Genomic DNA, 72,089 nt, shown 5'->3' on the forward strand with positions numbered 1-72,089 from the left:
CATCTCTATGCAACCTAAATTCCATGCTTAGCATAGTATCTTGGGTGGTGAATTTCGGCTAGGAAGACTATGCACATGTGAGTTTGTCATTTGTGCTAACGCTATTAAACTCTATCTCTACAGAGCTTATAATAGAAAAAAAGAAAATAAAAAAAATCAAAGAGAGATCTAAGTTAATAAATAGCAACTTGCAGAACATTATCTAATTGCACCTTCACATAGTTCTTAATGGTATTCACATTTCATATTTTTTAGAAAACGATCATTATCTCTCTTAGGATCCTATGCCACTCACCGTACACAAATCTTATTCTTCTCTTTTTATTTACATAAACAATGCTTAACAATTTCACTAAAAGCAAAAACAATTGTAGTCTAAAATTTACACTTGGGTAAAACCATGTGTTCATCACAATAACATTTGTTCTCTTACCTTTAATGCTTCTAGAGCATTTGCATTGCACCCACTTATCCGAAGAAAATGTCATTCTTAGGGCATCTTCAATAGTTAGAGTTCTACAAAAACTTTTTTTATGATTCCAATATGCCATATCATGCCACATCAACATTCTAAAAACCTATTGAAACAACTCCAATAGTTAGAGTTCTAAAGAGTTCTAAATAATTTTTAAGTGGTCTAATTAATAATATGTAATTGCATGGTTACATGCATATTACATTAATTTCAAAGAAAAAAGCAGGTTTGAAATTTCACTACTGCTCTTAAAATACAAAGCTCAAACCTTGCATTCACAATAGTTAAAACTTTTTTGTTCTGCTTTTTTATTTTTCAAACTTCTTTAAAAACCTTGCATTGGAGATGTCCACTTTTCCCTCACAGCCATAATAATGAAAGCAAACAAGTTGCAAATCTTGTGATTCCAGCTTACACAAAATCCTTTTGAGTGAAGTGGTGCATCATGCTTAAGTCTAACAGTGAATTGAATATGAAAACAGAAAGCTCTTGCCTTTTCAACCGTCCTTAATTTTTTTTCTTACCAATTTTCTTAAATATCAAACTAATCGTGTGGACCACACAAAGGGACTAGAATGTGTGGGCATTCCTCTTTCATCAACCTCCCAACTGCTAAACTTGTAACATCTTTTGTCGCTATTTGTAGCATATTCTCTTTCCCAACCTCCTTAATACATTCATCAACATATTCTCTGAGAGTTCTCAAATGCATTAATGGACTTCAAAAAACTTATGCCTGAATGTGTGTGCAAGTTCATAATGCTTCTGTTATTATGTATGAATCGGTCATAGTTGTGAAACTAGTTCTCTTCTAAGAATTCCTATGAACTTGTTAATCTTTTTTGATCTTTACCACTTCTTATCTCTTAAGTAAAAGGTTCACTAAACTCATAGTTGGACCTTAATAGTTTAAACCATGTTAACCAATTGCATCTACCATAGTGTGGAAAGGCTTCAAGGAGGTTGCATGAAATGGAAAACATGCCTCAGAATCATCTAGCAACATATCGGTCAACTCTATCCCTTTCTTCCTTTGCAGATTTATCTTTAATACTACTTTCCCTCAAAAGCCTTTTATTGCCCACTTCTTGAATTTCCTCATCCCATTCCCATAAATATTAACCTCTTCTGTTTCTTTTCCGAGTAACTCTTCCTTGTCATTCTTCTTTTTTGTTGACTCAGTGTATTCAAGGATCATTTGAAAGGACCCGGTTTGATTTTGCCTACCTATATTGCTCCTTTGTATACGATGTAGAAGATATTGTGAAAGGGGTTGTAATTAGATTAAATTCAAAGCTTCAGTTGTGGAGTAAAACCTTTAGAATTGGATGCAGTTTCATAGAAGAGACCAATGGAATAGTTATTATGGATGGAAATGGAATTTCTGTAATAATTTTTGGTATTTTGGATCCATCATCCAATAAGAAAGAGGCATCAAGGAATAGGTGATCAAAATGGATAGAAGCTTTTGGAGTCTTATGTGATCATTGTATTCCCCTTACGTAAGATTTTGTTTCTATAATCTATAATTTATGCATTGAGGTGGCGTTTAGTTTATGGGTTTGGGAATGAGGGAATGGATTCATTCTCAAACCTTGTGTTTGGTTGATGGGAATGGAATCAAGATTTTGGAATGAAACCCAAAAACTTAGGTATGTATGAAACCCACCCCCTCCCTTGGGGTTTGATGGAATAGGAATGTGAATTAAGTTTTAGATAAAAATACCCTTAGTCTATTTGTTCAATTTTTTTTAATTTCACACTCTCTCTCCTTGTTCTCTCTCATCATATTTTCTCTCTCCTTATTTTATCATCACACTTTCTCGCTCAACATACTTTCTCTCTCCTCATTCTCTCTCATCACACATTCTCTACAATTTTCTCTTATCATACACTCTTTCTCCTCACACTCTCTCTCTCCTCATTCTCTCTCTTCATTCTCTTTCATCACATTTTCTCTCTCATTACACATTCTCTTTATTTTTTCATCATACTTTCTCTCTTATCGTACTTTTTCTCTCATCGTACTTTCTCTCCTTAATCTCTCGTAGTATACTCTCTCCCCTCATTTTCTCTCATCACATTTTCTCTCTCTTCATTCTCTCTCTCATCACACTCTCACTCTTTATTTTCTCTCAGCACACTTTCTCTCTCATTATACTTTCTCTCTCCCTAGTCTCTCATTTTCTCTCATCAAACTTTCTCTCTCTTCTTTTTTCCTATAACTCTTTCTCTCTAATCATACTTTCTCTCTCCTCAATTTTTTCATTTTCTCTCATAATACTTTCTCTCTCAACATACTTTCTCTCTCCTCAGTCTCTCATTTTCTCTCATCACACTTTCTCTCTCAATCCATTTTCTCTCTCATCATACTTTCTCTCTTATTGTACTTTCTCTCTCCTCTCTCTTTCATTTTCTCTCATAATACTTTCTCTCTCTTCATTTTTCCCACCACTCTTTCTCTCTCAACATACGTTTTCTCTCATCATACTTTTTCTCTTCCCATTCTCTCCTATCATGTACTCTCTCCTCATTTTCTCTCTCTTCATTTTTTTCAACACACTTTCTCTCTCATCACACTTTCTCTTTCATCATTTTCTCTCGTCATATGTTTCTCTCACATTCAACTTTCTCTCCCATCTAATTTTGTCTCTTATTTTCCTATAAGGGTAAAAAAGGAAATTTAGGTTCATTCCGATTGAAAATATTTAATTAACCAAACATCATTTTTAAGAATGATACCCAAGCTCATACCCATTCCCATTCCGATTCCTTGAAGAGAACCAAACGCCCCCTGAGTCGTGGGCTTTTAGGAAGCAAAATAGAAAGGATATCATGTAGTCGTGTGATCATTGAAAAATTCTAGGTCAATCTGCCATTCTTTATTAATTGAAATTTTTGGCTTTTAGGAAATATTTTCTAAAAGTTAATATTGCAGAAACGATAATACTAAGATGAATGTATGAATTTACTAAAAAGTATAAAATTACAAATACCAATATTCAAAGCAATTAGATATAACTTCAATCAATGGTCCAATGAGATAAAATAGGTTGAGATGGTATATATATGTAAGATGACCGAAGAGTTGAACGAATAAAGTGAGGCCAAAGAGAACATTAACTATTAGTTAATGTAATGAATTAAGTATATTACATTTGGATCATAATCTGATTCACCCAAGTCCTTAAGAATATCCTTTAAGAAGTTTCGAATCTCTTTCAAGGAGAAAAAGAGACAAAACTGCATTTATAATACAAAATTGCATTGATGTGTCGATAGACATGAAAGACAAACAAAAAAGGGTGACTAACTTTGAGGGTTTGACCTTCTTACCTTACCTTGGGATCTTCTTCTCCAGGTGGCGGGTATACGGAAGAGCTTTAGGTTTTCTGCTAAGAGGCAAAGTTTCATTAGAAGTTCCACGTGTATAGCTAAGAATAGATAACATGGGCAAAATTTCATTTTGCCATATATTTTTTTTTTGAACTCCTGGACTTTCACAATGACAAATTGTCCTCCAAAATTCATGGCAAAGAATTTAAAAAAACTCATAATTATGTGTCGTTGTTGTAGTACCGATAATTAAATTTGTATTTTGATATCTGCTAAAAAAAATAAAATAAAATTAGAAATTATGTATTTGAGCTGAGTGGTAAGTATGTATGATACTTATTATTAGGGATGGTAATGAATTGGGTTTAAACTCGACCTTGTATTAAAATATTCTTAATATTATATATTAATTTAAATTGATATCAAATTGATTTTCAATTTATGGATTGTTTACTACTTATTTGCATGCAATGATAATCAAGATTCTTAACCTAACATGTAGTTCCTTTGGGTGTAAGAGAAATTGGAATGCATTTTAGAGGATAGGTGAGAATGATGAGTTGAGAATTAATATTGTATTACTTTACTTCATAATCATTCCATAGCTATCCCGCAATGAAGAACAAGGTTAGATGCCAGTATTAAAAGGAATCAAGAAGGAAAGATATAGAGCACAACAATCATGGAATGCTGTTTTAGACATGGAAAATTTGAACATGGATTTCATATATTTGATGGGATGATAGATAAAGATTATATAACAGATGTGTTTGCGTATTGTGCATCAATAAGTGCATTGGTCAAAAGGGGTAATCTTGAAGATGCTAGTTTATGTGTAGAGAAGATAGAAAAAATTGGAATCAACCCGGACACAGCATATTATAATATTATAGTGCATTGCTCTTTGCTATATACAATTAATTTCTAAAATTATTGTGATATGACAGTATTTCTAGGACTAGAATTTTAGTCTTTTAAGAATGATAGTTGAAAATATTCCCTTAGAATTCTATAGAGGTCAGCGTTTATATATGCAAAAAAAATTTTCTGCCACCTATAGAAACTCATTTTAATTATGCTCAAATTGCAAGAAACATACCATGCTAAGCCGGATTATTCTTAGATTTGGGCGACAGATCTCGGCGATTCCGGCCACCAACTGCGTAGTGATCCTAGCCGGTGTCCTTCCAGCGATCCCAGTCAGTGTTCATCCTGCGATCTCGACCGATGTCGCAATTCCCATCCGCTATTATTATGATAGAATTTCTGATGTTATGAAAAAGGCTCGTCACACTAGGACTTTTAACCCATCTGATCCGACTGTAGGGTTAAAAACTCTTATGCTTGAAGTTCCAAAGACTGATACAATTATAAATACAAGTACATGGTCGTCGCCGGATCACGGATTGCTATTACATTCAAGTGAGCAGTAGTCCTGACACTTCATCAAGAATCATTTCGGCTTCATTGTATCTAGCTATAATCTTCAATTTTCTCAAATTCATATAGAAAGTTATTAGATATATATTCAATAAATATTTTATTTAATTCAATGCAGCTTGTAATGGATGATGAATATGACTATAAATTCAACACTACAAATAAAAAACAAGTAATTTATTAATATATCAATTATTTTTTATTAAAAATTTTTAATCTATTTTTTATTTATTTAAATAGAGATATTATAGATTACCTCGATTTACCAAGACACGAACATAAACATGTATTTGTGGAAGAAATGATAAGAGGTGCGATAAAGAATTATGCATGTCACTGTCATATAAAGAGATGGATACCGACTCCGAAGAAGACTTATGAAGATCCTTCAGAGATAGCTTCAAGGATTCAAAAAATGAAGCTATCGACATCTAATGATGAAGCAAGCAAGGATATATCTCCAGAGAAAGCTGAACTGATACTTCAAGATGCAGTTGCAAAGTTTCGAGAAATGGCAAAAGGTCTAAAAGAGATTTTGAATATATCTGTAGCTTTTGAAAAAGTTGGAGGATATAGTATAACTTAGCTCTTGAAAAACGTTGCCTGTAATGTCGTAAAACATATTTGATGGAAAGTAAAGTTTTATTCGTCACCCCATCTTTCATCCAATTGTGACAGAACAAGCATTATTTTGACTCCAGTTGATTCACAGAATCGCATTCGATTTCTTCAATAAGTTTAACGATATTAATATTTATAATGATAGTTGAATAAGCTGACAAATGGAACTGTCACGACCATTCAAATCCGATAAAGACATTATCAAATAATGCAAATTTGTCAACAACTAATTTAAAAATGTAGTATAGTAGAGAATTTGTACAAAATTCTACAAACAAACAGATAATGCGTTAAAGAGTCAACCAAAAATGTTCCAATAGTTCCAGGAGACAAATAAAATGTAAAGTTGTCAGAGATTAGATTATTGTACATAGGAATGAAAGCAACAAACATCAACTACTTGTGTAAGACAAATATTTTGGTCTGCTATATGAATTTCATCAGGCCATCAATGATCATACCTAAGTATTCAGTAATGAACATTAACTCTTATAGTCGAATAGATATTTGAGTCAGCTAGATGAATCTCATGAGGCCATGAGCCATATGTAGTGTCATATACAACTCAAATTAGTTCAATTTCGGTAGCATTTACCCTTGTTTTACATCAGCATCGACAACCAAATCTTTATCTCATTAAGTATGATCGGCTATATGAATCCTCCAAAGCGATTGGGCTCGATCTCTATTATATCTTCATTTATATTTAAATGAATTGTATTTTTTTCCCTTCTTTGGTAACTCTCTTCCTCGATTAATCTCATATATCCTAATGGAGCAATTTGTTGTTTGTCAATTGTCATTGATATAAATTCACTAAAACAGATTTTTTTTTTTTGAAATAAAAATAATCAAGTATAGAGAAATACAACGTATGGAAAATACTGAGACAAAGTGAATTTTTCATTCTATTTCAATCAAATTGCGCATTGTGAAAGGGAAAAATACTAATACAACCAGAGAAAAAGAAACTCTTTTATATGAAAGACAAATGTGCCGCCAAAAGATTATTTTCAAGCAAAAAAAATTAGTATCTTGAGAAAAGTTGAAAAAGTAGCAGGAACTTCTACATGGAAACAAGAGCAAAACCTTACCTGATTTCCGATCCGTTGGCAATCGGAAACCCCTTGCCATGACCACACTCAGCTCGATGACGTCCATGCGCCAGCCCAAGCCCGCACAAAGGTCGACGGTAGCATGGGCGGAGCCAGGATATTGAAGGGTGCCTCCTTCAACCTTTTTCAGTTCAACTCACTTGGTCGATCTGAACAAGGAATATCTATTCCGGCATTATCATAGCTCGGCCATGCACCGAGCTTCCAACGCTCAGAAAATCGAAGAATCGACAAAGCGCACGTCGAGCGGCTATCCCACTTGGACTTATATCAGGTCGCGAAACCAGCAAGGCGGTTGCACGACCGAGCAGACGACATTCAAACACGACTTCTCGCTCGGAATTACAGCGGAGCTCGGACAGTGGAAGGTCGGCTGAGCGACCTTCCCGCTCGGCCCAAGGACAGAGTTGCACCTGTATGGATAAAGGCTGGCCGAGCGCCCTCACGCTCGACTAAGTAGCAAACAAAAGGAGAATCTGTCAATATCCTTTTGGGAACCCGTGCCGTTGGCAGAAATAATGGCCGGCAGCATGGTCAGGCAGAGGATCGTACGACGAAAGCTTCCATTGTCCTGTCAGAGATATGCTCGGGTCGGTAAGGTTTAGTGTCAAGGACATTTTACTCACATGTCTTTTCAGGATAAGCTTTGTGAAGCGTGCACGCGCGCGCTCCCGGAGCCCTATATAAAGGGCCTCGAGCTTCAACGGAGGTATGCATATTCTTCTGTAGCCACTGGTACTCTATTGTTTTCGCTCCGCATCTTTGCTTCCATACCGCCGGTGATTGACTTGTGCGTCGGAGGGTCAACGCTGGGGAATCCCTCCTTGGCTCGGCACTGACGTTCTATGGCTGTAGGTTGACGTCATTCGGAGTCTCCACACGGTCAACGGGAGCACCACGTCCCTAGCATCCACCGTCTCGACTTTCGGACAAGATAACTACATGTTTTGGATTCGCATAAAGAGATGTAGATTGAAGAAAACCGTGCTCCTACATGTTAAATGTATGTTTTAACAATTGTTGTTGATGCTAGCCCCATTAAAATGGGTAAATATCGAAGTCACTCCTTTGCACAAAACAGAACTTGTCTCCATTGTTTAGTGAGTCGTGTCCTTTAGATTTCCTCGATTTGACAATTTTTTCCATTGTTTAGTGAGTCGTGTTATTAGAGGGTTTCTAGTTTGAAAATATAGCCTCTCAAATGTCCTTGTCTCACCTCTTCTGTGTCCCGCTACCCATGAGCGTCACAACGGATGTAAAATACCGGAAATAGGCGAATATTAATAAGGGAATTTTCCAGAATTTTTGGAAATTTTTCGGGAATTTTTCGGAGCTCGTACAGACGAGTTAACGGGGACAAAAACGGAGGCCGGAAAAGCCTGTTTAGGTTACCCCGTTTAAGTGAGGAAATGTTTATATATCCTTTTCCTTTTATTTTCTTTATTTCTTTTCATTTTCTCGTTGTCGCCGTTTCTTCCTTGCCGAGCCACCCCCAGCGCGCGTCCCTCTTCTTTTCTTCTCCCCGACGCTGCACGATTCTCCTCCATGCCCTAACCGCCGGTCACGACGGTTCCCCCCTCTTCATCTCCTCCTCTTCTCGGTGAAGTCGAGCCCTAGTTTTTCGACCCATCCTCTGCCCTAGTCGAGCACACCGCCGACTGCCCCTATGCCTAGTTTCACTGCCCGGTGTTTACTCCGATCGCCGGTGCCCTAGCCTCTGCCTCCCGATCCCTCTTCCCTGCAGCGACGCCAACTACTCACCCGTGCTCTAGCACTGAAGCTGAACTCTAGTGCCCAACGCCATCTTGCCGGCCAAGGTTTATCTGTGCCCTAGCCGATTCCTTGCTTTCCGACACCTTCACTGTTCGGGGCCGATCGACTCTTATTCCATTTTCTCGAGCCGTGCCAGAATTCTGTCGAGGCCTCTTTTTCCGGCTACAGGTACGACCCAGCGCTACTGCCACTTCTGTTTGAGTTGGTTTCGGACAGGAGCCAAGAGCCGAGCCCAAGTTTCACCTTGCGTGCCCTAGCTCTGAGCATTGCTTCCTCCTCAGAGCATTGGTGATACGGTATTGTGACAGAAAGGTGAGGGTTTAGATCGGGATCTAGTGTTCTGTTCTTGTTCTATAGCTACTGTGGATCATATCATTATATCTGTATCTTTTGGTTTTTCAGATCCTTGATACAACAGATCGGCGATATTAGAGGTAAGTATTATATCTAGCTGCGAATTTGGGCTTGATTTCTGTTTGGGTGTTGTTGCTTGATCGCACTTCGACCCGGAATCACAGCGGATTGGCTCACTCTGTTCTAACAGCTGCTTACCTTGAATTACAGCAGCAAACAACCCTTCATTGGCAACAAGAATGATTGTGAATTGAGGTAAGGTATTGGGTTTTGATCATTTTGTCGATGGTTCATAGATAGGTTAATAACTAATGTTAACCTAGGTATATGTGTTGAATTAAGGAATGGATAAGATTATTAAATAGGTTTGGAGATTTTTATTTAGCTATATAGCTAAATAAATTATCTATTTGATATTACCGGACTTTGACGCGAGACGCGTATCTCGACGTCGTGTTTGGATCAGATTGATCTTATTTCGATTGGAGGCGGGTACTTTTGACTTATTGTCTTTGATATGCTTAGTAATTAAATTAACAAGATGCATTAATTGTGTTTCTTACTTGTTTCGGTTAATCACTGCCCAATACATGCTACCTGTTGATTGATTGTTTGTTTACATCTTGTATGGATATGTACCTGATTCCACATGCTCATGGGTAGTGATATAACCATATTTTACCATGTCAGGACCTAGGTTTGATACCTTATATGATCAGATACCTTGATATGATTCATTCGCTTTGGTGCACATTATGATATGTCCAGAGATTGGTTTAGTATATTACCATGTTTAGTGACATGCACCATTCGCATGATTGCATGCTGAGTGATTGATTGCTCCTTTATTGTCGAGCACTTTGCCAGTTTCATCACTGTTTGGTGCTCCGTTGTGACGCTCATGGGTAGCGGGACACAGCGTGGTAGCACGTTGGCTCTTAGGTGCTCCGTTGGTCCGCTCATGGGTAGTGTGTGACGTGTAGCACGTTAGAGATCCCTCCCGTACAGGAGATGAGAGCATGATGCTCCCCATTTATGATTTGGGGTAGGAGTATGTATGTACTCGACAACATCCCGTCCACTCGATCACTCATCGGAGTAGTGTTGCGAGTGCACGGTTGTCATAGCCCTACCCACTCATTCTCACCGTTGTGACTGGCGTCCGGGGTGACCATGACATTGGCATCGTATGCATGATGCATTTATTGTTGTGTTTGTGTTTGTTGCACTTATATGCTGCGCATTGCTTGGATACCTTGATTGATGCATCTGGTCTTCTATACCTTCGATTGTTTGTCCTTTAACCGGTCTGGTTAGTAGCAGTTTCTCTCGCTTACTTGAGTTTGGTATTTACCTTTATTCATCAGGTATTCGCATGATTAGTGCTAGGTGTTATTTCCTTACTTTGCATATCAATTGTACTGAGTGTTGGACTCACCCGCCTCCATTGTTGTTATTTTCGGGTTGATCTGTCCGGAGGGAGTTCTAGTCCTGCAGACCTCCAGATATTTGCTATCGTTTGTATTGTTTTGATTCTCACTTGACTATATTTGGATTTGGATGTTGAATACTTAGATATTATATAATTTGTCTCGTTGATGGATTTATTTTCGATTTTATACTACTACATGCATGCCTGGACGGCAGAAGAAAAAAATGATTTGGGCTTCTGAGTGTAGTTGAGTAGGGTTGATTTCAGTCGAGTATTACTATGTTGTTTATTTTATTAATTGCGTGGTTGTGACAGCAGAATACATATATAAGCTGCGTGGTGATTGATTTTATTCTTGTTATTATTCCAGTACATTGTGGCTGAGGTATATGGGTTATGTAGAAGTTTCAGATTGGGGAGATCTTGTCGAAATTTCTTCTGACGAGGACTCCTCTGGGCGTGACAATTTAGTGGCCCAGTTTCTCGATCTTTTGTTTCGTATTTTTGATGTTTGGGATAACTGATACCAATTTATTTACTTGGTATCGGAGCGCCAAGTTTGGCAATACTTGTTATTTTGTATTTTGGATTTTGGATTTATCGATACTAATTTATTGGTATCGGAGCGAGTTATGGATACCGCTTTTGGTGTTTTGGAGATTTATCGGATACATTGTTAGTATTCGGATATTTGGGTTAGCGGGTTTGCAGTCAAACCTGGGCATTTTCGATTCGATATGGTTATGTTTGGTTCCGTTTGGTTTATTTGGATTTTCGATGTTTCTCGTTCGGAGTTTGAGGTCGAAGTTGGGGACAGAGAACATCTCAGACCAAAAATAGGTATGATGTTTATTTTATGATAGTTATGACATGTATTAACACTTTATCTTTAGTACCTGTCTGGTTGTTGTAGCCATATTACATGTGATGGGTTAGCCACTGATCTGGGTCGACCCTCATAGAGATCAAGAATTATAGTCTCTGGTGATTTTTCATATCATACCATCAGTAGTTTTAACTTCTATTACTACTACTAGGAGATGGAGGCACATATCAGCCTCTGATATTGTTAGCTGGGTAATGGATGATACCTATATATTCCTGTGGACTTAGCCAGTAGAGTTTTTTATACTCGTATCTTTTGGATAATAGGGTACCCGATACGATGAAAATTAGGCATTGGAGAGTTATCATGTTTGATCATTGTTGAGAATGATTTGAGGTTGAGGGATTTTGGAAGATCTGATATTGTGATGTGTTGATTTCTAATGATTTATGAGAGTAAATGTTATGTGGTTGTTTGATGATCCATTATTAGATATTTGTTTTGATGATCTATTAGTGGATAACTATTTTGATGATTTATATTTGGGTTGTCATTGATGGTGACATAGTTAGTGTCATTTATAATATTCACAGGTTTGATGATTATGGTTGGTGATCAGATTATAAATTGGGTGCTAGAGAGTTTATGATTGAGTGTGCCTATGAGATTTTAATAATCTGGTTAGTTGTGGTTAGTTAAAAGGATGATAAAATGGATAATTGCTTCCTCTGATATTGGACTTCGTGGATAAATAATGATTTGATGTTTTGAATGCTAACTTGCCCTCATGGGGAGTAGAGACTGATTCATCTGATATTATGTGGGCTGATATTTTTGAAGATGAAAATGAGAGTGTCTTGATGTTCCTAAATATTGACTTTTTCTTTTGGGTTGTACACATTTATACATATGATATTATGTGGTTGGATATACCTTAGTTGCTTGTGGAGGATTAAGGTATTCTTGATTAGTTAGTAGATGAATGATTTAGTTTTGTTGGGTGATCAGTAGAGGATTGCCATACTCTATTTTTAGAGGTTCGAACCTTTAGATTATTTGTGCTTAGTTATGTATCTAGAGCACCTTTGAGTACATGTTTTGTACTGACGTGGGAAGGACTGATTTAGTCATAAATCATTTTCAGCTTGGATAGTTTATAAATGATCGATGTATCCTATTCCATGAAGACTTTGACCGTGGATTGTATATACCTGGTGGGATAACTTAGAGGGTGCATTGGGATATGTGACCCCGCTTGTGTAAGGAAGTGTAGAGCTAATTGCTTAACACTTATGGGATACAATCGTTACTAGTGTATACTGGGAGAGTACATTTGGATTTATGATGATAAAATTTTTCCCATTGGATATAGTCTTGGTAGTGTATGACATTGACTGGCAATGTTATACCACGGTGTGTATATCGTTCTTGTCCGATACTAGTTCCTTTGAACCTAGAGCAGGGTTGTTACTGGATGATTAGGCTACTTTATTTTGGGTTGCTTTTGATTGATGTATTCATGTTTGATACATATGCATGAATTTTGTTTAGATATACTAGTAACCCATGAGTGTTGGTAGCATAAGGTTGGTCTCTTTGATTGAGCTGGTGTACTGATTTTGCATGTCTATGTTACATGTATATTATGATTGTTATGTGTTGTAGGAGTCATGTGGTAGACTGCCCATTTGCAAGTAGTATATGTATCCATGTTCTGATATGGTTTGAAGTTTCCTTGTGGATCATAGCTATGTAGTTCGGTGTATGTATCTGGATGTATTATTGAAGATATCTTGTTGATTAAATCCGAGATGTAGTATAAGTACATCGGTGGTGTTTTGATGGAGGCATTTTGTCGATTTAATCTGAGTTGTGATATGTACATATGTGTTTGGTGTGGTATCTGAAGTATCTTTTTGATTAGGTTTGATTTGTGAGTGCACCTGGGTTTAGTATGCTTTATTGGAAGCATATGTCGGTTATACGATATGTTATGTGAGTGCTGTTTGAGGTGTATTGTTGATTTTACTTATGTTGATTTTGCACACATGTTCGGTATGTATTGTTGGATGTATCATACTGGATATACCTGAGTTGTGAGTATGTTTGGTGTATAATAATTGGAGGATTATGTCGATTATACATATGTTGTGTGTGCATGTGTACCAGATGTATGGTGGGTAGCATCATGATGATTCTACCTATGTTGAATGTAGAATGCTGAGTGTCTACATTATGTTATTGGTTGTATAACCCTGTCAACTAATTCTCCTATTAGTGGGTGACCAACCCACTAGGATGATAATAGAGTTGACTATGGATTTGATTTGTTTACTAGGTTGTTTATACCTTTGGCTGCCCACAGTGATATGTGGTCGAGTGATCTCGTGCAGCCTTTAGTTGGACAGTTAGGTGCCTTGGACACTTATGGATCGTTTGTGGTGGAGCGGAGCTCCCACATATACATACTTCGAATTGCTTGTAGCGGAGCATTGCTCCCATATCTATTGCAGATACATGTTATGGATTATTTGTAGTGGAGTGTTACTCCTACATATTGAGGATTTCTTGTGGTAGAGCGTTGCTCCCCCATATGTGGTATTTTCTGTGATGGAGCGTTGCTCTCACACTGGAGGATCTATGCTTAGGTGATTTATGTTATTGATGATCAGATTTTCGACTTATTATCGGAGATCTTATGGTTAGAAATGGTTGTGATACGGACATTATGTGTCTTGGTTTTTGCCATATAGGCTTACAGTGCCTTAGAGGTTTTTTTGAGACTTAGTGATTTTGGTATTTCCAGGATGTTTGGATAGGTTTCCATTGTCTTTGTGGACGATGTTGTGATCTATTTCGGATCCGCGGTGAGTCGCGCACATCATTTTTGCATAGTCTAGAGATATTTCGATGGGAACATCTATATGCGAAGTTCAGTAGTGCGTTTTGGGTTTGTCTTATGTGAGATGTTTGAGCCACACGTCACCAATAGAGGTATACCGTGGTTCCACATAAGATCCAGATTATTACCGTCGGGAGTAGACGGAGTCAATAGAAGAGGCTTGCAACCTCCTTTGTTTGGCCGATATTTCCTGAGATACGTTGAGGGTTTCTCACGGATTGCTATGCTACCTACACGCCTGACCATGAAATGCATGAAGTTTACTTGGATTGAGGATTGCAAGATCAGCTTCTAGAAGCTAAAGCGGAGACTAGTGTCGGCTTCGATTTTTGATTTTTACCTTCTGGAGAGGACGGATTTGTCCTCTACACCGACACGTTTCTACAGGGTATGGGTGCTGTTCTGGTGCAGCACGGTAGAGTATTCTTATATGCTTCTCGATAGTTGAGGGAGTCTGAGAAGAAAATACTCAGTTCATGATCTGGAGTTGGCCGCTATTATTTTTGCCCTGAAGATTTGGCGGCAGTACCTGTATGATGTTACATTGAGATTCTCACAGACCATCGGAGTCTCAAATATCTGTTCACTCAGAAGGAACTTAATCTTCGACCGAGGAGATAGATGGAGTTCCTGAAGGATTATGATTGTACCATTAGCTATCACCTGGGAAAAGCTAATGTGGTTACCGATGCACTTAGCTAGAGGTCCAGAGGGACTTTAGCTTGCCACCGAGTTGTGGTCATAGATTTGATTCAGGATTTCTCTGAGTTAGACATTGAGGAGCAGGGACATACAGAGCAGGGTATTCTTGTTACCATAGTTGCTCAGTCGTCGATCAGGACGAGAATCCGAGAGACCCAGTTGTTGGGACCTCATAGGGCTCAACGTGAGGCAGAGTTGGTCCGTATTATCAGACGGAGGATGTCAAAAGCATAAGACTGCCAGAAGAGTTATGCTGACTCGAGTCGGAGACACCTTGAGTTCTCCATTTGCGGCTATATATTTCTGTGAGTTTCGCCCACGAAAGGGGTGAAGAGATTTGACCTCAGAGGTAAGCCAGCTCTGCGGTACATTGGACCTTTCCAGATCTCGGAAAGGATTGGAGCAGTAGCTTACTGGTTGGCAATATCGCCGTCCTTGGTAAGCGTGCACGATGTATTCCACGTATCTATGCTGAGAAGATACGTACTCGACCCGACACATGTGCTGACAGATATCTCAGTTCAGTCTAGCGTCACTTATGAGGAGGTTCTGGTACGGATTTTGGACCGGAAGGAGCGTTAGTTGTGGAACAAGACTATCCGACTGGTTAAAGTCGTATGACAGCATCATTCGGATAAGGAGGTTACCTGGGAGCTCGAGGATACTATCCGAGCTCGATATCCCCATCTTTTCACTTGAGGATGTGATTTAATTTACCGTTCAGCATTTATACTTTCTATATCTGTTGTTAGTACTTGCTGATGGTAGATGACGAAATTTGGGGACCAAATTTTTATTAGTGGGGGAGAATTTAAAATACCGGAAATAGGCGAATATTAATAAGGGAATTTTCCAGAATTTTTGGAAATTTTTCGGAGCTCGTACAGACGAGTTAACGGGGACAAAAACGGAGGCCGGAAAAGCCTGTTTAGGTTACCCCGTTTAAGTGAGGAAATGTTTATATATCCTTTTCCTTTTATTTTCTTTATTTCTTTTCATTTTCTCGTTGTCGCCGTTTCTTCCTTGCCGAGCCACCCCCAGCGTGCGTCCCTCTTCTTTTCTTCTCCCCGACGTCGCCCGATTCTCCTCCATGCCCTAACCGCCGGTCACGACGGTTCCCCCCTCTTCATCTCCTCCTCTTCTCGGTGAAGCCGAGCCCTAGTTTTTCGACCCATCCTCTACCCTAGTCGAGCACACCGCCGACTGCCCCTATGCCTAGTTTCACTGCCCGGTGTTTACTCCGATCGCCGGTGCCCTAGCCTCTGCCTCTCGATCCCTCTTCCCTGCAGCGACGCCAACTACTCACCCGTGCTCTAGCACTGAAGCCGAACTCTAGTGCCCAACGCCATCTTGCCGACCGAGGTTTATCTGTGCCCTAGCCGATTCCTTGCTTTCCGACACCTTCACTGTTCGGGGCCGATCGACTCTTATTCCATTTTCTCGAGCCGTGCCAGAATTCTGTCGAGGCCTCTTTTTCCGGTTGCAGGTATGACCCAGCGCTACTGCCACTTCTGTTTGAGTTGGTTTCGGACAGGAGCCAAGAGCCGAGCCCAAGTTTCACCTTGCGTGCCCTAGATCTGAGCATTGCTTCCTCCTCAGAGCATTGGTGATACGGTATTGTGACAGAAAGGTGAGGGTTTAGATCGGGATCTAGTGTTCTGTTCTTGTTCTATAGCTACTGTGGATCATATCATTATATCTGTATCTTTTGGTTTTTCAGATCCTTGATACAACAGATCGGCGATATTAGAGGTAAGTATTATATCTAGCTGCGAATTTGGGCTTGATTTCTGTTTGGGTGTTGTTGCTTGATCGCACTTCGACCCGGAATCACAGCGGATTGGCTCACTCTGTTCTAACAGCTGCTTACCTTGAATTACAGCAGCAAACAACCCTTCATTGGCAACAAGAATGATTGTGAATTGAGGTAAGGTATTGGGTTTTGATCATTTTGTCGATGGTTCATAGATAGGTTAATAACTAATGTTAACCTAGGTATATGTGTTGAATTAAGGAATGGATAAGATTATTAAATAGGTTTGGAGATTTTTATTTAGCTATATAGCTAAATAAATTATCTATTTGATATTACCGGACTTTGACGCGAGACGCGTATCTCGACGTCGTGTTTGGATCAGATTGATCTTATTTCGATTGGAGGCGGGTACTTTTGACTTATTGTCTTTGATATGCTTAGTAATTAAATTAACAAGATGCATTAATTGTGTTTCTTACTTGTTTCGGTTAATCACTGCCCAATACATGCTACCTGTTGATTGATTGTTTGTTTACATCTTGTATGGATATGTACCTGATTCCACATGCTCATGGGTAGTGATATAACCATATTTTACCATGTCAGGACCTAGGTTTGATACCTTATATGATCAGATACCTTGATATGATTCATTCGCTTTGGTGCACATTATGATATGTCCAGAGATTGGTTTAGTATATTACCATGTTTAGTGACATGCACCATTCGCATGATTGCATGCTGAGTGATTGATTGCTCCTTTATTGTCGAGCACTTTGCCAGTTTCATCACGTTTGGTGCTCCGTTGTGGCCTTCATGGGTAGCGGGACAGCGTGATATACGTCGGTTTGGCTCTTAGGTGCTCCGTTGGTCCGCTCATGGGTAGTGTGACGTGTAGCACGTTAGAGATCCCTCCCAGTCACTGGGAGATGAGAGCATGGCGCTCCCCATTTATGATTTGGGGTAGGAGTATGTATGTACTCCGAGCATCCGTCCACTCGATCACTCAGCAGGAGTAGTGTTGCTGAGTGCACGGTTGTCACAGCCCTACCCACTCGGTCCCACTGTTGTTGTGAGTCGGCTGACTGGCGTCAGGGGTGACCATGACATTGGCATCATATGCATGATGCATTTATTGTTTGTGTTTGTGTTTGTTGCACTTATATGCTGCACATTGCTTGGATACCTTGATTGACATGCATACAGGTCTTCTATACCTTTCGGACTGTTTGTCCTTTTACCGGGTCCTGGTTAGTACAGTTTCTCTCCTGCTTACGTCAGTTTGTATTTACCATTGTACGCATGATTAGTGCTAGGTGTTATTTCCTTACTTTGCATATCAATTGTACCTGCTGAGTGTTGGACTCACCCCGCCTCCATTGTTGTTATTTTCAGGTTGATGCTGTCAGGAGGGAGTTCCAGTTGCTAGTCCCCTGCAGACCTCCAGCTATTTGCTATCGTTTGTATTGTTTTTGATTCTCACTTGACTATATTTGGATTTGGATGTTGAATACTTAGATATTATATAATTTGTCTCGTTGATGGATTTATTTTCGATTTTATACTACTACATGTCTGCCTGGACGGCAGAAGAGGTAAGAAAAAAATCGGATTTGGGCTTTACGAGTGTAGTTGAGTAGGGTTGATTTCGAGTCAGAGTTTTGATTATGTTTTATTTGTGAGTACACCTGGGTTTAGTATGTTATATTGGAAGCATATGTTGGTTATCGATATATTATTCAGTGCTGTTTGAGGTATATGGGTTATGTAGAAGTTTCAGATTGTCCGCCGTACAGGGGAGATGCTGCCGAAATTTCTTCAGACAGGGACTCCTCTGGGGCGTGACAATTTAGTGGTATCAGAGCAAATAGGTATGATGGGTTATTTGGATTTCCGGACCTCCACCAAATGTAAAATATCGGAAATAGGCGAATATTAATAAGGGAATTTTCCAGAATTTTTGGAAATTTTTTGAGAATTTTTCGGAGCTCGTACAGACGAGTTAACGGGGACAAAAACGGAGGCCGGAAAAGCCTGTTTAGGTTACCCCGTTTAAGTGAGGAAATGTTTATATATCCTTTTCCTTTTATTTTCTTTATTTCTTTTCATTTTCTCGTTGTCGCCGTTTCTTCCTTGCCGAGCCACCCCCAGCGCGCGTCCCTCTTCTTTTCTTCTCCCCGACGCCGCCCGATTCTCCTCCATGCCCTAACCGCCGGTCACGACGGTTCCCCCCTCTTCATCTCCTCCTCTTCTCGGTGAAGCCGAGCCCTAGTTTTTCGACCCATCCTCTGCCCTAGTTGAGCACACCGCCGACTGCCCCTATGCCTAGTTTCACTGCCCGGTGTTTACTCCGATCGTCGGTGCCCTAGCCTCTGCCTCCTGATCCCTCTTCCCTGCAGCGACGCCAACTACTCACCCGTGCTCTAGCACTGAAGCCGAACTCTAGTGCCCAACGCCATCTTGCCGGCCGAGGTTTATCTGTGCCCTAGCCGATTCCTTGCTTTCCGACACCTTCACTGTTCGGGGCCGATCGACTCTTATTCCATTTTCTCGAGCCGTGCCAGAATTCTGTCGAGGCCTCTTTTTCCGGCTGCAGGTACGACCCAGCGCTACTGCCACTTCTGTTTGAGTTGGTTTCGGACAGGAGCCAAGAGCCGAGCCCAAGTTTCACCTTGCGTGCCCTAGCTCTGAGCATTGCTTCCTCCTCAGAGCATTGGTGATACGGTATTGTGACAGAAAGGTGAGGGTTTAGATCGGGATCTAGTGTTCTGTTCTTGTTCTCGAAAGGGCCAATTAATGCATCTTGTTAATTTAATTACTAAGAATATCAAAGACAATAAGTCAAAAGTACCCGCCTCCAAAATAAAGGTCCAATCCTATCAGGTCCAAATCTGACGTCGAGATACTCGTCTCGCGTCAAGTCCTGTATCACCAACATAAATATATTTTATTTAGCTACAATTCTCACAAATAGCTAAACAAAACCTCTAACTCTAAATGAGTATAAAACCTTACTCATACTATTAGATTAAAATAAAATCCTAATTCCTTTGACACAAACACTATCTGAAATAATTGAATCAAAACCATGATTCATAACATATATCAAATGTCCTACACCCTACCTTATTTCTCAGCCTTATTGATTTCTGGAACAAGGGGTGCTGCTGGTCGGAATTTTCTGCTAGAACCAAGTAAGCCCACAGAACACAAACTCCCTGCTGAAATCCTTCCCACTGATCAGATCAAGTTGAGATCAATAATAAGGAATCACAAATCAAACAACAACCCATCTTACAACCTAATCTTACCTCAGATGTGCCAATCTGTTGACAGGGGTGTGATGGCCGGAATCAAGTAGGGACAGCAACAACTATTAATGTTGTGATACCCGGAACCAACTAGGTGCCTTCCAACAATCGAATCCAAAAATCACACTAAAAATGCATCAACTACCCAATCAAATACAAGTGCACAACTAAAATTGCAACATGATCCTTACCTTCATCCAGTAACTCACTGGAATAGAGAACGGAGGATTTAGGGCTCCGGTGTTGTTTCCAGCAAGGGGCTACTGAGGCAGTAAACTAGAGCAGAGGGCAACGAAGGCATACGGATCCCAAATGGTGGCCACGGCAGAACCCTTACCGACGTCGGAAGCAGAGGTTAGGGCAGAGGCTGCAAATCGACAGTGACTTTGAGCGTTGGCAGCCGGTTATCCACTAAGAGGGGCTAGGGCACGGTGGGAACTCCCGGCCGCGTCTACTGTGGGGCGTCGTCGCTGTCCCGTGTGGTGGTGGCGGCGGCAACGGAGCGACGCTAGGGAAGACGACAATGGGTCGACAGTGGCTCACGCGACGCCGATGCTTGGACAGGAAGGAAGAGGAGAAGGCGATCGGCGGCGCCGGGTGGCTAGGGCATCGAGGGGTGCGTCGGCGATTAGGGCACAGCCGTCGGGCTGTGGAGTCGTCGGGTGAGGCTCGGCAGGCACGCACGGGGAGAGAAGAAGGGAAGAGGCAATGGCTTCGGGTTTCGGGGAGGAAGAGACCGCCGGCCGGCGGTTAGGGCCGGCGTCGGGCGTGAGAGAAGAAGAGGAGAAGGCTCGGGTCAGGCTCGCGAGGGAGAAGAGTTTTCGGTGAGGAGAATAAAGAAAAGGAATTTAAAAAGAAAAAGTAAAAAAAATCAACTTTTTCTCACTTAAATGGGGTAGCCCGAATAGGCTTTTCCGGGCCCCGTTTTTATCCCCGTCAACTCGTCCGTACAAGCTCCGAAAAATGTCCAAAAATTCCGAAAAATTCCCTTATTAATATTCGTCATTTTTCCGGTATTTTACATCTTCGCCCTTCGTGATAAGTTCATTGCTGAGAGTTTGAGAGTGGCCATCCCTATGTTAGTCGTTTTGATAGTTTAATTTGAACAATATGTTTAAAGGAATTTAGTTAAGGATAATCAAATAACATAATCATGATTTATTAAGTTGAGAGTAAAGTACAAACAAAATAAGATTGATTTACATCTAAAACGGGGAGATCTGACGTAATGGTAAAGTTACTGTCGTGACTTGAAGGTCACGAGTTCGAGTCTCGAAAACAACCTCTTGTAAAACAGGATAAGGCTGCGTACAACAGATCCTTTCCTAAGACACCGCATTGGCGGGAGCACCAGGCTGCTTTTTATCCTTTGCATCTAGGAATTAAGAATTATAAAGGGATATAACACTAAAAATGTAGAGAGTTAGTGATTGTAGATGCTAGAAAAAGAAAATTTAAAGACTTGGTAATGTTATTTGTATAAAAAAATGAAAATTCAAAGTATCTTGTTAATGAAAATGCAATTAAGGAATTTTTTTGTAAAAAAATATTTCATGACAATTTCTATAAAACATCTGGCTTTAGAGATTGAAAATTGTGATAGATTTATATGAATTTTAGATTTGTTTGTAATTTTAGATACGTTTAATAGAGTAAAGACAAAATATATGACGACGAGTTACCAATAGCTGAGAGCTTTAAGCATCTAGAATCGTTTTGCAAAATGATGGTTGAAATAGAGGAGGGTGCCTAATGTTTTTTGTGATAATAAGGTACTTGTAAAACTTAAAGGGAAAATTTATAAAATGATGATACACTTATGTTATATAAAGTTGAATATTGGGTTATGAATCAAACAAAAAATAAAAAGTCGCAGAGATGAAGATATTAAGGTGGATGCGCAGACATAAGAGGATGGATAGGATAAGAAATGAGAACATTAGAAAGGAAGTCAATGTCGCACCTATCGAGAGAAAGTGATGACAAAGAACTTTTTTTAAAGAATTGAAGGTAATAAAGAGTAGGTCCGAATGATGATCTCATTGAGGTTTGAAAGAATTTAAGAGTTTTAAAGTAGAATTTAGTAACTAAGTTATTTATCCATTTTTGGTGAATTAATAAGATATCTAAGGAATGGAGAAATAGCTTTTTTGTCCATATTTATGAGAATAAAGGTGATATACAATGCTCTAATTATAGAGGGTCAACTTGATGAGTCTATGAAACTTTGGGAAAGCGTTATTTCGAAGTGAACAAAAAATGGAAAATAAATATTTCTAAGAATCAATTTGATATCATGCTCGAAACCATAGATATTATTGATTTAGTAAGAAAGTACATAGAAGATAAGAAAATTTGCAGATGAATTTATTTAGAAATGCTATATTTTGTAAAAGAAAAGAATATCTGGAAATTACATGAATGTGAAAAATGATGTGTATAATAATATTGGTATTGGTGTTTGAGATTGAGAGTGTGGTAGATGATTTTTCTATAGATTACATTAAGGGTCATCTCACTGTGTCTCTATCTGTTTCCGTCAATACTAGATGAATTAATCAAATCAATCATACCCAAGAGAAACCTCCTTGATGTATGTTTTTTGGAAATGAGAGTGTTACTTGATGGGAATGTAATTAAATTAAATTCAAAGATTAAGTTGTGGAGAAAAACTTCATGGTAAAAATGTTTTATGATAAGTAGAACAAAAATTGCAATGTAGTAAATATAATTTTAGTAATTAGAAAAGAATGAATATAATAGTTGAGATGTATTTGAAATTATTAGGATCTAATTCAGCAAGAAATGAGGATTAGTAAAGGCATCATTAGCTGGATGAAATGAGTGGTTGAATTTAAGAGAAGCCTTCTTGAGTCTTGCGTGATTGCTGAGTGCCACTTGGACTACAAGAAATTTTTTATAAGATTGTGGTATCATACTTTATGGATTGAATGTTAGGCTATTAGGAAGCAACACATAAACAAGTAGGCAGTAGCAAAGATGAAAAACACTAAGATGGATGTGTCGAGTTACTAGAAAGTATATAATAAGAAATATCAATATTGAGAATAGTTAGGCATAATTCAATAAATGAGAAAATGAAAAATAGATTGAAATGGTATGGATGTGTTCAAAGGTGAATAGATTGTATAGTTAGAAGAGTTAAATCTATTAGAGAGAAAGCTGTAATATATAATGGATAGAGGAAGGCTAAAGAACATATTAATCTAATAAAAATATTATTTCATTGATTTGAATCTTAATAATTAATGGAGCTTCATGAAGGAATAAGATACATGTAGCAGACAACATATAATTGGTACAAATATGAAGAGTTGATCTTGATGATGTGCTCTTGATAGAGACTCATTATTTCACAACTTATTGTACCTTCCACATGGTCCATGATGAAGTTTATTGTTGAGGACTTTGAGAAAGCTATTTTCCGACTATGCATTTTTTTGTTCATTGGTGCTGCAAGTTATGCAATGTTCTGCATTTTCAAGGAAATTCTATTGATCATTTGTCCTGCTAATTTAGTGAGTAATTTCCTTATCTCACTGCAAATCTATATGTTTAAATTTGTCAAATGAAAGATTATTTCTGATAACTGGAATTGTTTAACTTAGGGCCAAGTAATTGGAGAAGAAGCTTTTGTTCGAATAGCTCCAACTATTGCAGGTGTGGCAGACATATCAACAGCACACCATCTCTTTAAGGCACTGGTTGGAGATGAAGAAGGCATCTCTTATAGTTTATGGACAACATATCTTTCTGAACTTTTGAAGTATGTCTGAACTTTTAATTTGTGTGCAAATACATTTATTAACAGTCTATCTGCATGACTGCATCTAGTTCATAATACATCATTCTGTCAGCCATATTGCTCTGGATATATAGCTTGCTGATGTTTATTTCGATGGGGAAGACTTGTATTCTTTCCCTATTATGTTCATTTCATCCAAGTTTGTTTTCTCTGTACTTTGTAATTCTCTTTTAACTAAAGAATCTATGTTTTTTAGTTCTCTTTTCACTAAACACTTGCTTGTACTTTGTAAAAAGGGTACATCAGGCAAGACAATCATATGAAAACAGAGACAATGTGTTGCCCAATGAGCAACTTTTGTGCATTGGCTCAAGCAGGAGGCGGCCTGTTTTAAAATGGGAGGATAACATTGCATGGCCTGGAAATCTGACTCTAACTGATAGGGCATTATATTTTGAGGTAAACAACCTTTCTTTTTGGATGAATCAACTGTCTTTTTCCAAGGACCAGCATGGTTGACATTTCTCATTGTTGCTGAGGACCAATACCCTGGCTCGGAATGAGACTTTAGACCTGGTTATTGTCTGCTAAGTAAATTACATTTGTGACATTAGGTTGCGCATATATGTTACTTTCTTAAGGTTGTAGTATGCTGTCATGCTTATTTGCCTGCTGAACTCTTCTCAATGTGAACACTTGCATATGTGAATGTCTTTTTTCTATAATTATAATGTAATTTGATTTGGATGAAAATAGACAACTCCAGTATATTTGACATTGTCATTTTTTAGCCAACTTATTGAGATATTAGCCCAACTGTCTTTTCAATTCCATTGATATTGGCAGGCCTTTGGACTGACAGGTACTAAAAAATCAGTGAGATTGGAACTCATGCATCATGGTTCACGGGTTGATAAAACAAAAGTTGGACCACTTGGGTCAAAATTTTTTGATTCTGCTGTATCTGTTACTAGTGGCCTCAAGTGAGTAAATTTTATATGCTTACACATCTATTTCCATTCTCCCTTGAAGCATAATGATATAAAGTGCATCAACTTGTTTTAGATTCTAATCCATGTTCGGCCATAATGTAGCTTACAGTGCATTGTCATGAACATAAAAACATCAATAAGTATTTTGAACGTGATTAGTATTAACTCAAAATATAAATTTTGGACATTTAGATTTCTCTTTTAGCTTCACATTGAATTGTGATAGCCTTACAGGTTATTAAAGTTTTGCTTTCTATACACCTGACTTTATCATAGTTCTGACATCATATTATATCAGTTCAGAAACTTGGATCCTTGAATTTATTGATTTTGGTGGTGAACTGAGACGAGACGTTTGGCATGCTTCCATTAGTGAAATTATCTCAATGTATGAGTTTGTACGTGATTATGGACCAAGTGATGATGACCCATTAATCCATTAAGGATATGGTTCTCATAAAGGAAGGAGACGAGTTATTTGAAGTACAGCAAATAGTATAGCAAGGTTAAAATGTCTTCAGTTTATAAGAAGACTGTGAGAGGATCCAGCTAAACTGGTGCAGTTCTCATATTTACAGACTGTTCCTTATGGTGAAGTGGTTTTGCAGACTTTAGCTTTAAGTTTTTGGGGTGGGCCACTGATAACAAAGTTTGAGCGAACAAATTATCAACGAGTTGAGTGGAGTAGATCTGTTGAAGACCTTTCTGATGTTAGTATTCATGTGTTTGACATAGATGGAAGTGTGTACTTGCGCAAGTGGATGAAATCACCAAGTTGGTCAGATAACATGTCGGTCACCTTCTGGAGGAATTCTTTAGTTAAACGTGGGATTGTGTTGGCAAAAAACCTTGTTGTAGGTGATCTAAGTCTTGTTGAGAGGGCAGCATTGACATGCAAAGTGAAAAATCGAATAGTGGAGAAGACCCGAGCAACAATTGATGCAGCTATGATCAAAGGAATACCAAGCAATATTGATCTTTTCAAGGTATTAATTTCTCCATCTATGAACTCTTTAATGGTTTTACTGATAGAAAATCTGTGTTTTACACTGACTAAGCTTCTACCTTATGAAGTGCTATAGCATGTGTCACATGAATAAACATAATGAGCATGTGGAGCTAAATAAGACAATTAATCTTCGTGCCTTAGATAAAGCATGAAATGTAATACATATACAATGGATCAGATCCTTAGCATGTTGAAATTACCATCATGCCAGCTCAATTAATGTGCAAGTAAAATAATGTGTAAGTAGAAATTGAATATTTGAATACCACATTTACTTGGCTAATTATGTATATTCTTGTGGTTATGTTTTTTCCATAATTAACCTTATCTCGTGCTTTATTCACCATTAGAATAGGAAGACTGAATTTTCCTATGTGCTTTACCTTATCCACTTACACTGGGTTTAGGCAGGGACTCATTATTGCAGTTTGGTAATAAAAAAAAAATCACTTGGCTCAAATTTATGGAACTTTGCTGGTATCCTTGTACATTCTCATCAAATCCGGTACATAGAGTCATGAAATTTGAGGCATACTGGCTAGGAGAATAACAACTCTAGTTATGTCATTTTTGATTCAAATATACCCAGGCACTCACCGGATTTGGTTCAAGAAAACCTGGGTTGTGGTCATTCCCATTCTTGTTTAGCACTGGCACTCCTAATGTGCACTGATTAATATTCCTGTTATTTAAAACCCATTTCTAAGGCATGAGGCATTATCATCTAAACAAAGACAAATATCAGCACCCCACGCGCGCGCGCGCACACACATATATATATATATATTTGTGTAATGGGAAATTTCAAAGTTTTACTTTTCTGTTTGTATGTATAATTGTATATGTCTTTTAGACCAAATCATAAAGGATTTTTAGATGACCTTGATGAAGTTCTTCATGATATAATGCTTCTCTTAGAAGAAATTTGAATGGGCGTATGTCTTTGGGGAATACAGAGGTGTATTTGAAGGTTTTTGGTGAAAGAATATATCTTATGATATTATAATTACTTTTTTGTGAAAAAGACAAGTGTTTTTATTACTTCTAAGAGTGGGAATAATCATTGTTAAATAGATTTTTTTAGGTAGATTTAATTATATGATAATTGAGAAGTCATACTTGGCAGATGCTTAACCAACCAATATTGACTGGTGTTACATATAGGTCATAGAAAATATCATATCATTATAATCGAGTCGTGTCTTTCTCAAATAAGTTGTTTTTGTACTCAATATTTGTGGTCTTTTATAAGTATTGTATTCCTTTATTGGGATCCATATATCATTGATATTTAAATCAATTTTTTTTATCGCATCGACCCTGTTTCTTTTTGCCCCTCTTCGCTTGTTAGACATTTCATTCTAATCAAATTCAAATCTTCTAACTATAAAGTTTACTGGTCACCTTTGGGCATGATTTTTACCACTTCAACTTTTTCTCTCTATTTTTATCATATATTAGAGTTAAACTAAATTGTTCTTTAGAGTTTTTAGTTTTTAATTTTTTATGTTATCCTTCATAATAGTTTTATATATTCATCTTAGCATTCCTATCTCCTATACATTAATATTCTATATATGTTGCTTTCTATTAGCCCAATACTTCGTTTAACTTAAAAGGCACACAACAATCACAATCACACTTGTGTAGAAAAGATCCTCTCCTTTTTGACCAATACATTCTTCGTCTTATCAGTGATGCCTTACTTCTCCTTGTTTAGTTATAGGTTGAAGATATCTAAAATCTTACATGAATTTCATATTCATCCATCTTGTTATCTTTTCTTATTAATGAAAGTACATTTCATGTATTCTTATCTATTTGTCTTATTATAAATTTTCACAGACATGATATCTTCAACTCAGGTTATTTCATAGACTAGATGTGGAAAAAGAAAAATAGTCAAAATCTAGTTAAACACGGTAGTCTTCACAAATCTTCACAAAATCAAGTTGACTTGTCATATGACTTAAAATGTGAAAAATGAGTGCTCACAGTTTGACATAATTGACTTAGGAGTTGAAAAATAATTCATTTTTTATATTTTTAACCTATCCAAATAATAAATACATCCAAAAAAATCCTAGAATTCTCTAATTGATAAGTAATTGCAAGTTGGTTATTCTGGTTATATATCAACAATTGTTTTAATCGTAATAAATTAATTTTTAATAGTAGTTCATCTATAATTATGATTTTTAAGTATATTTTAGGTAGTGTTTTAAAATCTTAAATTGATGTGATTAATAAGCAATTGGAAATATTAATCTGGGGTTGTCTGAACAATTATCTTCTCCTGGTTGATGTAGCCAATCAAGATGATTGAACCTCTTGTTGAGCAATCTTTTGATTCATTAACAGTTATTTTATCCATAGTTATATTCTTCCTTTAGTTGATTAACTTGTTCAATCTGTATGGACCTTAGGAGCTTTTGATTCCCTTGGTAGTGGTTGCCAAAAAATTTGACGTGCTTAGGCAGTGGAAGAAGTCATGTTTAACTCTATCTTTTTTATTCATTGTTTATTCCATTATTTTCAGGTATGTAGATAATATATTTGTTTTTAGATACTTGAAATTTTTTGTGCACTTTGCAAGTTTTACTGCTAAATTTTTTTAATTCAGAGACTCAAAGAAAACATAGTATTTGAATGTCCTAAAGAAGTGATGCATATAATTCCAGAATGTATATAGTTGTAGTGATAGATATTAACAAGGTTCAAAAATTCGAGCTGTGTCGAAGTTTTGGTTTTTTACTACAACGATGTTTCAATATTGTGCCGATATTTCAATGCATGGTGCCGATAATGGATTGGAGTTCAAAAAGGAAGGAGATGAAGCATAAGAAGGAGACATTGTTGTGCTGAACATGATTTTAAATCATGTACCATGCTTGTAGAAACCTATCATTTTGGTAAATTACCGAAACTCGATATCACTTAACATAGCAATGTATCCTTTGCTTCCTCTCTTTCCTCCTTCAACCTCTAATCTATCTTCAGAGCGTCGGCACGATACTAGAACTGTATCTTGTCTCTCAAAGATATTGTGCATGTTTTACGGAGGGATATTTTAGTTGCAGACTTGAGAAAATACAAGGGAGGGAACCAAGCCATTGCTAGTTGAGTTGCATAAGCCATGTTAGTGTTATGTAATTAGTCCCCTGAGTTTGTTTATGGCTTTTGCCTTAATCATGATATTGAAAATAGGTAACTGTTCCCCCATAATCTAAAGAGACCTAGAAGGTAGATATTGTTCATCCCAGCTATGATCCATAAAGAAAGGTTGATGCAATCCATACTCCAAAATATGAATGACCATGATATTTTAGTCTTCTATAGAAATTTCAATTAAACTCATTCTTGTTTAAGCCAACAATAATTTGTATACCTGAAAGAAACAAATGATGGACTGGGAATTGGCTGACCAAAGATCATTATATAAATCATTGTTTGAAATCTTGTCTTGTATCATGTGCTATGGTCAAAACATATTGTTCGGGTAAATTATCAAAATTCAATACTAATCGGCACAAGTATTCTCTTCTATATTATTGTGTCGACTATATGGATGAATATAATCATTGTGTCAATTATATGGATGAATATAGTCTCATGATAACGCTTAATTTCTCTTGACATGCTATGATGCATGTTGAAATAATTTAAAATTTTAGATGTCATCTCTCTTCTTTTTTTTTTTTTTTTTTTTTTTGTAATTCATTTCTTTCAGATTCTGTACCCAAAAGAAACAAATGAGTTAAGAACTGAGAATTTGGTGAAGGCTAATATACAAGTCATTTATTGAAATCTTGTATTTTGTTGTCCATATGGTCAAAATATATTCTTCTAGTAAATTATCAAAACTCGATATTAATCACATAACTAATCTTTCCAATGCCATATTATCAATTATGTGGATGCATATTGTGTCATGCGAACACTTGGCATGTTATAGTACATGTCAAAATAATTTATTTTTTTTAAGCTTCTGTCTGCCCAACACACTATCCGAATTGTATCATTTTAGATGTAACACCAAGTGCAAAACAAAATATGTAGATGTCATCTCTTGTTCTTTTTTCTTCATTTCCTTCTTGCTTCCACTTCTGATTCTTCACTAGCACTATAAGTCAGAATATCAGCATGATCCAAACTGGGCACAGTTCCAGTCAAAGATAAATCCTGGCACGCCTCGTGATTTTGAACCTTGATAGAAATGACTCATTCAAGTGGGAAAGACCACATACAACTACAGAACCAACCTATTAAATTAGATTTTGTCTTTCCAAAATAAAATGATAAATCCAGTTAGCCTCATTAACTAGTCCTGGGGTGACTCGCCTAGCCCCACGGAATTTTTTCACCGGCCACTTGGGTAAATCAGAAAGCACTTGCGGCGGGAAGTCCAAAAGTCTCATTTGGAGGAAAAATTTCTACAAATATGCTATGGCCATGGATCAAACCGCGGGTGTCTGGGTAACAACTTGGATGCCCTACAGTTGCACCATAGCCCCGGGGGACTAGATTGTCTTTCCATTTATATAGCAGGAGGTTCAGATGGATTATGTTTTCTTTCCAGTTTGCATCATCTGCTTGTTGTAAATTCTTTCATCAACATCATTAATCTTTTGTGTAATAACGAATGCATCCCTGATTTTTATTGTTCTTGGATTTGTTTGTTTTAATGTTTATCTTGCGAATTAAATCGCCTCGGCGTTAGGTAGGCATTTACTTGCTTTGAAAAACATCTCCATTTGTTTCTTCAATAATATGGCATTGTTTTTTTTCTTTTGCCAATAAAAGATTACATTTGGTTTCCTAACCATATCTGTTGCCTTTTACTTTCAGAACATTGTGACTATGGCTACCACTATGCTTTTATTGAAGGGTCTCAAAGAACAAGGGCGTCTAGGAAGATCTTTTGGTAGAGTAGTAATACAAGATCAGCCACCCTCAAATACAATCCAGAAAATAATTGCTGTAAAGGATGCCATGACATACATCGAGAACTATCTTCAGAATGTTAACATTGTTCTCCTTAAAATTAGGACGATTTTGTTATCTGGTCAACCTGAGTTATGCTATCGCCATTTCCACTCCTGTGTGATTGCTGCTGGTCTCAAAAATTTTGCTTGCATCGAACATGTTTAATTAGTAATTATAAATATCATTTGTTCTGTAGGGGTACCATAATTTAAAAGGTTAAGAATCAACTATGCGAGCACCTGCCAGTGAAATTCCCTCTAAATACCTCTCTTAAGCATATCCATGTAGGTGTATTGAAAGAACGCAAAAATAATTTGATATTAACTACTTTGATACAATCCTTATAAAATTGCATAAGCCCTCTTTTTTTCTTGTCATTTGCATGCTTCTTTTAGATCGACAAATATGTGATAATTTCTTATGCTACTTCATACACATATGATCCTTCTATTAGAATTTGTTTATAGACCTGCTTCTCTTTTGAAATAGATTTTCTCATTAAACTTTGCTGTTCAAGCAATCAAGTTACCCTACTGGAGTGTCAAGAATCTTAAGTGGAAGATGTAATCATATGGAAGACTTTTTGGATTAAAAAAATCAATACGATTTCATCCTTCCTTTGCTCAAAGATTGCTTGAAGTAGAAGACACTAATTCTATTTGCACTTCTTGCAGGTGACATCTGAAATTGCTATGGTGCTTCTCGGTTTGGCTATTATTCTCCTTGTGATTCCTTTTAAGTATATTCTTGCTTTTGTTATCTTCGATCTTTTTACGCGCGAGTTAGACTTCCGAAGGAAAATGGTTATCAAAGTCATGAAGTTTCTAAGAGAACGGTGGGCTGCTGTTCATGCGGCACCTGTGGTGGTACTCCCATATGAGAGTACTGATATGGTTGGAGTCGACAACATTGATGCAGACAAAACAGATCGAAAGGATATTGGAAAACGGTAATGCTGCAGCCATAGTGTAGAAATGTATGAAATATCAATAAATCCATTGATATATACTAATAAACAGGCAAGAGGTTCAATATATTTCACAAATTATAGTTCTAGGATAATTTCATATATATATATATAGCGCATATGCTTCCGACTCCTGCTGCCGACTATGACCGATTTTCACCGGGCAATTTTTACTGTAGTAATACTCTGTGAGATTTTTTTTTTATTTTCTTCTACTGTAGTACTCCGTCAGAATTAGCAGATCCAGTGTTGTAGTAATTACAAAATCATAGTTACTACAACGGTTTTATTTATGGTCCTACTAAATTGTAAAAGCTATGATTCTATAGCTATTATAACGTTCTGGTTTAATCACGTTGTAACAACTACGAAATCGTAGTTGTTATAATATTTTCGATTAATTATATTGTAGCAACTATAAAATCGTAACCGCTATAATGTATCTAAATCAGAACATTGTAGTAGATATAATTCTGTAACTGTTACAATATTCTAATTTTTTGTTTAACCACGTTGTAGAACTAATATATTGTAGCAGCTATGAAATCACAGCTGTTACAATATGATTAGATCAGAATGTTATAGTAATTACAAATGTTGTAGTGGCTACGATTTTATAGTTGATATACTATTCTAATTCAGTCATGTTGTTAGTCGTTATGATTTTATTCTAATTCAATCATGTTGTAGTAGTTATGATTTTAGAGTTATAATGTACTGGTCTAGTACGTTCTAGCAGTTATAAAATTATAGTGGCAATATGATGATTTTGTAGTAGAAAAATAATTTAGGATTTTTAAAATTTTGACATAGCGATGTTAATTATAATAGAAAATTAAAAATTCATTTTGACGGTGCGATGTTATAATAGAAAAATTAAAAAAAAAAAAAAAAAACTTATGACGGGATTCTGCTATACAGTGAGAGTCAAAGAGTAGATATATATAAGATTTTGATATACACATCTTTACCTTACACTCCTGAGCGTCCTCTCTCTCATACACATATTTTGTATTTATTTTTCCAAGCAAAGAATGTTAGGAACAAGTCTCTAGTATTCCATTCACCGGTTCCTTCTAAAAATAAAATAAAATGAATGAAAAGATTTTACTGTTCTTTTGAGGGAAAGTTGTTTTGATTCAAATGTGAAAAAATAACAAATTATTATTAAAATATTTTCAATTCCATTCAATATCTGACTGTTAGGAGCTTTTTTCTTAAAAAAAAATTAAACTATAAAGTGGAATTGTAGATGATCTGATCCATGGATACTGGGGTGGTTGATTCTACATTAGGTATGTTTCTTTCATAAAACTATTTTTAAGATTTTTTTTTTAAAATCATGATAAATGATTTTTTTTTGTCAATCAAAATCTTTCTTCTCATAATAGACAATTTTTTGAGAAAAATAACTTCTTTTGAAAAAAGGGCATAATGTTGGATCGTAAAGGTGGTAGAGGAGGGTGAATAATGATTGTCATTTTTTTAAAAGTTGAGAATAAGTAGCAGATAAAAAGTTAAGGAGAACGAATCGAGAAAAAAAAAAGACAAACATGTGCTAACACAAGTAATTTTTTACTTGATTGAGATCCTTCGACGACTCCTTCACTAAGGCCCGCACTCGTTGAGTGCTTTCATTGGACAATCCACTAATAATTTGAATAATACAGTTAAACTAAAAAAGGTTACTAACAATAAAGAAAGGAGAACTTGATCGTCGATTGTTGGAGGAGCGTTATAGCTTCGTAGGAGCCTTTTTGGAGCAGCGCGTAGGAATGAAAGTCGTAGCACTTGATATTCTGAAACTGCTGGTCGAAGGCTACTTTTATAGTCCCATCCGAACGTCTGGATCCCCTCCTAGGTGCATGAATTATGCTGATTTAGCGAGCTCTCGTTGAAACTTTATCCTTGAAGTTTATCCACCTCTGTGCGCCTGGACCCCCTCCAAGCGCCTAAACCATTGACGTGTGTTTGGCTCGTTGACGCCCTCCAACTCAGCTTTTGGATGAGTTTTCTGGTCTGAGCGCCTGGACTAACTCTAGGCGCCCGGACCACCCAGGTGCCTGGCCAAACACCCGTTCGGGTGAAACTGGTCTGGGCGCCTGGATCAACTCCGAGCGCCCAAACCACTCTTTTTCACCCTCTTCTTTTCTGCAAAAAAGAATTAGTCCATACAACCAAAATATGTTTATCCTACAAAACAAAGTTAGCACAATATGGTAGTATTATTAATTAGATCCTATCTCCCCGAGATCTGGATCTAGTCAAGGTTTCAGCTTAGATTTTCCAAATGAACTTAAGCTGGACTGACATCTACTGTTCCCTTAACCAGGAACGCGTCCTCACCGGACCTCTCCTCCAGTTGCTTACCTTTTGCTTACCAACTGCATTCGTTTGACTTGCCTGTACCCCACTAAGTATTCCTGCTAGTTGTCAAGTCCGGACTTCGGCCGGTTGTGAGGCTACAGACCCAACCGGACTTTTCACCAGATATCGGGTCACTCCTTAACCTATCTAGACTTCGCACCAGATATCGAATCCCGTGGACCTAATTAGATTTCAGCCTAGTGTCAGGTCTTCTAGACCTGTCAACTCATACACACTTAGTAAAGCAATTAGACCATAAACACTCTAACTTTAATCCACTTGTCATTTGTCAAAATCTGAGTTAGATCATTAGTGCAAATTGCACCAATAATCTTCCCCTTTTTGATGCAATAACAATCTGAGTTAAAGTTAGAAAAAAATAATATTGAAAGACAATATATAAAATGCAAATAAATGATCTAAGTTAGTTTTGAATTTGATTTACTTGATCAAGTTTGTTTGTTCTTTTTCTTTATTAACCGTTATCCTCCTCTTTGATATTCATAAAAAAAAAAAATCTAAGGTAAAAGAAAGACAGACATAATATGGGATAAGTAATGTTAAACATTAATACAGAAATATAACTGAAAGTAAACATTTTATATGTATCGGACTTAGGGAGAGGTTTGAACAAAAGTTAAGTTTAGCAAAAAAAAAAAAAATTGCAAATAATTTTTAAGAGCATTTTCTAAGTAAAGCTTTGTCAAAATTATGTTCCAAGTAAGATTTTGTCAAAGGATTTTCCAAGTGAATTTCTTCAAAATTTTCTAAGTAATCTTTTTCAAAAATTTCTATGTAAAATTTTTTAAGGATAAGGATATTCAAAAGTAATTGTAAGAGAAAAAAATTCTAAGTAAATATTTACAAAGGAATGAGATTCTTAGTAAATATTTTCTAACAATTTTCTAAGTAAAGATTTTCATAGTAAGTTTAAAGACAAATTTTCTAAGAAAGATTTTCAAAATAATTTTAAAGAAAAGTTAAAAAATGCTTTCAAAATTTTTTTGATAAATGTTTCAAAAAAAAAATTAGTAAATGTTTTCAAAAATTTTCAAGTAAGAAATATTTTCAAAATAATTTTAAGAGTAAGGATTCAAAATAATTTCCCAAGCTTTAAAAATGGTCTGATTTTTTAAAAACTTTCAAAATTATGTATTTTTCAAAGCAAATAATTTTTCAAAATATTTTCTAGGAAAAGTTTTTTCAAGAAAAATTTCTCAAGTAAACATTTTAAAATTTTTGACTAATGATTTGAAATTAGATCCTTCCCTGAATCTAATATCTTTATTTAAAAATAATCATTCAACTACCAATATCCTTAGTACATGTCTAACCGTTAGTTACTAACTATCTACTAGAAGATAACAGTATTCACTTAATTAGTCAAATTAAGTAATAATATGTCCAATTAGATATTTACTGAAAAATGATTACTTAACTTGATCAATGTATTTTTATATTTTTCGTCCAGACTTATGTTGATGCACTGATATAACCATCTAAAGTCCAGAAAAAAGGCTACGCATCTCACGTCATTTTAAGTTTCTGAATACACAATCAAGGTAGACTTAATATGTTTGTGAGATGCTCATTCCCTAGATCTATAAGATCATGCTTTCTATGAGTTTAATCTAAACAAATGCCAAAATAATTTTACAACACTAGAAAAATAAAAATTTTTTAAAAAACATAAGTAAATAATTTTCCTAGAATTTGCAAATCACTTAAAAATTTATTTGATAACAAGAGTTCTAGTCTATTGTGCACCTTCTCAGTTTTTTTTCTTAAGTTACTAAATTTTATTAATTTAATGTTAAGTTCAAAGTAAGTTTATTTAACAGGTTTATGTTTGGATTGATAATATTTAATTGAGATTTGAGTTAATTGATTGGTAATTTAAATGATTTAAATTAGGTTAGTTTAAAGTTTTAATTTGGTTGAATTAAGGTATTTAATTTGAGTTTTCACTTAAGGTTATAAAATACCAATTACCTTTTATACGTCCTTTGTGAAGTTGTTTTTTCTTCTAGTGAACATTTTCTAATCATGTTCACTAGTTGTTCTTCTTCGTCGGCTTCTGAGTTAGATTCATCTTCTGACTCGGGCTTGACTCGAGCTCTAGTTATTATTTCTTTTGATGGATCTGTAAGAAAAGCCACACTTTTCTCGACCTGCTTTGAGTTAGCATATTTGTGGAGTTTATGTTCACAATAGCTTATCTAATTTTAATTTATTTAAGTTCCTCAAAAATTTATAGATATCTACTATAGATGCCCACAGTGCATTTCGAGGAAAAGAGTTCAAGGCATACCTGATTACATTCATGTTTTCTAGTTGGTAACCGATTAGGTGGAACTCGTTCAGAATATCATTGATTCTTGCATGTAGCTGAGTAACTATTTCTCCATTCTATATTTTAATATTAAATAAATTATTCAAAAGTAATTATCTCTTGGTTACCTTTGAATTGGGCATACCCTCATGTAATTCGACTAACTTATCTCATAGTTCCTTCGCATTCTTGTGTGGGTCGACACGGTTCAATTATTCCTTTGTAAGTTTATACTGGATTGTGTTCATTGCCTTTGAGTTGATCTGGACCTTTTTCTTATCTTTCGGATTCCATTTTTTTAGGTCGAGGGGTACTTTAGTTGCTTCATCTATCGTCACCCTGTATCCTCGTTGGATGGTGAACCATTGATCGATGTTTTTTTATGTATACTTTCATCCGTTTCTTCTAATACGGGAAGTCGTCCCCGTTGAAGAGGGGGGGGGCGAACGGTATTATATCCCTCATTTTGGGCTATTAATTTCCGAAATAAAATTTTAAAAATATTGCTAAGACTTGGTATTGGGATAAGTAGTGTGGGAAAAAAGAAAGACTTGATTGGTTTTGCACTAATTCAAGATATTGCAGAAAGAGACGAGAAGACTTGTCTAAAAAAGGTAATTGCACCAATTTAGGTTATATCTAAAATCTCAAAACTGAAAAGAAAGATTAATAGAATGTTTGAAAGTCACCCCTGCTTGATTGGTGGTTGCACCAATTCAGAGCCAACTTGGCTCTGATACCATTTGTTGCATCGTAAAGATGCTAGGGGGTGAATAGTGATCATCACTTTTTCGAATGCCAAGAATATGCAGTGGATAAAAAGTTAAGGAGAAGGAAGCAAGAAAGAAAAAGACAGGCACACGCTAACACAAGTAATTTTTTACTTAGTTCGGAGCCTTCGACGACTCTTACTATAAGGTCTGCACTCGTTAAGTGCTTTTGTTGGATAATCCACTAATAGTTCGAATAATACAGTAATGAAGTACAAGTGAACTAAAAAAAGGTTACTGACAACAAAGAAAGTAAGGAGAACTTGATCGCTTATTGTCAAAAGAGTGTTACAGCTTCATAGGAGCTTTTCCGGAGCAACGCGCAGGAATAAAAGTTGTAGCACTTGATGTTCTGAAGTTGTTGGTCGAAGGTTGCTTTTATAGCCCCATCCGGGCGCTTGGATCCCTTCCCAGGCACCTTGAATGTGCTTATGTGGCAAGCTTTCATCGAAACTTCATCCTTGAAGTTTATCCACCTCCGGGCTCCCGGACCCCCTCTGGGCGCCTAGACCGTTGATGTAGGTTCGGCCAGTCGACGCGCTTCAACTCAGCTTTTAGATAAATTTATGGTTCGGGTGCCTGGACTAACTTTGGGCGCTCAGACCACCCAGATGCCTGGCTAGGCACCCATCCAAGCAAAACTGGTTCGGGGTGCCCGAACCACTCTTTTTCACCCTCTTCTTTCCTACAAAAAAGAGTTAATCCAGATATCCAAAATATGTTTATCCTACAAAATAAAGTTAGCGCAATATAGTAGCAGTATTAATTAGATCATGTTTCCGCGAGACCAGGATCTACTTAAGGTCTCAGCTTAGGTTTCCCAAATAGACCTAAGCTAGACCGACTTCTATTGTTCTCTCAACCAGGAATGCGTTCTCACCAGATCTCTCTTCCAGTTGCTTACCTTTTACTTACCAACAGCAGTCGCTTGACTTACCTTTGACCCATCAGGTCTTTCCGACAGTTGTTAGGTCCGCAGATCCAACTGGACTTTAACCAGTTGTCAGGTTCCTCAGACCCAACCAGACTTCCTGCTTGATATTGGGTCACTCCTTGACCTATCTAAACTTCGCACCTAGGGGTGTAATCGAGTCGAGCCAAGCCGAACTCTTGAATGTTTGAGCTTGGCTCGTTTATAATCGAGTCGAGCTTGAGCTTTATTTAACGAATATATTCATGGCTCACGAGCTTATTCGAGTTTTTATCGAGCCTAAACGTCCTTAATACATATAAATTATAAATTTAAATATTCATTAAAAACTAAATTATATATTTAGAGAAAATTATAATATTCTTATTAAAATTTATAATTTTATTCTAATAAATAAATTTAATATATTTGTCTATATTTTTCATAAGTAGAAACTAAAATCTATAATTTCAATATCAAAACTATTATTTTTTATTTAAAAGTTGATTCATGAGGTTAACAAACGTGTTCACGAGCTAACGAGCCGAGTATTGCGAAGCTTAAGCTTGGTTTGTTTATCTTAACGAGCTTCATTAAACGAGCTCAAACGAGCTTTTATCGAATCGAGCTTCGAATAGCTCACGAGCGGCTTGGTTCATTTACACCCCTATTCGCACCCGCTATTGGATCGTGCAAATCTAGTTGGATTTTAACCTAGTGTCAGGTCCTCTAGATCTATCAACTCCTGTATATTTAATAAAGTAATTAGATCATAAATATGTTAATTTTAATATACTTATAATTTATTAAAAATCTGAATTAAATTATTAAGTATAAATTGCCAACAGGTAAGCCATTTTCTTGCTAAGTTAGGAAATGAAATGCTCTTTCTTCTTCAATTTTTACCCTTTTTAATGCAAACTCATCCTTTTGAGAATGGTGCCCTGCCCAAATACAATGAGAAGGCCAAGTCATTTGGCCAACTCGGCGAACAAACGATGCAAGCAGTCTAGGGAGTCAATCCAAGTGAGTTGGATGGGCCAGGTCGACTGATCAAGTTGGATATAGGGTTGGTTAATTGGGCTATAAGTGATTTGATCGAGTCAATCACACAAGTTGGGTAGCAAAGTAATTTGGTCAAATCAGGGGACATTGGGTGGGTCGGTTAGATTGGGTTAAGCTAGGGGCAATTCCTCTAATTGGGTCATTGATTTAGCCAAGCCAGTCATAGCTAACAGGTTTGTCAATTCAGTCGGTATAGTTGGGTTAATTGATCATATCAATTTGATTAAGTCGTTAAATTGATGAAGTTGGTAGGCTAAACGGTCTCGTCACTCGTTTGAGCCATTCAATTTGAGCAATCTAATTTGTTCGGATGACCAAGTTTGCTCAGGCTAGCCAATCAATCCAAATGAGCTGATCGATCCAAATGACCTGATTAATTTGAATGTGCTAAACATATTAGGAATTCAATTCGGCAGGCATTTTCCTATAATTTAAATTGAGATTAGAAGGCACTTACTTATTGAAGCGCCTAGCTCGAAGTGGAAAAGTGAAATACTGAAATCGGCCAAACTAGTTCGTCACTTTCAAGTCTCAACACGAGAGTTTTGTTTTGTGTGAAAAAAAAAATACTTGGCCGAACTCTAATTAAAAAACAATGAAAGTGATTTAGAAAATATTTTTGAAAACGATATCATGTACACATATTAATATATTATACACCTCTAAAGGAATAATTTAATTAAATTATTAATTTATAGATAAAAAAATTAGACTTTTACATCATTAATTATCTTTTCTTATTTATGTTTGTTTACGTTGCCTTTTGTTCTTTTGATCAAAACTTTTTACAAGGTTCACTCAAATGTTAGTTGGGCAGTAATGGAGTGATTAAAGCAAATTAGTCAAATGAGTATCGATCTAAGTGTACGGTTAATTAAAGATTAAAATATGATGCATCATTTAGGTACTAAAACATCCCCATCAATTTTTCAGTCAATATCTCTAAAATTTAAGATAAATTACCAACTTTATTAAACTTAGAGAATCTTTTTTTAATACATGGTACACCAACTATTCCATAATTTACCATATATTTATTTATTTATTATTATTTCCCTCTCCTTTATACTTTTTTATTATTTATTAAATGTTTAGGGTAACGTTTTCATTCCCTATGATCCTGTCCGAACGCTGACTCAACGGACGCTGGGCACGTGGCGCTCTCCGGGTCGCCGATGTAGATCTCCGGCTAGTCTCACGAAGCTCCGGCGAATCTGCACAGAAGTCGAGCCGGGAAGGGGTTACCGGCGGCGACCCTCCGACGCTCAAGTCAGGCAAGCAAGTGGTTGAAAAAGTAACTCCAAAGCTTGTAGAACGCGTACCTCCGGCGAAGTCTGCTACTCCTTATATAGAGCGATAAAAGAGCCTCTACACGCCCACCGAGGCGCGTACGTGTCCGCAGCCCATATCTTGGTATGTGTTTGTCAGAAAGCTTACCTGACGTCATACTGCAACAGTCCCGTCGTGCCTTTGATGGGACAACAGGACACCTCGTTGTCAGACTAGGAGTATGGCCTAGCCATACGACTTGACAGCTGTCAGCAGATGTTCCTGTCCCTATTTACCCACCGCCGGCCAGGACGTCCGCTCGGCCGGCTAGACGGAGAGCGCCGTCCGGACGGCCCTAATTCCCTACGCCGGCCCGGCCGAGCGGCGCGCCCATTACGTCCTGCCTTCTCTTAGGCCTTCCGCTAGGTCATTATTTATTGTTTCATTGAGCGTCGGAACCCCAATCCCTGTCAAGGCGCCTTTTACCATCAGATGTTTACTGTCAGACCGATCGGCCTGCCCTTTTCTCACGAGTCCGGTCGGCTCACCCTTCTTCGATGGACCACCTGACCCTTTGACCTCCACGTGGCGTTGACCCCTCATTAGGGGGTCCTGGACTTTTACCACCGGATCACCCTAAATTTAGGAAGTTACTGTTTTTAAAATTTAAATTTAGGAAACTAATAGGGTATCTGATACAAGGGATTTGTTTTAGATAAAATGTAAAATTTAAAGTAAAATGTATATTTAATGTATTAATGCTCTAAGTTAGGTATAACGTCTCCTAAATTGCATATTAATAAGGGTTAAACTAGTCAAACAAAAAAATTAATTAACTAATTAATATCATTAATAGCGATGCATGGACCTTGCTAAGTTGGAAAGGAGACGCCATTTGACTGGATTAAAGATAGAAGACGATCCAACAAACAAGAAGCTTCTGCACGGCTTCACTTCACGCAGGCGAAGCTGCAGGACGCCTTTTACCATCAGATGTTTACTGTCAGATCGATCGACCTGTTCTTTTCTCATGAGTCCGGTCGGCTCACCCTTCTTCGACGGACCACCTGGCCCTTTGACCTTCACGTGGCGTTGACCCCTCATTAGGGGGTCCCGGACTTTTACCACCAGATCACTTGCCGTCCCCTTGAGTCTAGTCGAAAGAGGCGAAGTCCGATTGACTGGACTGCCGATCTGACTGAGCAATGATCACTGCATTAGGCCGCTCGGCCCGGCATAGGGATGCTCATCCGTTCGGCTGTATCTTGTCCATGCCTTGTGTTCTCTTGGTGTCCGATACTCTCCCCTACTACCCATCACGTGCGCTGCGCACGGTAAGGGGAACTCATTAAATGCGGCCAATATCCTGTTGACACGTGGCGATCGTGCGTTTGTCAGCGTATGGCGGTGGCGTCACTTCCGATGGGACAGCCGCCGTTTGAAATGAACGGCTGGATGATGACCTCGTTATCGACGACCTGGATCGGACGGTGGAGGTTGCTCCCGGGCGACGATATAAAGCCCGCGACTCCGTTTCCGCCGCATTGTTGCTTCATCCTCCTCCGGCGCTCCTCTGCTCGTTTTTTTCTCCGGCGACCTCGCCCCTCAATTCTTCGGCAACCCCCAGGCCTCCGTCGATCATCTTTCTTGCTCGTAAGACCCTCTTTCTCGTCCCAACGTTTTCTTCTTTCTGTTAATCGTTTCCTTTAGTCGGTTTTCCTCCATTTCTTGCTTGAACCTTCCCTTTTAGTCCCGTATTCTTGTCTTTCGACCATGACTAGCACCTCGCAGTCGACCGGCGGCGCTTCGGGTCTATGGTACACGACCATAGAGAGCCGTTTTGACGAGGAGGACGCGTTGCGTCTCGCTCGGACTTACGACATTCCTTTCGACCACCAAATAGTATTAGCTACACCGGCCGATCGGCCTCATGAACCGCCGCCCGGCACAGTTCTTTTTTTCCGAGACCAATTTTTGGCCGGGCTACGCTTCCCCACCCATAAGTTTTTCTTGCAAGTTTGCAACTACTTCCGCATCCCGCTCGGCCAACTAGTTCCGAACTCCGTAAGGCTGCTGAGCGGGGTGATAATTTTATTCAAACTGAACGGCATTCCCCTCGATCCTAAGATTTTCCACTACTTTTTTTATCCCAAGCAAGCCGAGTGGGGCACCTTTGTTTTCCAGTCTAGGATAGGTTTCGTCCTCTTCGATAATATGCCGAGCTCCAACAAACATTGGAAGGAGCATTTTTTCTATATACGTTTTCCCGAGCGGCCAACTTTTCGCACCAAGTGGCAGACGGCGATGCCAGCGCAACCGGAGCTCGGCAAATTTAGAGGCTACGCGACCTACCTTCATGCAGCAGTATCAAGAGGGGGAGTCGGCTCGTTCTGACGAAGTGAGGAAGGCGTATCTCCGCTCGGAAGATTTCGGAGAGAAGTTTACCGACAAGATATCCCTCACTTTCGAAGAAGCGATTAAGGCGGCGATGGATTACCTGAAGACCAAGGGCCACCTGCCCGCCGAGCTGGCCATCCCCCCCGAGGACCTCGCGACCGTGATGGGCGCCATCCCTGACACTCTTTTTGACTTTGACGCGTGATAAGCGTTTTTTCTTTTTATGAACTTTTTTGTATTCAGGCCGTTCGGCCCAACTTTTTTGGTTAGCCTTGTGCTTAATAGATAATCTTTTCCTTTCCTTCAGCTTTTGTTTTGGCAAGAAATTTTCCTCTCGTTATAACTAAAGTGTTCTTTAAAACTCCTCCGCTCGGCACCATGCTCTGTCAGACTAAAGTCGATTGTCTTTAATAACGTCATTCATCATGCGACTGAGTAGCCACTCGGCGTGCGCGTTCACTTGTTCGCATTTTTAACTCTGATTAATCATCTTTTGCTTCGCGCCTTACCTCAAAGGAGTTGTCGATAGATTTTCGCAATGCGAGCCGCTCGGACGTTTATAGACGCCGGCTCGTCTCTCGATATTTAACGTCGGAGCTCAACAGTCTTCTGCTCGGACGTTTATAGACGCCGGCTCGTCTCTCGATATTTAACGTCGGAGCTCGACGGTCTTCCGCTCAGACATTTATAGACGCCAGCTCGTCTCTCAATATTTAACGTCGGAGCTCGATGGTCTTCCGCTCGGACGTTTATAGACGCCGGCTCGTCTCTCGATATTTAACGTCGGAGCTCGACGATCTTCCCCTCGGACGTTTATAGACGCTGGCTCGTCTCTCGATATATAACGTCGGAGCTCGACGGTCTTCCGCTCGGACGTTTATAGACGCCGGCTCGTCTCTCGATATTTAACGTCGGAGCTCGACGGACTTTACGGCTAATTTCGACATTGTCTATCGGCGGAACCCTCGGCCATCCTTTGAATTAATTTTGCTTCCTGCATTACAAGGACCTGGGCGACTAACATATACAAAAAATGATTTACATTCGTGCACCTTTCACCCCGCTCGATAAGGCTGGAGATGATTCGCACTCCACGGTCGATCCAGCTGCCGCCCGTCTTCATCCTCCAAATAATAAGCTCCCGAGCGGAGTTTTTCAATAACCTTGAAGGGACCCGCCCAGGGAGCTTCAAGCTTGCCGACGTCGCCGACCGGCTTGACTTTCTTCCAGACGAGATCGCCGACCTGGAATGATCTGGGGATTACGCGGTGGTTGTAGTTTTGCTTCATCCGCTGCCGGTATGCCATTAGCCGAACGGACGCCTTGGCTCGCTCCTCGTCGACCAAATCCAGCTCCATGTTTCTCCGTTCGGCGTTGCCATCATCATAACTCTGGATCCGGACGGACTCAACGCCGACTTCTACCGGAATGACCGCCTCGCCGCCATACACCAAATGAAATGGCGTGACGCCCGTCCCTTCCTTCGGCGTCATTCGGATGGCCCATAAGACGCCTGACACTTCATCCGGCCAACTTCCTCCCAAATGGTCGAGCCGAGCGCCTAGAATACGAAGAATTTCCCGATTGGCTAGTTCGGCTTGACCGTTGCTCTGGGGATAAGCTACGGACGTGAAGTGTTGCTCGATGCCGTAGCTTTTGCACCACTCCTCTAGCATCTTCCCTGTGAATTGCCGCCCATTGTCGGAAACCAATCGGCGAGGGATGCCGAACCGACAGATGATGTGTTGTCAGATAAATTTTTTGACCATCTGTTCGGTGATCTTGGCTAGCGGCTCGGCCTCCACCCACTTAGAAAAATAATTGACCACCACTAGCAAAAATTTCCGTTGCCCGGTCGCCATCGAAAATGGACCGACAATATCCATTCCCCATTGATCGAACGGACATGAAACTGTTGATGCCTTCATTTCCTCTGTCAGTCGGTGGTTGAAGTTATGGTACTTCTGACATGAGAGGCACGTCGACACGGTCTGAGCGGCGTCTGCTTGTAAAGTCGGCCAAAAGTACCCGGCCAAGAGGATCTTCTTGGCCAACGATCGTCTGCCCGGATGCCCTCCGCATGATCCTTGATGTACTTCTTGGAGGATGTAAGCCGAGTCCTCCGAGCTCACGCATTTCAACAACGGGCGTGAGAAAGCCTTTTTGTAAAGCTGATCGCCGATGAGTGTGAACCGACCGGCTCTCCTCCTTAGCAGCTGGGCTTCATACTCATTGGATGGTGTGGCGCCCGAGCGGAGGAACTCTATGATGGGTGTCCGCCAGTCGCTTGGAAATGTGAGGCCTTCCATCCGGTCGACGTGCGCCACCAACAGTACTTTTTCAATTGGCTGCTGAATGGCGACCGGCGTTATTGAGCTCGCGAGTTTGGCTAACTCATCAGCTGCTTGATTTTCTGCTCTGGGTATCTTCTGGACAACAACTTCTCTAAAATCGGCTTTGAGCTTCTCGAAGGCTTCAGCGTAGAGCTTGAGCCGAGCATTATTGATTTTGAAGGTACCAGAGAGCTGCTGAGCGGCCAACTGCGAATCCGAGTGAAGCGTTACCCGACCGGCTCCCACATGCCGGGCAGCCTGCAAGCCAGCTATGAGGGCCTCATACTCTGCTTCGTTGTTGGTAGCTTTATAATCCAGCTGGACGGATAAGTGCATCTTTTCTTCTTGAGGGGAGAGCAACAATATTCCAATCCCGCTTCCGAGCCGAGTGGACGACCCATCCACATATATTCTCCACATAGCTTCCGGCTCCGGCCTTTGCACCTCAGTCACAAAATCGGCCAAGGATTGAGCTTTGATCGCCGAGCGGGGATGGTATTGGATGTCGAATTCACTTAACTCTGTCGTCCACTTGATGAGCTGCCCGGACGCTTAGTCAGAATACGCCGAGCGAGCTATTGGTTTTGATAATGATAGTATCGCCAGGAAATATGGGCGAAGGCGGGCGAGGACCGAGGCAAGCTAGCTTTTGAGGCCGATGTAACGAGATTCAAGATCTTTTAAAATGTGACTAAGAAATATCGGCTCCTCTCCTCGCCCTCACGGTCTTGCGCGATTCTGCTCGGTCGAGGATAGATAAATACAGAGTGGCTCACCAATAGTCGGCAGCTAATCAGGGAGCGAATTCGATATGCCTTTAAATCTTGAACGCGGTCGTATTCTTTGTCCCTGAAATTTTGTAGCCTTGCGAAGATCTTGAAAACGAAGGCTCGGTCGGTTTTGGAGATGAATCGGACAGAGCGGTTATTTGACCGGTCAAACGCTGCACTTGTATTTCTTGGAGGCGGCATATCTTGTAGAGCTTTCACCTTCCTGGGATTTGCTTCGATGCCCCGCTCACTATGAAAGCGCCCTCCTTTTGCTCCGAACATGCACTTCTGGGGATTTAGCTTGACTCCATATTTGCGCAGCGTTCGGAAGGTTTCTTCCATATCCTTGAAGAGATCGGCCGCTCGGACGGATTTAATGAGAGTGTCGTCCACATAAACTTCTAGATTTCGCCCGATCTGCTCTCTGAATACTTTATTCATCAAGCGCTGATATGTGGCCCCCGCATTCTTTAATCCGAACGGCATAACATTATAGCAATATGTGTCGTCGACCGTCACGAAGTTGACTTTTTCTTGATCTTCACGGGCGAGCGGCACTTGGTGATAGCCCTGGTAGGCGTCGAGCATACAGATTAATTCGCAGCCGGCCGTAGAGTCCACTAGCTCATCTATCCGGGGCAGAGGATAAAAATCTTTCGGGCAAGCTTTGTTGAGATCCCGAAAATCTATGCACACTCTCCACTTGTTATCTGGCTTGGAGACTAATACTACGTTAGCCAACCAGCTCGGGAACTGCATCTCGCGTATATGGCCGGCCTCCAGAAGTTTTTCCACCTCTGCTCGGATGATGGAATTCTGCTCGGCGCTGAAGTCCCTTTTTCTTTGCTTTACTGGCCGAGCGTCCGGTCGGACATGCAACTCATGCTGCGCTATGCTCGGTGAAATTCCGGGCAGCTCATGTGTCGACCAAACGAAGACATCATGATTTTTCGGAGGCATTGGATCAGCTTCTCTTTCTGCTTCTCCTCCAGATCGGACGCAATAAAAGTCGTGGCCTCCGATCGGGTTGGATGAATCTGCACGTCCTCCTTTTCTTCATAAATTAAAGAGGGTGTCTTTTCGGTGACGGCGTTTACCTCGATCCGGGGCGCCTTCCGAGCGGTATTGGCTTCTGCTCGGACCATCTCGATGTAGCATCGCCGAGCTGCTAGCTGATCTCCCCGTACTTCTCCCACTTTGTTCTCCACGGGGAACTTGATCTTCTGATGGAAGGTTGAGACGACCGCTCGAAATTCGCTGAGCGCCGGTCGTCCCAAAATGACGTTGTAGGACGAGGGAGAGTCGACCACCACGAAGTTTGTTGTCCTTGTCCTCCTGAGCGGCTCTTCTCCCAGCGAGGTAGCCAGCCGGAGCTGTCTTACCCGTAAACCCGTAGAGCGGAGTTGTCATGGGCAACAGCTCGGCTCGATCAATTTGCAGCTGATCGAACGCCTTCTTGAATATGATGTTGACTGAGCTCCCTGTGTCAACAAATACGCGGTGAATAGTATAATTGGCTATTACCGCTTTGATGAGCAGAGTATCGTTGTGGGGGTACTTCAACTCCTTCCAAGTCCCCGGGCCCGAAACTAATTTCGGGTCCTTCCGCTCGTTCTCGGCTACAGCCAACCGCATGAATCTGGAGTTGCCGGACGCTCGCCTTTCTAGCTCGATTGGAGTCTCCTCCGGTCGGCCCGCCAGCAATAACGTTGATCTCGCCTCGGGAAGTATTACTTCTATTTTCCTCTTCCCGAGCGAACGGTCGGGACCGTTCTCTGGACGCTCGGCGATTCTCCTGCCTTGGAGAACGATGCCGATCGGGAGTCTGTTGCCGTGGCCTATCAGCTCGCGTCCGATCGGCTTTATGAGTTCTTTGTTGCCTGTCGACTGAGGGAGACCGTCGTCCGGCATTCCGGGGCACAGGATGAGCCACGAAGGGAAGACTTCGACAATCCCTTGTGTTGTGCGTATCCGTCCGGTGGAAGGAGCAGAACATCGGGGTCCATCTCTTCTTTGGCTTGGGTCGGGCGGCAGCTACCTCTTGCACATGGGACCTGGCGTGGGGGGATCGGATTGCTTCGGCCCTTGGTCCTCTAGGCGGCTGATGAGCGGAGTGCTGTTTCCACTCGGCTGGAGGAGCCCGCTCGGCTGGAGTTTCCTTTTTCCTAGCCGCTTGCGCCTCTTCCACATTGATATATTCGTTAGCCCGGTGTAGCATGTGATCGTAATCTCGGGGCGGCTTTTGGATGAGTGATCGGAAAAAATCCCCATCCACTAGGCCTTGTGTGAAGGCATTCATCATGATTTCCGAAGTGGCCGTTGGAATATCCATCGCCACTTTGTTGAATCGCTGGATGTAAGCTCGGAGCGATTTACGGGCTTCTTGCTTGATGGCGAACAGGCTCACGCTCGTTTTCTGGTAGCGTCGGCTGCTTGCAAAATGGTGGAGGAAGGCCGTTCGGAAGTCCTTGAAGCTTGTGATGGATCCGTCCGGCAACCTCCAAAACCACCTTTGAGCCGATCCCGAGAGAGTGGTAAGAAAAACTCGGCACTTTACTCCATCTGTGTATTGATAGAGAGTAGCTGTGTTATCGAACTTACCCAGATGATCATCTGGGTCAGTTGTCCCATTATACTCGCCGATCGTCGGAGGCATGTAGTGCTTTGGCAGAGGATCTCGTAGAATAGTCTCTGAAAATTGGCGATTAATTCTCTCGGGCGATGCGTCCGCTCGGGGGGCTTTCCCTTTCCGGTCATCTCATCTAGGTATTTCATCTGAAGAAGATCCCCGATCTCTATGAGCTGCCGCGGCTTCAGGAGTGCGGAATAGGGCCCGATGAAATGCAACGGTGGCCGGCGGGGCTTCTGCTCGACCGCCAGACGCTGATGTTTCTTGCTGCTCCGACCGCTCGGCTGTGGCTTTCTGTTTTTGCTCCACGAGCTTGGCGACCCTTATCTCGATTAGAGCGTCGAGTTCCTCGTTCGAAAGCGTCACCGTGTGTTGTCGTCCAGCCTCGTCCATTGCTTCCGATCGGATGCAGGAGCGTTCCCACAGACGGCGCCAAATTGAACCTGTCCGAACACTGACTCAACGGACGCTGGGCACGTGGCGCTCTCCGGGTCGCCGATGTAGATCTCCGGCTAGTCTCACGAAGCTCCGGCGAACCTGCACAGAAGTCGGGCCGGGAAGGGGTTCCCGGCGGCGACCCTCCGACGCTCAAGTCAGGCAAGCAAGTGGTTGAAAAAGTAGCTCCAAAGCTTGTAGAACGCGTACCTCCGGCGAAGTCTGCTACTCCTTATATAGAGCGATGAAAGAGCCTCTACACGCCCACCGAGGCGCGTACGTGTCCGCAGCCCATACCTTGGTATGTGTTTGTCAAAAAGCTTACCTGACGCCATACTGCAACAGTCCCGTCGTGCCTTTGATGGGACAACAGGACACCCCGTTGTCAGACTAGGAGTATGGCCTAGCCATACGACTTGACGGCTGTCAGCAGATGTTCCTGTCCCTATTTACCCACCGCCGGCCAGGACGTCCGCCCGGCCGGCTAGACGAGGCCCGGCCGGGCGGCGCGCCCATTACGTCCTGCCTTCTCTTAGGCCTTCCGCTAGGTCATTATTTACTGTTTCATTGAGCGTCGGAACCCCGATCCCTGTCAGGGCGCCTTTTACCATCAGATGTTTACTGTCAGACCGATCGGCCTGCCCTTTTCTCATGAGTCTGGTCGGCTCACCCTTCTTCGACGGACCACCTGGCCCTTTGACCTCCACGTGGTGTTGACCCCTCATTAGGGGGTCCCGGGCTTTTACCACCGGATCACCCTAAATTTAGGAAGTTACCGTTTTTAAAATTTAAATTTAGGGAACTAATAGGGTATCTGATACAAGGGATTTGTTTTAGATAAAATGTAAAATTTAAAGTAAAATGTATATTTAATGTATTAATGCTCTAAGTTAGGTATAACGTCTCCTAAATTGCATATTAATAAGTGTTAAACTAGTCAAACAAAAAAATTAATTAACTAATTAATATCATTAATAGCGATGCATGGACCTTGCTAAGTTGGAAAGGAGACGCCATTTGACTGGATTAAAGATAGAAGACGATCCAACAAACAAGAAGCTTCTGCACGGCTTCACTTCACGCAGGCGAAGCTGCAGGACGACTCACGGCCGAGCTCAAGACAAACCGGTCCGACTCAAGTATGGGCTCGAGTCGGGCCAGCCGACTAAAAGGGCAGGCGACCATAATCCAGAGTGACGGGAAGTGCATGGAGTGCCGATGAAGATTCTCCCCCTCTCCTAGGACACTATAAATAGGGACTCGCTCACACAACGGCTGGGAGGCGTTGCCGACGTTGACTCACGACATCCGCTGAAGCTCTTCTAGTAACTTACGCAAATAAACGTCATCAAAATTATTCAGGTAGATCCTCTGTTCAACTTTAGATTTTTTTTTTTTTTTCCAATTAATTAAATTGTTTGATTCTTATTCGCGTTCTTTGTCTTCTTGTTCTGTGTGACGCCAAGATTATTGTTTGGGTGGCGGAGATCCGCGACCCGCACAAGGCCGCCCGCGTGTGGCTCGGCACCTTCGCTACGGCGGAGGACGCGGCGCGCGCATACGACAGGGTCGCGCTCCTCTTCCGCGGCAGCAGGGCCAAGCTCAACTTCCCCGAGGGCGTCCGCCTTCTTCCTCCTCCGCTTCCGCTGCTGATCCCCCGATGCCGGGTGTGGCCGCAGTGAGCGACTACTTGGCCTACTCGCGGCTGCTGCTGGGCGCGCCGGAGGGCCTACTAGATCAGTTTGTCGCCTACGACGCCCGCGCATCTCCGGCGATGCAGGCCGGCTGCAGTTCCATGCCTTTGCGCTCGTTTCCGGTCTCCTCTGTTTCGTCTTCCACTCGTACTCCTTTCAACGCTCCGGGCGAAGCAGCTGAGCTGCAGATAATAAACTGGGGAAGAGGAGGAGGAGGAGGAGGGGCAGAGAAGTCGGCGGAGAGTTGGACGGACTCAATCGAGTTTCCTCCGCACTTGCTAAATTGAATATTCGATCAATCATTTAGCAAACAACTCTGCACTTGCTAATCTCTTTTCTCTACTCTTCCTAGTGATAACATTCAGGCATTATACAGTTCGTCATGTTCCATCAATGCAGGTAAACATGGTTGAATCATTGGATCTTGCGAAATAAATGACTTGCCATTACCAAACCTCTAAGCACAGTTAGATAGGGGACTAATCTGTTTTCAAGAAACCGTGTTTAACTAACACATACCTCTAAGTAAAATCCTTAGATAGGGGACTAATATAAAAAGGAGTATTAAAAATGGCTACAAATTAAAGAAATCCTTAGATTTTAATAAATACTAAAGAGACCTTCCGTGTTAAAAATTATAACACTTCTCACTTTCTAAAATCTCTCAGTGTTCTTTAGTAATCACATATAACAGAAAGTCTCAATTTAAATTCATTTTTTATTCATATGTATTATATGAATTTTTCTATTAAACTTTTATTAAAATCATACATCCAACTGTTATTTCCTGTAAAAAATAAATAAGTAAATAACAAAGTAAAACATGAACTTCAGGTGTTTAGAGTTGACTTCTCTAATACTTCAATCTCAATTTTCAGTTGAGTTACCTTAGATCTAATTTTCAATTAAGTTTTTCATCGCCTAACCTCACTATAATTTTCATTGTCTAATTCCTAACTAAATCTTCCATTACCTAATCTAGTTAGAATTCCCATTATTTAGCATTGATGTAACTTTTACTACCCAATGCCACTACGTTTTTCCACCAACCTATCAGGCATCTGATCCTATTTAAACTCTTCACTCACTTTTAAGCTTCAAATCAATCTTATTTTATTTGTACTTTACTCTCAACTTAATAAATCATGATCAAGTTATTTGGTTATCTTTAACTAAATTCCTTTAAATATATTGTTCAAATTAAACTATCAAAACTACTAACATAGGGATGATCAATCTCACACTCTGAACAATGAACTTAACACGAAGGGCGAAGAGGGGAGACAATTGTGGTAAAAAAAGGTGAATATGTTTGCCCCCATCACCCCCCCCCCAATCAGTCCCAAGGCCAACACAGAGGAGGTAAATCACGGGCGGCTACTAGCCTTTGGAATAGTGACTAGCACATAAGGAAGGTATTTACTGCGGCTTTGCCGAGATTCGAACCCCAGACCTTATTGTGGCAACACCTCATGCGCTAGCCACTAGACCCATCCGAGGGGACGCGAAGAGGGGAGATAAGGACATTTAAGAGGCGATATTTTCAAACTAGAAACCCTCTAATATGAAGATATCTATCTCTAGATGGGAATTTTTAGATAAATGAGGATTTTTAAGAGTCATTAACAAAGAAAAAAAATTAAGATTTAATTTATTAAGTTCGATGAAAAAAATTATCAAATCGAGGAAATCTAAAGGCCACTACTCACTAAACAATGGAGACAAGTTCTGTGTTTGTGCAAAGGACTGACTTCAATATTTACCCGTTTTAACGGGGCTACCATCAACAACAATTGTTAAAACATACTTCTAACATGTAGGAGCACGGTTTTCTTCAATCTGCATCTCTTTAGGTGAATCCAAAACATGTAGTGATTCTGTCAGAAAATCGAGGCGGTGGATGCTGAGAACGTGGCGCTCCTGTTGACCGTGTGGTGACTCCAAATGACGTGAACCTGCAGTCACAAAACGTCAATGCCGAGCCAAGGAGGGTTTCCCCGACGTTGATCCTTCGACGCTCAAGTCAATCACGGCGGTATGAAAGCAAAGGTGCAGAGCGAAAGCCGCAGAGTAACAGTGACTATAGTAGAATATGCATACCTCCGTTGAAACTCGAGACCCTTTATATAGGATTTCGGGAGCGCGCGCGTGCATGCTTCTTAAAGCTTATTCTGAAAAAAATATGTCAGTAAAGTATCCCTGACACCATATCTTAACGATTCGAGCATATCTCTGACAATATAGTAGAAGCTTCTGTCGTACGATCCTTTGCTTGACCATGTTGTCGGTCATGCTATCTGTCAGCGACGTGGGTTCCTAAAAGGATATTGGTAGATTCTCCTTTTGTCTGCTACTGGGTCGAGCGAGGGGGCCGCTTGGCCAGCCTTTATCCATGCAAGTGTCGCTCTGCCCTTTGGCCGAGCGGGAAGGCCGCTCGGCCGATCTTCCACTATCCGGGCTCCGTTGTAATTCTGAGCGAGAAGCCGTGTTTGAATGTCGTCTACTCGGTCGTGCATTCGCCTTGTTGGTTCTGCGACCTAATATAAGTCCGAGCGGATAGTCGCTCGGCATGCGCTTTGTTGATTCTTCAGTTTTCTGAGCGTCGGAAGCTCGGTGCGTGGCCTAACTATGATAATGCCGGATCAGATATTCCTTGTTCCGATCGGGTAAGTGGGTTATCCAATCGGACGATAACATGAGAGCGTTGATCATCTTGACTTTGACCCTCTGCAGGACGGACCCTTCCTTATCACCGGATCATGTAGTTTTTATTATATTATTATATTATTTTTTAGTCATTTTTACTATACCATAATATTCTTTGAACAATTAATGTTCTAATAATGTTATTCTTAAAAAAAAAAATTTAAGGATGAATTTTAATGATAAAAAATTCATCATAAATTTATGATAAAATTAATAATAAAAAATAAATAACTACTCATCAGTAATGAAATTATTAATAAAAAATAATCTTCATCACAAAATTAACAATAAAAAAATTTCGTCATAAAATTTAAGGATAAAAATTTATTATCATGAAATTCGTCATAAATTAGCATGCAATTTTGAATTCGTTATAAAATTAACTATAAATTTTGAGTTCATGGTTAAATTTGACAATGAATACGAGTTTATCTCAAAATTTATAACAAATTTAAAATTTGAATTCGTCACAAAATTTTTAAATTTGTTATAAAATTTGATAAATAATTTTAAATTCGTTATAAATTTATCACGAATTCTATAACTAATATAATTCGTTGCAGAATCCCACTCTTATCAAGATTTGAATGATATGGGCTGGATCTGTGTCCCAGTTAGCAGATCTAGGGCGCCCCATAAATATAATAAAATATAAAAATTTTGATGGCTCTAGTATAATAAGGTGCCCTAGGCTTGGCATAGTGCCTTCCTTCACTGCGCCGTCGCCGCCTCTCGTTTCCGACGCTCCCGATCTGCATCCCCGGGCCACTACCTCCAGATCCGCGTCCCCGAGGTTAAAAGCCCGCCTTTCTCGCCATGACACCTCGCCCTCCTTCGCCTCCTCCCGCAGCGAGTTCAAATTTCTCGCCGCAATTTGAGAGACGAGTTCTCTGCATTTGTTTTAGAATGTGGTTGGATTTTTGGCCTTCAATTTGACCAAAGGTGGGATTTTTAGGAGGAAGAAGTCAGGAGAGGAGGTGCGGTTTAGGGGGAGATGGGCAACGCGACGTCGTCGGTGGCGGTGCGGTTCGCATTCTTTCCGCCGGAGCCAGCCATTTACGTGGTGTTCCGGGAGGGGAGGCGGCGGTGGCGGGGAGGGCAGGCTGCGCCTGTCGGAGTTGTTACCGGAGAAGAACGTGGAGGTGCAAAGTCAGGAACCGGGTGATGGCCACCTTCTGGTGCCACCTCGCCGCCCACTTCACGCTCCTCTACTCCCACGGCAAAGCCGCCGACCTCGGTCAGATTTTCGACCTCTTCGGCGAGCTACGCACCCACATCCGCGTCAACATCATGAGGTAGCTAGGGCAAAGCCCGTTCTGTTCCTCCTCTCCTCCTGCTCTGTAATCGGTCAAAAGATTGTTTCTTCCGGGAATTTTTCTATGAAAAAGGTCGAATTTTGATGCTGCAAGCTTTAGGTTCTTCCATTCTCAAGCAAAAAATTGTTTCTTCTAGCGAAATATTACACAATTTGGCCATTGATCAGGAATTTCTTTCTACCAAATTGAGAAAAGATTGAACTTGGATGCTGTAAACCCTCGGTTCCTTCTTTATTTTGCCTCCAAGATTGCATTTTTAAGCAAAAAAAAATTGTTTCTTTTAGGCAAATTCCACAAACTTTCTGAGAGATTGAATTGAAAAAGGTTGAAGGAGGCATCCTCCGCAATGTGCCCATTGGCGGTAGCCACCTACACTAAATCAATATCCTGGCTCCGCCCATGCCACCGTCGATCTTCTGTGCGGGCTTGGGCGCGGGGACATCATCGGGCTTGGGCGCAGGGACGTTATCGAGCTGAGTGTGGTCATGGGCAAGGGATTTCCGATCTAGTAGACCGTATCTCACCTTCACCACCATCCACATATTTGCCACCGAATCTGGAATCAGGTAGGGTTCTGCCCTTGTTTCCATGTAGAAGTTCCTACTACTTTTTCAACTTTTCTCAAGGTGCTAACTTTTTTTCTTGAAAATAATCCTTTGGCTGCACATGTCTTTCATATAAAAGAGTTTCTTTTTCTTTGGTTGTATTAGTATTTTTCCCTTTCACAATGCGCAATTTGATTGAAATAGGATGAAAAGTACACTTTGTCTTAGTATTTTCTATATGTTGTATTTCTCTATACTTCAATCTTTTTTTATTCAAAAAAAAAAACTGTTTTAGTGAATTTATATCAGTGGCAAAATAACAAATGCCCCATTAGGCTATATGAGATTAATCGAGGAAGAGGGTCACCAAAGAAGAAAAAAAAAATACAATTCATTTAAATATAGATGAGGATATAATAGGGATCGAGCCGAATCTCCTTGGAGGATTTATATAGTTGATCGTACTTAATGAGATAAAGACTTGGTTGTTGATGCTGATGTATAGTAAGGGCAAATGCTACTGAAATTGAACTAATTTTAGTTGTATATGACTCTACATACAGCTCAACGGGCTCATGAGATCCATTTAGCTGACTCAAATATCTGTTGCACTGTCGGAGTTGATGTTCTTTACTAAATACTTAGGTATGATCATCGATGGCATGATGAGATTCATATAGCTGACCCAAATATCTGTCTTACACAAGTAGTTGATGTTTGTTACTTTCATACCTAGGTACAATTATCTAATCTTGACAACTTTATATTTTGTTTGTTTCCTGTAACTATAGGAACATTTTTGGTTGACTTTTTAGTTTATTATCTGCTTGCTTGTAGAATTTTGTACAAATTCTCTATTATACTACATTTTTGAATTAGTTGTTGTAAGATTTGCATTGTTTATTAATGTCTTTATCGTATTTGAATGGCCGTGACAGTCCCATTTGTTCACTCATCGAGTAAGATTTTGGTGCCACTGAAAGACAAGGTGTGAGACTTTACTATGGAGCTAGAAACCTTCAGAGAATGACATATCAGGTCTCAGATATGAGTCCATCATTCAACCATGATTATAAATCTTAATATCGTTAAACTTATTAAAGAAATTGAATGTGATTCTGCTTAAGAAAAGTTTCAAGGACTTGGAATCAACTGGAGTCAAAATAATACCTGTTCTGTCCCAACCTGATGAAAGATGGAGTGGCGAAAGAGGATATGTACAGGTTACTCTTCTAACCAATTAATTTTTCTTTGTAAACTATACTTTCCGTCAAATATGTGTTTACGACATTGTAGACAGCTTTTTCATGAGCTAAAGATATATTAAATCCTTCATTAACTGTTGTTGTGCTTTGTGGGCGCAACTAAATGGTTGAGGTATGTTTTTCGAAGACATTATTGTAGCCATTTGCAAGTTATCTTGCAAAATTTTTCGAGTCCATGTTATTTTAATCTACGTATTCTATAGTTTTGGAATTTACTTGATTGATTTCTAGCTGTGCCCGTACCGTGAATTATATGGTTTCTCTTCATAATGTTGGCACCAATCAGTTGGAAGCTACTTGGTTTCCTCAATCATTTCAATTGTCATAGAGAGTCAGTCCTAGAATATATATATATACACCGAGGATAGTCTTACATAGAGTTCAACGATGGAATTGGACGCTCAAATAGTTGGGACTGTCAATCTTGAAGTAGCTAAATTTCTTGCATTTTATTCTAGAAATTGGTAGGAAGAAGCCGCCTCATCTGCTGACTATTTGAATTGCTCGAATAGATGCTTGGGGGATTTTGATTTATAACCGATTTGTTAAAGTCGATTAGCTAATTACTTTTGTCAAAATTTGAGGTGTTCGAAAATGGAGCAGTCTATATACTTACATCCTTCGTATTCCTCGAGATATTCATTTGACTGGACCAATGACGACACATTGAACCGACTACAATGATATTATCATCATAACTAGATTTTGAACATAGTATCTCCTTATTACATGTATTAAATATCTCCATCATATGTATGGTCTGAAATGAATTTTTATAACACAGTATTCCCAGGACAGGGATCAGTGGTTAACGCATGAGAGTTTGCATAATAGAGCCGGGTCGATCCTCGGCAAAATGTTGAGAATGTTGTCCGTCCCTCGTCACTGCCACGGGAGATCTGGACCTCATGATCTCTGATTCGTTTACATTGATCACTCTATTCCAACCCCGAAGCAATTCCATCTTAAAGTAACTCTTTCTATACGTCCCAAGCCCCAAAGGCCAAGCCCCAAGCCCCAAGACCATGGCTAAGGCCAAATATATATAGTCTCACAATCAAATATTTTCCGATCAATGTCTTTTGGCGTCGTCTTCCTTCGGTCTTCCTTCCGATTGCATTTGTCGTCACTAGGCCCTGTGGAAGTTAAGAGGTAAGTACTTGGTTTTGAGATTCTTGAGGTATATCATCTTTCTTATTGCATTTTTTGTCATCCTCCTATTACATTTCTGGTCATGATCAGTGGTTGCATTTCTTGTGATTCGGCTAGAAGTGGTTTTCATTATTTTTTTATATATGTTCATTGTTGTGACATGCTTAGGGATTTGTGTTATTTTTAGGGGTTTTTTTTTCTTATTGGTTTGAATTGTTCTGTAATAAACCTAATTTATCTATGTTCATTGGTGGATGCCACTTATGTATGTAAATGAGTATCCAAATCAATGAGTACTCGGGACAAAATGTGAGCTCGAGGGTATCCATCACTTTAAGCATATTCAAAACCGTCTTGCATATATATTTTACTATACAAACTTTGATTATTTGATACTTAAGTGACCATGGAGATATATCAAATATGAAGGACCAAAAAAGTGGTCATCAACCATCTTCATCCTCTACATTTCAATTTATTTCCTTTATTTATACGACCACTTAAGCATTAGAGAAGGTTCACTTGAGAAAAAATAATTCATACAGCTGAAGTGATCAAGCGAATCTTCTCTGATGCTTAAGTGGCCATACAAATGAAGGAAATGAATTGAAATGTAGAGAATGAAGATGGTTGATGATCACTTTTTTGATCCTTCATATTTGATACATTTTCATGGTCGCTTAAAGTATCAAATAATTTGGTTTATATAGTAAAATATATATGCAAGACGGTTTTGAATATGCTTAAAGTGATGGATACCCTCGAGTACTCATTGATTTGGATGCCCATTTACATACATAAGTGACATCCACCAATGAACATAGATAAATTAGGTTTGTTGCAGAACAATTCAAACCAATAAGAAAAAATATCCCTAAACATAACACAAATCCCTAAGCATGTCACAACAATGAACATATATAAAAAAATAATGAAAATCACTTCTAGCCGAATCACAAGAAATGCAACCACTGATCATGACAAGAAATGTAATAAGAGGTTGACAAAAAATGCAATAAGAAAGATGATATATCTCAAGAATCTCAAAACCAAGTACTTACCTCTTAACTTCCACAGGGCCTAGTGACGACAAATGCAATCGGAAGGAAGACCGAAGGAAGACGACACCGAAAGACATTAATCGGAAAGAATTTGATTGTGAGACTATAATATTTGGCCTTGGTTTTGGGGCTTGGGACGTGTAGAAAGAGTTACTTTAAGATGGAATTGCTTCGGGGTTGGAATAGAGTGTTGTAAACGAATCAGAGATCATGAGGTCCAGATCTCCCGTGACGATGACGAGGGACGGACAACATTCTCAGCGAGGAGGAGAAAGCGGCGAACATCTACTGTTGACCATTATCACAGGCTACTGTTGCTGTTCAAGCGGATGTTTGAGTTGATATTTTTGCTATCACTGATGAATACACAGATTTGGCTTCTCTCAAGTATCTGAGTATTGAAAGTGGTGGCTCATTATTTCTTTATGCTAACATGGATGATTGTACTCTTCCACAAGACATGTGAGTTTAGAGATGAATATTAAGATATCCATTTGAGTTTATGGATCATTACTAGTTGTAAAACATAAATTATTTGACAAGTTATTATTTCACCTTATGAAAGGTTTATTGATTCTTAACCCTAATACTCGGACAGGTATCCTATGTTGAATCGCCCTTATGCATGGGCTGCATATTAAGATTGAGGACATCTGACTTCAAACTTGGATACTCTGTATGCAACATTACTTCTATTTGTACTTCTTGTTGACGTGATATATAATCTTTTCAGCTCCTCCTTAGTAGGATTTATATTTAATAACTGAATTTAGACAAGTTTTAACTTATCTATAAGAATTCACAAAATTTTACACAATAAATAAAAACGTATGCAAACTTGGTTTATAGAATAGAATGAATAATCAAAATTCTATTTAGATTAACCATAAGTACGGACAAGTCACTGTTCTTCTCGCCATCCACTTTTCCTTTCTACTTCTCCCAGTCTGTTCTCCTTCTCGCCATCCACTTTCCCTTTCTCCTTCTCCCACTGCTTTTTCAGTTTATCCGTCCTTTCTCTCTCCATTTTCTACACAGATCAAAACCCCAACCAAACAACAAAAATCCACACCGATCGAAACAGATAGGAAGATGAAAGGTTTCACAGACAAACCTGGATGTAGATGTAGATGCTCGTCGCTTTCTCCTCCTCGCTGAGAATGTTGCCCGTCCCTCGTCACTGCCATGGGAGATCTGGACCTCATGATCTCTGATTCGTTTACAACACTCTATTCCAACCCCGAAGCATTTCCATCTTAAAGTAACTCTTTCTACACGTCCCAAGTCCCAAAATCCAAGCCCCAAACCCCAAAACCAAGGCCAAGGCCAAATATATATAGTCTCACAATCAAATCCTTTCCGATCAAAGTCTTTCGATGTCGTCTTCCTTCGGTCTTCCTTCCGATTGCATTTGTCGTCACTAGGCCCTGTGGAAGTTAAGAGGTAAGTACTTGGTTTTGAGATTTTTGAGGTATGTCATCTTTCTTATTGCATTTTTTGTCGTCCTCCTATTACATTTCTTGTCATGGTCAGTGATTGCATTTCTTGTGATTTGGCTAGAAATGGGTTTCATGATTTTTTTATATATGTTCATTGTTATGACATGCTTAGGGATCTGTGTTATTTTTAGGGGTTTTTTTTCTTATTGGTTTGAATTGTTCTGCAACAAACCTAATTTATCTATGTTCATTGGTGGATGTCACTTATGTATGTAAATGCGTATCCAAATCAATGAGTACTCGGGACAAAATGTGAGCTCAAGGGCATCCATCACTTTAAGCATAATCAAAACCGTCTTGCATATATATTTTACTATACTCAGGTTTGTCTGTGAAACCTTTCATCTTCCTATCTGTTTTGATCGGTGTGGATTTTTGTCGTTTGGTTGGGGTTTTGATCTGTGTAGAAAATGGAGAGAGAAAGGACGGATAAACTGAAAAAACAGTGGGAGAAGGAGAAAGGGAAAGTGGATGGCGAGAAGGAGAACAGACTGGGAGAAGTAGAAAGGGAAAGTGGATGGCGAGAAGAACAGTGACTTGTCCGTGCTTATGGTTAATCTAAATAGAATTTTGATTATTCATTCTATTCTATAAACCAAGTTTGGATACGTTTTTATTTATTGTGTAAAATTTTGTGAATTCTTATAGATAAGTTAAAACTTGTCTAAATTCAGTTATTAAATATAAATCCTACTAAGGAGGAGCTGAAAAGATTATATATCACGTCAACCAAGTAATGTTGCATAAAGAGTATCCAAGTTTGAAGTCAGATGTCCTCAATCTTAATATGCAACCCATGCATAAGGGCGATTCAACATAGGATACCTGTCCGAGTATTAGGGTTAAGAATCAATAAACCTTTCATAAGGTGAAATAATAACTTGTCAAATAATTTATGTTTTACAACTAGTAATGATCCATAAACTCAAATGGATATCTTAATATTCATCTCTAAACTCACATGTCTTGTGGAAGAGTACAATCATCCATGTTAGCATAAAGAAATAATGAGCCACCACTTTCAATACTCAGATACTTGAGAGAAGCCAAATCTGTGTATTCATCAGTGATAGCAAAAATATCAACCCAAACATCCGCTTGAACAGCAACAGTAGCCTGTGATAATGGTCAACATTTACATGTCAAAAAGTTCATCATGAAGTTGTTAATCTAGATGACAAATATCAGATCTTTGTAGAACGGTGTCTGCTCAGGGAGCAAAGCAAGGTCAGCATCTTCCCTCTTGCTAGCATACTGTTCCCCAAAACGTCTTGTATCTAACTGTCCAGCTGCGTAATCAGGAGGATCTGAAATGAATGCAAATACCCTGGCTGTTAGGAAGATAGATGCCACAGATAAGATAGCTAACAAATCTAACCAGAGAAGAAAATGATTTTCTAGAAATTAATTCAGCAGAAAATAGAAAAAATAAGGGAACTCTGAAAAGTCACAGTTATACATAATCTGTGCAAATGTACTCCCATATTCTGAACTTAGGTAAACAATGAGAGCTGTCATTGCTACCCCAAACCCACGACCACCTTGCAACACACCATCATCATGCCCTTGCCCTGCAGCAGTTGTTCTCTCCCAGGAAGTTGTAGGCTTTAGTGTCTCAAGAGCAGCAATACGATCCTTGCATGTTTCTACCTACTTACATCAAAAAAATTTGATTATGGGATACAAAAACTGAGCTAACAATTGGTTATTGTCAAATGTTACCATACAGGAGCTAGAAATGAATGCAATGGCATGACATCGTCAAGATCAACAGCCAATCTGTCCTCCAAATCAGGTAGAATAAAAATGTTGTGCATCTCCAGGAAGTTGTGCATCTCTTTCGGCGAATTCAAAACCAGTAGTTTCCATTATATTACTATATTATTTTTTAGTCATTTTTACTATACTAGAATATTCTTTGAACAATTAATGTTGTAATAATGTTATTCTTTTAAAAAATAATTTTAATGATAAATAAATTCAATGTAAATTTATAATAAAATTAATAATAAAAATAAATCATCACTAATCAATAATAAAATTAGCAATAAAAAACAATTTTTATCATAAAATTAACAATAAAAATTTTTCATCACAGAATCATAGATGAAAAATATATTATAATGAAATTCGTCGTAAATTAATGATGCAATTTTAAATTATTAATTTTAAGTTCATTGTAAAATTTAGCAACCAATTCAAAGTTCATCATAAAATTTGATAACAGCCCTCACGGGCTGGATCAGCTGGTAAGTTGCCTGGTTGTTTGCTCAAATGGCCAAAGGTCGAGGGTCGCCAGTTGCACACGGGAATAATATTCCTGGTCTGCTGGTCAAAAACTCCTAAGACCCCAGTCAACTTTCCAGCCCAGCACTCACCGTGATTTACTCCCTCTGAAATCCTGAGGGGCGAGGCTCAGGGGGCCGTTAGGGTGGCGGTTCCACCTTTTGCTCAAATCATAAAATTTGATAACGAATTTAAAATTTATTATTAATTTTTATGACCAAACTAAAATTTATTACAAATTTTATAATGCATTTGAAATTCAATGCAAACTTTGCAATGAATTCATTGTAAAATTTTCAATAAATTTTGAGTTTGTTGTAAATTTTGATAATGAATTTTAAACTCGTTATAAATTTATCACGAATTCTATAACTAATATAATTCGTCGCAGAATCCCACTCCTACTCGAAAACTATCTGAATGAAAGATTGTCGTAGATTTGAAAGATATTTGGCTGGATCTGTGTCCCAGTTAGCAGATCTAGGGCAACCCATAAATATAATAAAATATAAAAATTTTGATTAGGGATGTAAATGAACCAAACGGTTCGCGAGCTATTCGGAGCTCGATTCGGTAAAAACCTCGTTCGAGTTCATTCGTTTATCTTATCGAGCCGAGCTCGAGTTCGATTTCGAGCTCGACAGTTTTATTGAGCTGAGCTCGAGCTTAAGGATATTCGGCTCGTGAGCTCGCGAATATGTTCGTTTATAGGTTCGTGAGCCAAAAAACGAGCCTTAAACCGAGCCAAAAAACGGGCTCTAAAACGAGTTAGCCAAAAAAATGAGCTCTAAAACGAGTCTTAAAATGAGCTTTAAAATGAGCCAAAAAATGAGCTCTAAAACGAGCTAAAAACGAGCTCTAAACAAGTCTGAAAACGAGCTCGAGCTCGCTTAACGAGTTAGACTCGTTAACTTTGATAATCGAGCTAATAACGAGCCGAGCTCGAACTGTTCGCGAGCTTGATAATTCTAAAACGAGCCGAGCTCGAGCTTTGTGATAAAAGCTCGATTCGAGCTCGAGCCGAGCTCGAGCCCGAATATAACTTAAACGAGCCGAGCTTAAGCCTAATATTGTTCGGCTCGGTTCGGCTCATTTACATCCCTAATTTTGATGGCTCTAGTATAATAGGTGCCCTTGGCTAGGTATAGTGCCTTCCCTCATTGCGCCGTCACCGCATCTCGTTTCCGACGCTCCCGATCTGCATCCCCGGGCCACTACCTCCAGATCCGCGTCCCCGAGGTTAAAAGCCCGATCTGCGCCTGTCGGAGTTGTTACCGGAGAAGAACGTGGAGGTGCAAGGTCAGGAATCGGGTGGTGGCCACCTCCCGCCCGCTTCACGCTCCTCTACTCCCATGGCAACGCCGTCGACCTCGGTCAGATTTTCGACCCCTTCGGCGAGCTACGCACCCACATCCGCGTCAACATCATGATGTAGCTAGGGCAAAGCCCGTTCGTTTCCTCCTCTCCTCCTCCTGCTCTATAATCGGTCAAAAGATTGTTTCTTCCGGGAGCTTTTTTATGAAAAAGGTCGAATTTTGATGCTGCAAACCTTAGGTTCTTCCATTCTCAAGAAAAAAATTGTTTCTTCTAGCGAAATATTACATGATTTGGCCATTGGTCAGGAATTTCTTTCTACCAAATTGAGAAAAGATTGAACTTGGATGCTGCAAACCCTCGGTTCCTTCTTTATTTTGCCTCCAAGATTGCATTTTTAAGCAAAAAAAAAAAAATTGTTTCTTTTAGGCAAATTCCATAAATTTTCTGAGAGATTGAACTGAACAAGGTTGAAGGAGGCACCCTTCAATATCCTGGCTTCGCCCATGTCACCGTCGACCTTTGTGCGGGCTTGGACTGGCGCGGGGACGTCATCGAGCTGAGTGTGGTTATGGGCAAGGGATTTTCGATTGCCAGCGGATTCTGGAATCAGGTAAGGTTCTGCTCTTGTTTCCATGTAGATGTTCCTGCTACTTTTTCAACTTTTCTCAAGATGTTAATTTTTTTGCTTGAAAATAATCCTTTGGCTGCACATTTGTCTTTCATATAAAAGAGTTTCTTTTTCTCTGGTTGTATTAGTATTTTTCCCTTCCACAATGCACAATTTGATTGAAATAGAATGAAAAATTCACTTTGTCTTAGTATTTTTCATACGTTGTATTTCTCTATACTTGGATTTTTTTTTTTTCAAAAAGAAAAATCTGTTTTAGTGAATTTATATCAGTGACAATTGACAAAACAACAAATTGCTCCATTAGGCTATATGAGATTAATCGAGGAAGAGAGTCACTAAAGAAGGGAAAAAAATATAATTCATTTAAATGTTGATGAAGATATAATAGAGATCGAGCCTAATCGCTTTGGAGGATTCATATAGCCGATTATACTTAATGAGATAAAGATTTGGTTGTTGATGCTGATATAAAACAGGGGCAAATGCTACCGAAATTGAACTAATTTGAGTTGTATATGACATTACATATGGCTCAATGGGCTCATGAGATCCATATAGCTGACTCAAATATCTATTGCACTATAAGAGTTGATGTTCATTACTGAATACTTAGGTATGATCATCGATGGCATGATGAAATTCATATATCAGACCCAAATATTTGTCTTACATAAGTAGTTGATGTTTGTTGCTTTCATACCTAGGTACAATAATCTAATCTCTAGTAACTTTACATTTTGTTTGTTTCTTGGAACTATTGGAATATTTTTGGTTGACTTTTTAGCGTATTATCTGTTTGTTTATAGAATCTTGTACAAATTCTCTACTATACTACATTTTTGAATTAGTTGTTGGCCGTTTTGCATTGTTTGTTAATGTCTTTATCAGATTTGAATGGTCGTGACAGTTCCATTTGTTAGCTCATTCAACTATGATTATAAATATTAATATCGTTAAACTTATTGAAGAAATCGAATGCGATTCTGTGAATTAACTGGAGTCAAAATAATGCATGTTCTGTCACAATCGGATGAAAGATGGGGTGACGAATAAAACTCTACTTTTCATCAAATATGTTTTACGACATTACAGGCAACGTTTTTCAAGAGCTAAGATATACTATATCCTCCAACTTTTTCAAGAGCTACAGATATATTCAAAATCTATTTTAGACATTTAGCTATTTCTCGAAACTTTGCAACCGTCTCTTGAAGTATCTGTTCAGCTTTCTCTGGAGATATATCCTTGCTTGTTTCATTATCAGATGCCGATGGCTTCATTTTTTGAATCCTTGAAGCTATCTCTGAAGGATCTTCATAAGTCTTCTTCAGAGTCGGTATCCATCTCTTCATATGACAGTGACATGCATAATCTTTTATCACACCTTTTGTCATTTCTTCCACAAATACATGTTTATGTTCATGTCCCGGTAAATCGAGGCACTCTATAATATCTTTATTTAAATAAATAAAAGATAGATTAATAAGATTTAATAAAAAATAATTGATATATTAATAATTACTTGTTTTTTATCTACAATGCTGAATTTATAGTTATATTCATCATCCATTGACAAACTGCATTGAATTAAATAAAATATTTATTGAATATATATCTAATAACTTTCTATATGAATTTGAGAAAATTGAAGATTATACCCAGATTCAATGACGCCGAAATGATTCTTGATGAAGTGCCAGGACTGCTGCTCACTTGTATGTAACAGCAATCTGTGATCCGGTGACGACCTTGTACTAGTATTTGTAATTGTATCACACTCTTTGGAACTTCAAGCATAAGAGTTTTTGACCCTACAATTGGATCAGATGGGTCAAAAGTCCTAGTGTGACTAGCGTTTTTCATAACATCAGAAATTCTATCATAATAATAGCGGATGGGAATTGCGACATCGACCGAGATCGCTGGATGAACACCGACTGGGATCGCTGGAAGGACACCGGCTGGGATCACTGCGCAATTGGTGGCCGGAATCGTCGAGATCTGTCGCCCAAATCCAAGAATAGTCCGACTTAGCATGGTATGTTTCCTGCAATTTGAGCATAATTAAAATGTTTAGCATAATTAAAATGAGTTTCTATAGGTGGCAAAAAATAAATTTTGCATATATAAACGATGACCTCTATAGAATTCTAAGAGAATATTTTCAACTATCATTCTTAAAAGACTAAAATTTTAGTCCTGGAAATACTGTCATATCACAGTAATTTTAGAAATTAATTATATACAACATGGAGCAATGCACTATAGTATTATAATATGCTGTGTCTGGGTTGATTCCAATTCTTAGCATCTTCTCTAGACATAAACTAGCATCTTCAAGATACCCCTTTTGAGCAATGCACTTATTAATGCATAATATGCAAATACATCTGTTGTATAGCCTTTCTCTATCATTCCATCAAATATCTGAAATCCCTGTTCAAATTTTCCATGTCTAAAGCAACGTTTCATGACTGTTGTATTCTATATCTTTCCTTCTTGATTTCTTTTAATGCTAACATCTAACCTTGTTCTTGATTGCGGGGTAGCTATGGAATGATTATGAAGTAAAGTAATACAACATTAATTCTCAACTCATCAATCTCACTGATCCTCTAAAATGCACTCCAATTCCTCTTACACCGAAAGGAGCTACATGTTAGGTTAAGAATCTTGATTATCATTGCATGCAAATAGGTAGTAAACATTCCATACATTGAAAACCATTTTGATATCAATTTAAATTGATATATAATATTAAGAACATTTTAAATTTTATTCAAAATGATTAGCAAACTAATTAAGTATTACCTTCGCTAAAATATTTATCATTCTTTGATCTCTATCTCACAACTAGTGGTATTCTAAAGAGTCTAGATGCATCTCTATATGCCTTCAAATTCCATTGTTATCATATATCTTGGATGGTAGGATCGGGATGGAAAATCTATACATATTACATATATGAGTATAACATCCATGATAACACTGTCGAACTCTATCTTCGTAGAGATACTCTAATAATATAAAAAAAACTAAAGTAATAAGTAGCAACATGTAGAGAACTATCTAATTTCCCCTTCACATATTTTTTTAATATACTTCAATTCACGCTTTAAAAAAATGTCATAATGTCGCTCTTAGCACCCTTTATGCCACCTTACATACATTTCATTGTCAGATAATAAATAATATTTGTAAAATTCTAAATTTATTCAAAACTATAAAAGGCAAACTTAATTTATCAAGTAGGAAATATTACCTTGGCTAAAATCTTCATCTGATCAATGACTAAGCTAGTTGTCTTCCAAAGAATTTGGATGCATCTGTATGCACCCTAAATTCCATGCTTAGCATAGAATCTGGATACTCTCTCTTCATTTTTTCCAACACACATTCTCTCTCATCATACTTTCTCTCTCATCATGGAATTTAGGGTGCATAAAGATGCATCCAGATTCTTTGGAAGACAACTAGCTTAGTCATTAATCAGATGAAGATGTTAGCCTAGGTAATATTTACTACTTAATAAAGTAAGTTTGCTCTTTGTAGTTTTGAATAAATTTAGAATTTTATAAATATTATTTATTAACCTGACAATGAAATGTGTCTATGATGACATAAATGGTGCTAAGAGCGACATAATGACTTTTTTTAAAGTGTGAATTGAAGTGTATTAAAAAAATATGTGAAACGGAAATTAGATAGTTCTATACATGTTACTACTTATCACTTTAGTTTTTTTATATTATTACAGGGTCTCTACGGAGATAAAGTTCGATAGTGTTATCATGGATGTTATACTCATATATGTAATATGTATAAATTTTCCATCCAGATCCTCTCACCCAAGATATATGATAATCATGGAATTTGAAGGCGTATAGAGATGCATCTAGATTCTTTAGAACACCACTAGTTGTGAGATAGAGATCAAAGAATGATAAATATTTTAGCGAAGGTAATACTTAGTTAGTTTGCTAATCATTTTGAATAAATTTTAAAATATTTTTAATATTATATATTAATTTAAATTGATTTTCAATGTATAAATTGTTTACTACTTATTTGCATGCAATGATAATCAAGATTGTTAACCTAACATGTAGCTCCTTTGGGTGTAAGAGGAATTGGAATGCAATTTAGAGGATAGGTGAGAATGATGAGTTGAGAATTAATGTTGTTTTACTTTACTTCATAAAAATTCCATAGCTATCCCGCAATCAAGAACAAGGTTAGATGCCAGCATTAAAAGGAATCAAGAAGGAAAGATATAGAGCACAATAGTCATGGAATGCTGCTTTAGACATGAAAATTTGAGCATGGATTTCATATATTTGATGGGATGATAGAGAAAGGTTATACAACAGATGTGTTTGCGTATTGTGCATCAATAAGGGCATTGGTCAAAAGAGGTAATCTTAAAGATACTAGTTTATGTGTAGAGAAGATAGAAAGAATTGCAATCAACCCGGACACAGCATATTATAGTGCATTGGTCTTTGATGTATACAATTAATTTCTAAAATTACTGTGATATGACAGTATTTCTAGGACTAAAATTTTAGTCTTTTAAGAATGATAGTTGAAAATATTCTCTTAGAATTCTATAGAGGTCATCGTTTATATATGCAAATTTTATTTTCTGCCACCTATAAAATCTCATTTTAATTATGCTCAAATTGCAGGAAACATACCATGCTAAGTCGGATTATTCTTGGATTTGGGTGACAGATCTCGACGATTCCGACCACCAATTGCGCAGTGATCCCAGCCGGTGTCCTTCCAGCGATCCCAGTTGGTGTTCATCCAGCGATCTCGGTCGATGTCGCTATTCCCATCCGCTATTATTATGATAGAATTTCTGATGTTATGAAAAATGCTCGTCACACTAGGACTTTTGACCCATCTGATCCAACTGTAGGGTCAAAAATTCTTATGCTTGAAGTTCCAAAGAGTGTGATACAATTACAAATACAAGTACAGGGTCGTCACCGGATCACAGATTGCTGTTACATACAAGTGAGCAGCAGTCCTGGCACTTCATCAAGAATCATTTCGACGTCATTGAATTTAGGTATAATCTTCAATTTTCTCAAATTCATATAGAAAGTTATTAGATATATATTCAATAAATATTTTATTTAATTGATTGCAGTTTGTCAATGGATGATGAATATGACTATAAATTCAGCACTGCAAATAAAAAATAGGTAATTAAATTTATTAATATATCAATTATTTTTTATTAAAATTTATTAATCTATTTTTTATTTATTTAAATAGAGATATTATATATTACCTCGATTTACCAAGATACGAACATAAACATGTATTTGTGGAAGAAATGAAAAGAGGTGCGATAAAGGATTATGCATGTCACTGTCATATGAAGAGATGAATACCGACTCCGAAGAAGACTTATGAAGATCCTTCAGAGATAGCTTCAAGGATTCAAAAAATGAAGCTATCGGCATCTAATGATGAAGCAAGCAAAGATATATGTCCAGAGAAAGCTGAAAAGACCCTTCAAGAGACAGTTGCAAAATTTCGAGAAATGGCTAAAGGTCTAAAATAGATTTTGAATATATCTGTAGCTCTTGAAAAAGTTGGAGGATATAGTATATCTTAGTTCTTGAAAAACGTTGCCTGTAATGTCGTAAAACATATTTGATGGAAAGTAGAGTTTTATTCGTCACCCCATCTTTCATCCGATTGTGACAGAACATGCATTATTTTGACTCCAGTTAATTCACAGAATCACATTCGATTTCTTTAATAAGTTTAACGATATTAATATTTATAATCATAGTTGAATGATCTAACAAATGGAACTGTCACGACCATTCAAATCCGATAAAGACATTAACAAGCAATGCAAATCTGCCAACAACTAATTCAAAAATGTAGTATAGTAGAGAATTTGTACAGGATTCTACAAACAAACAGATAATACATTAAAGAGTCAACCAAAAATGTTCCAATAGTTCCAGGAAACAAACAAAATGTAAAGTTACTAGAGATTAGATTATTGTACCTAGGTTTGAAAGTAACAAATATCAACTACTTGTGTAAGACAAATATTTGGGTCTGCTATATGAATTTCATCAGGCCATCGATGATCATACCTAAGTATTCAGTAATCAGCATCAACTCTTATAGTGCAATAGATATTTGAGTCAGCTAGATGGATCTCATGAGCTCATGAGCCATATGTAGTGTCATATACAACTCAAATTAGTTCAATTTCGATAGCATTTACCCCTGTTTTACATCAGCATCGACAACCAAATCTTTATCTCATTAAGTATGATCAGCTATATGAATTCTCCAAAGCGATTAGGCTCGATCTCTATTATATCTTCATTTATATTTAAATGAATTGTATTTTTTTTCCCTTCTTTGGCGACTCTCTTCCTCGATTAATCTCATATAGCCTAATGGAGCAATTTGTTGTTTTGTCAATTGTCACTGATATAAATTCACTAAAACAGATTTTTCTTTTTGAAAAAAAAAATCCAAGTATAGAGAAATACAACGTATGGAAAATACTAAGATAAAGTGAATTTTTCATTCTATTTTAATCAAATTATGGATTGTGGAAGGGAAAAATACTAATACAACCAGAGAAAAAGAAACTCTTTTATATGAAAGACAAATGTGCAGCCAAAGGATTATTTTCAAGCAAAAAAATTAACATCTTGAGAAAAGTTGAAAAAGTAGCAGGAACTTCTACATGGAAACAAGAGAACCTTACCTGATTCCAGATCCGGTGGCAATCGGAAATCCCTTGCCATGGCCACACTCAGCTCGATGCTGTCCCTGCGCTAGCCCAAGCCCGCACAAAGGTCGACGGTGGCACGAGCGGAGCTAGGATATTGAAGGGTGCCTCCTTCAACCTTTTTCAGTTCAATCTCTTAGAAAATTTGCAGCGGGCAACCCGCTTGCTCGATTGGAACAAGGAATATCTGATTCGGCATTATCACAGCTCGGCCATGCATCGAGCTTCCGACGCTCAGAAAATCGAAGAATCGGCAAAGCGCACGTCGAGCGGCTTTCCCACTCGAACTTATATCAGGTCGCGGAACCAGCAAGGCGGATGCCAGACGATATTCAAACACGACTTCTCGCTCGGACAGTGGAAGGTCGGCCGAGCGACCTTCCTGCTCGACCCAAGGACTGAGCGACACCTGCATAAATAAAGGCTGGCTGAGCGGCCCTCCCGCTCGTCCTAGTACCAGACAAAAGGAGAATTTGTCGATATCCTTTTGGGAACCCGTGCTGTTGACAGAAAGAATGGCCGGCAGCATGGTCAGGCAGAGGATCGTACGACGAAAACTTCCACTTTCTTGTCAAAGATGTGCTCGGATCGTTAAGGTATAGTGTCAAGGACATTTTATTGACATGTCTTTTCAGGATAAGTTTTGAGAAACGTGCATGCTTAGAGAATCGTGCACATGCGCGCTCCCGGAGCTCTATATAAAGGGCCTCGAGCTTCAACGGAGGTATGCATATTCTTCTGTAGCCACTGTTACTCTGTTGCTTTCGCTCCGCATCTTTGCTTCCATATCACTGGT

The 72,089-nt window shown here is 38.9% G+C and overlaps 2 protein-coding genes, 3 long non-coding RNA genes and 2 pseudogenes across 7 annotated transcripts; 6 read left to right on the forward strand and 1 right to left on the reverse strand.

The window, feature by feature from the left end:
- Nucleotides 1-3,232: 3,232 nt before the first annotated feature.
- On the reverse strand, nt 3,233-20,863 carry LOC122041889. Of its 3 annotated transcripts, none has more exons than XR_006129115.1 (4): nt 20,235-20,863; nt 20,044-20,141; nt 19,858-19,968; nt 3,233-3,867 (listed from the first exon to the last, which is right to left on the reverse strand). It is a non-coding gene; the product is annotated as an uncharacterized LOC122041889 (long non-coding RNA). The 3 variants fall into 3 exon arrangements; XR_006129114.1 differs by lacking the exon at nt 3,233-3,867 and adding an exon at nt 19,610-19,655; XR_006129113.1 differs by lacking the exon at nt 3,233-3,867 and having other exon boundaries at nt 19,668-19,968.
- A 2,810-nt stretch (nt 20,864-23,673) lies between these two features.
- Nucleotides 23,674-24,269, forward strand: LOC122041888. Its single transcript, XR_006129112.1, has 2 exons — nt 23,674-23,830; nt 24,106-24,269. It is a non-coding gene; the product is annotated as an uncharacterized LOC122041888 (long non-coding RNA).
- A 248-nt stretch (nt 24,270-24,517) lies between these two features.
- LOC122043881 lies at nt 24,518-28,452 on the forward strand (annotated as a pseudogene).
- A 2,212-nt stretch (nt 28,453-30,664) lies between these two features.
- LOC122041887 lies at nt 30,665-31,897 on the forward strand. The gene is made up of 2 exons (XM_042601753.1): nt 30,665-30,886; nt 31,471-31,897. The coding sequence occupies exons 1-2, from the start codon at nt 30,671-30,673 to the stop codon at nt 31,747-31,749; spliced, it is 495 nt and encodes a 164-aa protein (XP_042457687.1). The 5' UTR covers nt 30,665-30,670; the 3' UTR covers nt 31,750-31,897.
- An 18,127-nt stretch (nt 31,898-50,024) lies between these two features.
- Nucleotides 50,025-50,722, forward strand: LOC122043882 (ethylene-responsive transcription factor ERF110-like). The gene is made up of 2 exons (XM_042604448.1): nt 50,025-50,168; nt 50,507-50,722. Exons 1-2 carry the CDS (start codon nt 50,025-50,027, stop codon nt 50,720-50,722), a joined length of 360 nt encoding a protein of 119 aa, XP_042460382.1.
- Nucleotides 50,723-55,310: 4,588 nt separating this feature from the next.
- Nucleotides 55,311-56,582, forward strand: LOC122041890. The gene is made up of 3 exons (XR_006129116.1): nt 55,311-55,322; nt 56,266-56,339; nt 56,434-56,582. It is a non-coding gene; the product is annotated as an uncharacterized LOC122041890 (long non-coding RNA).
- A 5,970-nt stretch (nt 56,583-62,552) lies between these two features.
- LOC122043883 overlaps nt 62,553-72,089 on the forward strand; it is a 21,413-nt pseudogene continuing 11,876 nt past the window's right edge.

This window comes from Zingiber officinale, chromosome 2A, assembly GCF_018446385.1.
Source record: "Zingiber officinale cultivar Zhangliang chromosome 2A, Zo_v1.1, whole genome shotgun sequence".
Classification (NCBI taxonomy): Eukaryota; Viridiplantae; Streptophyta; class Magnoliopsida; order Zingiberales; family Zingiberaceae; genus Zingiber; species Zingiber officinale.

Bases quoted from the DNA above. Each gene is read 5' to 3' on its own strand.
- LOC122041887 (XM_042601753.1), top strand. From the start codon at position 30,671: ATGGCTACCACTATGCTTTTATTGAAGGGTCTCAAAGAACAAGGGCGT. The intron at 30,887-31,470 runs TTATGCTATCGC...CACTTCTTGCAG, and splicing joins TGTTATCTGGTCAACCTGAG to GTGACATCTGAAATTGCTAT.
- LOC122043882 (XM_042604448.1), top strand. From the start codon at position 50,025: ATGGACCTTGCTAAGTTGGAAAGGAGACGCCATTTGACTGGATTAAAG. The intron at 50,169-50,506 runs GTCCGACTCAAG...TGTGACGCCAAG, and splicing joins GCCGAGCTCAAGACAAACCG to ATTATTGTTTGGGTGGCGGA.